This window comes from Bufo gargarizans, unplaced genomic scaffold (assembly GCF_014858855.1).
Source record: "Bufo gargarizans isolate SCDJY-AF-19 unplaced genomic scaffold, ASM1485885v1 fragScaff_scaffold_41_pilon:::fragment_2:::debris, whole genome shotgun sequence".
NCBI lineage: Eukaryota > Metazoa > Chordata > Amphibia > Anura > Bufonidae > Bufo > Bufo gargarizans.
The window spans coordinates 298,344-370,432 of record NW_025334113.1 but is presented as its reverse complement, the minus strand read 5'-3'; the positions used below and the strand labels follow the sequence as shown (position 1 = coordinate 370,432).

The window sequence follows — 72,089 nt, the reverse complement described above, 5'->3', positions numbered from 1 at the left end:
CCGGCACCGTGAGATAAGCGTCTTTCAAATCTAATTTCGCCATCCAGTCCCCTGGAAGGAGCATGTCCCTCAGGAGATGAATCCCGTCCATTTTGAAATGGCGGTACCTGACGAAATTGTTCAGCGCCTTCAGATTGATAACAGGGCGCAGCTGACCCCCTTTCTTCAGCACCAGAAAGATGCTGCTCAAGACCCCCAAGGAGTCCCCGGGAGCTAATTCTATTGCCCCTTTGTCCCAAAGGACAGAGAGCTCTGAGTCTATGAGGGCGCGAGTGGACCCGGACGGCACAGGGATGCAAGGGGGGGGGGAAGGCCCACAGGGTCTGACACTAGTTCGATCACGAAACCCCGGACCGTAGACAAAATCCACGGGTCGGACGATACTTTTTTCCACGCATGGAAAAAGTACTGGAGTCTTCCCCCCACTGGACAACTGGACAAAGGAGGAACATTGAATAGAGGACTCACCGTATGGTTTCCTGGAGCTCGGGTGTCCGCGGAATCCCCTGCCGCGGTTGTAGCCGCCCCGGGTCGGAAAAAAGGATGGCTGATGTTGCTGGTCCTGCAATGAGGGTCTGTGGACAAAGGAGCCTCTGCCCGATCCACGGGCATAGGAGGAGGAACGGCCGGGCAGACGGCCCCTGAAACTGCCGGCCCTGGCTGAAAAACGGCTTGGGAAAACCTTGCGCATAGACGCTTGAGCCTTATCAAGGGCAGTAAAAGCCCCAACATATTTTCCGAGCTCCTTAATAAAGGGTTCTCCAAAGAGGAGCCCCTAGGCGTCCTTGCCCGCCTCAGAAATAGCCAAATTAGCCAATTTCGGCTCAATTTTCATAAGAAGCGCTTTGCGCCGTTCAATGGCCAACGAGGTGTTAGCGTTGCCCGTAAGGCAAACCGCTCTCTGAGCCCATCCCGTTAATTCTTCAGGATCAACCTGATTACCAGCCGCTTTGGCCGCCTCGGCCATGTCCAGGATCTTGGCCAGTGGCCCCATGATGTCCAAAACTTTATCCTGGCACGCCCTAAGGGCGGAATCCAGGCCTTTGCGGGGATTAAACCCCGTTTTAGTCAAGAATTGGACCATCTTGGGGTCCACCACCGGCGTCTCACAAACTTTATGTGGGATCAAGGGCCTAGGGCATTCAGCCCGCAGTTTGGTACGCGCCTCCTTTGAGAGGGGTGTACGGGCCATGGACTCAATGTACTGGGCTACATGCGTGGCGGGAAGCCACTCAGAAGACCGCGGGTGGTGTAAAGCATTGGGGTCAAACATAGGGTCCCCCAACGGATCCACCAGAGGATCCGCAGACCCAGACGGGGCATCCGGGAATGCCGCAGTAGCGGATGGCGGTAAATCGATATCAATGGGGTCAACCGTGACTCCAGTCAAATCCTCCTCTGAGCCATGCAGGGAGTATTGCCGTGCCTCCTCATCGGACTCTCTATCAGAGTCAGAAACATGTTCGGGCTGTGACCGCGCCGACTTCCAACCACGCGCACGTTCTGCCTGGCGTGGACAGGCTCTTTTACGCGACCTCAGCGCGTCGTCAGTGGATGGAACAATGCCATCAGTCTCAGTTGTTCTGGAGGTATGAGGGGGTTGAATAGCTAGGGCTTGGGTCACAGATTGAGAGATTGCCGTGGACATGGACACCATGGCAGACATAATAGCGCTAGAAATTGAGCGCTAAATGGCCAAACTCTGGGCATCCACCACAGGAGGTTCCCTGGTAGGGATGCTAGATCTCCTGGAGGGGGGAGAAACGTGGCCCCTGGACTCCAGGTCCTGAGGGGGGCCGACATTAGGGGAGCGGGAGCGGGAATGGCGCGACATGAGAAGGGTTAGTCACCCTGTAAAGGCAGAAGGAGAAGGAGTGAGAAAACACAGACCGTTCAAGCCCAGGACCGTCACTGCAGGATGCTCGCCAGAAGAAGCGCACCGGAACAGCGCGCGCACGAAATCCCGCGAGATCTCGGCTGCAGCTAGCGCCCGAGATCTCGCGAGACGACGGAAGAACAAGAAGAATGAGAGGAAGCGCGCGAAATGGCGCCGCCTCCTCTCAAGTGCGGACGAGCAGCGCAGGCCTGGGGACAAAACGGGGTAAGAGGGAAATACCCCGCCGAAAAACCTCCTACAGTGCGCCCACTCCTCCCCAGCCGAAGCGGAACGCCGCAAACGGCGGGGAAAGGAAAAGCAAGCGTAGGGAAAGATAGATATAGAAATCTCCTAAATAAAGGAGAAAGGTATACCAGAAGTAAGACAAAAAACCAGCAGGTTAACAAACAGTCTATATAAAGTTATAGAAAGCAATATAATGCGATAAAATGCGATCTAATGCCCTAAGGGATGCCCAAAAGGAACACCTCAGGGCATAAGACAACTGCTACGGAAGTGTATACTTAACTGGAGCAGCAAAGAAAGAGGACTGCTCCAGTGTGACCAGGGGTTATATGGACACTGGGAGTGACAGGGTGGGGCTAGTTGCCATAGTTACTGCATGTTTAAAGGTTTTTTCTTTGCTGCTATGGAAACACAGTAAAGAGAGAGACAGCAATAGGAGCCTCCGTGTCCTGGGATAAAATTTGGGTTTTCATGAGCTGTATGCCAAAATCATCAATATTAAAACAATAAAAGGCTTGAACTACTTCAGTTGTGTGTAATGAATCTAAAATATATGAAAGTCTAATGTTTATCAGTACATTACAGAAAATAATGAACTTTATCACAATATGCTAATTTTTTTAGAAGGACCTGTATATGTAGGCTCTGATAGGAGATATGGAATTCTTATGCAACCAATAGCCACCTGAGTTAAAGTCCATAAAATGCCAAGTGTGATGCTGTTTAGGTATTGTAATGGTAACTATCAGAAACCCTGCTGCGTCCAGGGGGTAATATATCAAGGATAATGTACCACAAAATGTTTTGTTTCTTTTGCTTGTTTATGTCAATGTGTATGTTGACTTTGTATTTTCATTTGCTGGATTTATTGACATGCGGAAAATGTCATGTAAATTAATCTTGCACCTTTATACTCGAATAAAACGAGTAAAAAAAAAAAGAATCTATCTGGATGGGTATGTGTGTAAATGGAATGTGTCTGGCAATCCCGATTTCTACCCCTCTGGACGCCTTCTCATAGGGGCTGATACCAGTTCTGGAAATAGTTTTGGGCTATCTTGGGTATCCGACCCCTTCTGAAGTGGGTTTCTTGCAGGAAACAGATATCTACTCTGACCTTTTTAAGGAGTCGCAGTACACATGACCTTTTTTGCGGTGAATTTAGGCCCTGGACATTAAACGTAACACATTTAACAGACGACATAATGACGAGAGTTGTACATAATCACTCTTAAGCATATCCTGAGACATAATACTTGAGGAAATGGTGGTAGATGTTAAGGAAAGGAAAAGGTATGGGCTAGTTACTAACGAGATAAATGAGGTGTTGGGTGACACCTTATGAAAAGGTTTGTCTGTCATATGATCTGACATATTACTTCTTAGCCACTTGAACAGGGTCAACAATGCCTCAAAATGCTTATTTGTTCTCCCTGTCCTAGTGGAGGGGGGGGGGGGGGGGGGGGGGTGAGTGTGCTCTTCCTACTAAGAGAAAGAACAAGGCCTAACATGTAACTGCAGACCCTACAGCCTTCTGGCTTAACATTGCTAGCTTAATGATGGTAAGGTGTTACATATACAGTCAGGTCCATAAATATTGGGACATCGGCACAATTCTAAAAATTTTGGCTCTATACACCACCACAATGGATTTAAAATGAAACTAACAAGATGGTCTTTAACTGCAGACTGTCAGCTTTAATTTGAGGGTATTTACATCCAAATCAGGTGAACGGTGTAGGAATTACAACAGTTTGCTTATGTGCTCCCCACTTGTTAAGGGACCAAAAGTAATGGGACAATTGGCTTCTCAGCTGTTCCATGGCCAGGTGTGTGCTATTCCCTCATTATCCCAATTACAATGAGCAGATACAAGGTCCAGAGTTCATTTCAAGTGTGCTATTTGCATTTGGAATCTGAAAAATAAATGTAACACTGCGCGCTACCGATAAATGTATTAGATGTATTAAAATATATTAAAATGGGCAGCCGACAAACTGCAGAGCCATCTACCGCTCAAACATGCAATGCCACAGACGCGCTACAAAGTGTCCAAGTCCTACCTTGACGCACGTGTGTTAGTAGAGATGCAACGTTCTGCAGCGGTCCTCCTCTTGTATTCTCTGTATAAAGCAGGAGAAGCGGATCCAAGGGGAGGGGATGGCCAGCATAGGCTAGTATTGTATTTATATTATGATGAGTATTGGGAATATTGCCCAGCCGGTGGCAAAGTATTCCCGTTACCTGTAGGTTAGTGCTCACGTCTGAGCGAGTGACGTCACCGCAACTGAGCTACGGGTTGTAGTGGGAGTCAAACTTCCAACGCGTTTCGAGTACAGGCGGTACTCTTCATCAGGGAACGTTACACCCACTACGTATGTTCTCATTATTTATAGTGCATGCTGTGCCTTTCTCCCTCCTCCTCATTAACAGTTGTTACTAATCGAAACCAAATAGCTCGATTTCTGAGTTAAGGCCCTTCGGCAACATAGTATCTAAATTGAATATCCATTCTGTTTCTTTCTTTGATTGCTTCTTAATATAATCTCCACCCCGGGCATCCATTTCTATCTTTTCTATGCCCAAAAAAGACATACCTTCTATTTTTCCTCCATGCAACTCAGTGAAATGTCTAGATAAGGGGTGTTCTATTGATTTTTTTCTTATATTATTGATATGTTCACTTATCCGTTTTTTTAATTTTCTTTTGGTGTGTCCAATGTACAGTTTATGACAAGGGCATTTAATCACATAAATAACCCCTTCTGTGTTGCAGGAGATATGTCCCCTTATCTCCTGTTCAAAACTACCCTCATAGTTATTTATGTATTGTGTTTTCAATGTGTTTTTTGCTGTACTTTTACATGGGGCACATTTTTTACACGGAAAGAAGCCCTGTGGGAGATTACTCTGAATATTCCTCTTTTTACCTAGTATACCTGCTCCTTTGCTAGTTGAGGCAATCTTGTTGCCTATATTGGTTGCCCTTTTGTATATAAAGGCTGGTCTTGCTGGTATAAGGTTGCCTATAATCTTATCCTCTTTCAATATATCCCAGTATTTCTTTACAATTTTTCTAAGGATGTGGGTTTGTGTGTTGTATGGGGTTATGATGGGTGGTATTTTATCCTTCATCTCTGCTGCGCTTTTATCTTCTTTATTTTCATTTTTCTTTATTATTAATTTTTCTCTTGCTATCAGTTTTATTTCTTTTTTCTGAGTCTCCATTATATCCTCATTGTATCCCTTAGCTGTAAATTTTTCCCCCAGAATTTCTGCCTCTTTGACATATTCATTGATTTCAGTACAGTTTCTTCTTAGACAAAGGAATTGACTCCTGGGTATATTGTCCAGCCATCTGGGCAAATGACAACTGTCTCTATTAATATAACTGTTGGAGTCGGTTGGTTTTGAATAAGTTTTAGTGCTAATGTGATCCCCTGTGACATAAATAGTGAGGTCTAAAAAATGTATTTCATGATTGCTGTGAGTCAAGGTAAAATCCAGATAAAATTCGTTTTTATTAATATCTTTTAAAAATAATTTAAGTGCATCTTCCCCTTTATCCCAAATGAAAATGACATCATCAATGAAACGCCGCCAGAGGACGAGGCCTGCCCGGAGCTCGCCGTTGGGGTGTATGTGGTCCGCTTCCCACCTACCAACGTATAAATTAGCGAACCCTGGTGCGAACCTCGTCCCCATCGCGGCCCCCCATGTCTGTAAATAAAAATCCTCCTTATATTTAAAATAATTCTTTTCTAATATAAATTAAATACATTCGCCTATATACTCAATTTGGGTACTGTTTAATTCCCCTTTTTGGTATAAAAAGTGTTTGGCTGCTGCACAACCTTTATGATTTTCAATAATGGAGTATAGGGACTTTACGTCTAAAGTGCCTATTATAAAACCATCTTTCCACTCTATATCTTTTAAAATCTGTAGCACATGATTAGTGTCTTTAAAAAAAGGATGGTAACGTCTGTGCGCATGGCTGCAGGAATTGATCTATATATTTTGATAGTGAACTGGTCAAACATTCAATACCAGACACTATTGGTCTACCTGGAGGTCTCTGTGTATCTTTGTGAATTTTGGGGTTTTGATAAAAAATCGCTATTTTTGGGTTTTTGATATCTATAAATACACTTTCATTTTTGTTGAGAATACCTTCCATTTTACCTTTTTGTATTAGTTGTTTTAGGTCTTTTTTAATTGCATTTGGAATCTGTTGCTGTCAACTCTCAAGATGAGATCTAAAGAGCTGTCACTATCAGTGAAGCAAGCCATCATTAGGCTGGAAAAAACAAAACAAACCCATCAGAGAGATAGCAAAAGCATTAGGCGTGGCCAAAACAACTGTTTGGAACATTCTTAAAAAGAAGGAACACACCGGTGAGCTCAGCAACACCAAAAGACCCGGAAGACCACGGAAAACAACTGTGGTGGATGACCGAAGAATTCTTTCCCTGGTGAAGAAAACACCCTTCACAACAGTTGGCCAGATCAAGAACACTCTCCAGGAGGTAGGTGTATGTGTGTCAAAGTCAACAATCAAGAGAAGACTTCACCAGAGTAAATACAGAGGGTTCACCACAAGATGTAAACCATTGGTGAGCCTCAAAAACAGGAAGGCCAGATTAGAGTTTGACAAACAACATCTAAAAAGGCCTTCACAGTTCTGGAACAACATCCTATGGACAGATGAGACCAATATCAACTTGTACCAGAGTGATGGGAAGAAAAGAGTATGGAGGAGGAAAGGAACTGCTCATGATCCTAAGCATCCCACCTCATTAGTGAAGCATGGTGGTGGTAGTGTCATGGCGTGGGCATGTATGGCTGCCAATGGAACTGGTTCTCTTGTATTTATTGAGGATGTGACTGCTGACAAATGCAGCAGGATGAATTCTGAAGTGTTTCGGGCAATATTATCTGCTCATATTCAGCCAAATGCTTCAGAACTCTTTGGACAGCGCTTCACGGTGCAGATGGACAATGACCCAAAGCATACTGCAAAAGCATCTGAAGAGTTTTTTAAGGGAAAGAAGTGGAATGTTATGCAATGGCCAAGTCAATCACCTCACCTGAATCCGATTGAGCATGCATTTCACTTGTTGAAGACAAAACTGAAGGGAAAATGCCCCAAGAACAAGCAGGAACTGAAGACAGTTGCAGTGGAGGCCTGGCAGAGCATCACCAGGGATGAAACCGCAGCACAGACTTCAGGCTGTAATTGACTGCAAAGGATTTGCAACCAAGTATTAAAAAGTGAAAGTTTGATTTATGATTATTATTATGACCCATTACTTTTGGTCCCTTAAAGGGGTTGTCCAGGTTCAGAGCTGAACCTGGACATCCCTCCATTTTCACCCCGGCAGCCCCCCTGACATGAGCATCGGAGCAGTTCATGCTCCGATGCTCTCCTTTGCCCTGCGCTAAATCGCGCAGGGCAAAGGCATTTTTCTGAGTTCCGGTGACATACTGGGCTCTCTATGGGGCTGACAGGCAGCCCGGTGACGTCACCGGCACTGATGGGCGGGATTTGGCTCTGCCCTAGCCAGTAAAACGGCTAGGGCAGAGCTAAAGCCCGCCCCTCAGAGCCGGTGACTTCACCGAACACACTGCTGGGCGGAAGTTACCGCCCGGCAGTGTGTTATTGAAAACACAAGAGCCTGTGCCCTGCGCGATCTAGCGCAGGGCACGGGAGCGCATCGGAGCATGAGATGCTCCGATGCTAGGCTCAGGAGGGCTGCCGGGGTGAAAATAAAGGTATACCCGGACAACCCCTTTAACAAGTGGGAGGCACATATGCAAACTGTTGGAATTCCTACACCGTTCACCTGATTTGGATGTAAATACTCTTAAATTAAAGCTGACAGTCTGTAGTTAAAGCCCATTTTGTTCATTTAATTTCAAATTCATTGTGGTGGTGTATAGAGCCAAAAATGTTAGAATTGTGTCGATGTCCCAATATTTATGGACCTGTCTGTATCTTGTATCACATATTACAGAAAGGCGTAAGAGAGCCTCCCTAAAAACAAAGTGCAATAAAAAGAACTATCAAACTTAACAGCTTAACCGACATAGGTCAAGGTTACAATCTCAACTGCGACCCATGCTAGAAGACAACCACATGCGCCCCTATGTCAGCGGTTTATTGGTTTTAAGTGGATATAGTACACGCATGGCTAACCGTGTGACGATCAGGATGGGAGCAGGAACTCACAGTAATCTATGATGCTGTCCAAAGATGGTATCAAGAAGAGGAAAAACCACAATGCTAAACTGGTCAGGTGTTCCTATTCTTGGGGTTCATTTTCCTCTTCTGCGGTACTTTTTCCCAGCGTTCTTGGTCTGGAAGCTCCGGCAGCGGCATATGGAGGACTGGAATTGGCATCCAGGAGGAAATCTCCAGTGGCGGGACTCTCAGAAGCGACCATGCCGCTAGTAAATCTTCTGGTGTACAGATCGTACACCTTTTGCCGTTGGAGACGAAGGTAAGGCCGAACGGGAACAGCCATTTGAAAGAAGTATGGATGGATTTCAGGTCTGTCAGCGGTCGTAGTATCCTCCTTTTTGTTAAGTGTCGAGGGTGCCAGATCCTGGAAAAGGAATATCTTGTTCCCCTCCAAAGACACCTCTTTAGATCTCTGGCCACTTTTAACCCCATAGGGACACAGCCTTATTTCACCTTAAGGACCAGGCCATTTTTTGCAAATCTGACCACTGTCACTTTAAGTGCTCATAACTTTAAAACGCTTTGACTTATCCAGGCCGTTCTGAGATTGGTTTTTCGTCACATATTGTACTTCATGACACTGGTAAAATGAAGTCCCCAAAAAAAATTTTGCACAAAATAATGCCTAATTTACAAAAAATTGGGAGAATTAGCAAATTTCAAAGTTTCAGTTTCTCTACTTCTGTAATACATAGTAATACCCCTAAAAATTGTGATGACTTTACATTCCCCATATGTCTACTTCATGTTTGAATTATTTTGGGAATGATATTTTATTTTTTGGGGATGTTACAAGGCTTAGAAGTTTAGAAGCAAATCTTGAAATTTTTCAGAAATCCAATTTTTAGGGACCACTACAGGTCTGAAGTCACTTTGTGAGGCTTACATAATAGAAACCACCCAAAAATGACCCCATTCTATAAACTACACCCCTCAAGGTATTCAAAACTGGTTTTACAAACTTCGTTAACCCTTTAGGTATTGCACAAGAGTTATTGGCAAATGGGGATGAAATTTGAGAATTTCATTTTTTGCCTAATTTTCCATTTTAACCCATTTTTTCCACTAACAAAGCAAGGGTTAACTGCCAAACAAGACTGTATCTTTATTGCCCTGACTCTGCCGTTTACATAAACACCACATATGTGGCCGTAAACTACTGTTCGGCCACACAGCGGGCGTAGAGTGAAAGGTGTACCGTTTTGTTTTTGGAAGGCAGATTTTGCTGGACTGGTTTATTTACACCATGTTCCATTTGAAGCCCCCTGATGCACCCCTAGAGTAGAAACTCCATAAAAGTGACCCCATCTAAGAAACTACACCCCTCATGGTATTCAAAACTGATTTTACAAACGTTGTTAACCCTTTAGGTGTTGCACAAGATTTAATGGAAAATAGAGATACAATTTCCAAATTTCACTTTTTTGGCAGATTTTCCATTTTAATATTTTTTTTCCAGTTACAATGCAAGGGTTAACAGCCAAACAAAACTCATTATTTATGGCCCTAATTCTGTAGTTTACAGAAACACCCCATATGTGGTCGTAAACTGCTGTACGGGCACACGGGAGGGCGCAGAAGGAAAGGAATGCCATACGTTTTTTGGAAGGCAGATTTAGCTGGACTGTTTTTTTTTGACACCATGTCCCATTTGAAGCCCCCCTGATGCACCCCTAGAGTAGAAACTCTAAAAAAGTGACCCCATTTTAGAAACTACGGGATAGGGTGGCAGTTTTGTTGGTACTAGTTTAGGGTACATATGATTTTTGGTTGCTCTATATTACACTTTTTGTGCGGCAAAGTAACAAGAAATAGCTTTTTTGGCACCTTTTTTTTTTGGTATTTACAACATTTATCTGACAGGTTAGATCATGTGGTAATTTTATAGAGCAGGTTGTCACGGACGCGGCGATACCTAATATGTATACAATTTTTTTTTTATTTATGTAAGTTTTACACAATGATTTCATTTTTAAAACAAAAAAAAGTTTTAGTGTCTCCATAGTCTAAGAGCCATAGTTTTTTCAGTTTTTGGGCGATTATCTTAAGTAGGGTCTCATTTTTTGCGGGATGAGATGACGGTTTGATTGGCACTATTTTGGGGTGGGTGCATATGACTTTTTGATCGCTTGCTATTACACTTTTTGTGACGTAAGATGACAAAAAAATGGCTTTTTTTACACCGTTTTTATTTTTATTTTTTTACGGTGGTCACCTGAGGGGTTAGGTCATGTGATATTTTTATAGAGCCGGTCGATACGGACACGGCGATACCTAGTATGTATACTTTTTTAAAATTTATGTAAGTTTTACACAATGATTTCAATTTTGAAACAAAAAAAATCATGTTTTAGTGTTTCCATAGTCTAAGAGCCATAGTTTTTCAGTTTTGGGGCGATTATCTTGGGTAGGGTATGATTTTTGCGGGATGAGATGACGGTTTGATTGTTACAGTTTTGGCGTACATGCAACTTTTTTGATCACTTTTATTACCTTTTTTTGGGAAGGTGCGCAAAATTTCAATTTCATCATAGTTTTTTATTTTTTATTTCTATGGCGTTCACGGTTCGGGTAAAGTAACATGAACGTTTTATAGATCAGGTCGTTACGGACGCGGTGATACCAAACATGTGTAGGGAATATTTTTTTTTTCATTTTTAATCAGTGATAAATGTGTTTTTTGATTTTTACTTTTTTTTTACTTCTTTTTTTGACCCGGACCCACTTGGTTCTTGAAGATCCAGTGGGTCTGATGTCTGTATAATACAGTACAGTACACTATAAAGGGTACTGCACTGTATTTTACTTACACTTTGTCTGAACAGATCTATGCCTTCAGCACAGATCTGTTCAGCACCATGGACAGCAGGATGCCTGAGAAGGCATCCTGTTGCCATGGGAACCTTCCCCGTCTGCCACAACTTCGCAGATGGGGAAGGGTGAGGACGGGCTGGCGGAGGGCTGTCTGGGGGCTCTCTCCCTCTCCATCGGGGGGCTGCTGTACCTTTGCAGAGGGAGGGAGGGAGCTCCCTGCGCTGTTAACCTTTTCCATACAGCGGTCCGTACGGACCGCGGTATGGAAAAGGGTAAACGGCTGACATCGCATCACCGATGTCAGCCGTTTATACCAGGGTGCCAGCAATGTGCTGGCACCCTGGTATACCCACTGTACACCAACGATTATTCAAGGTGAGGCGGGTGGGGGATCGCGATCCCGCCTGCTGCACCGCCCGCAACCCTCCCCCTGCACCACCCGCCCACATAATATAATTCAGGGGTGCAGGGGGAGGTAAAACATATATATTTTGGGCATTGTAAAGTTTCTGATCCCCGCGGTCAGGGACCACGAGGATCAGAAACTGCAAAAAGCGCATCAAACCGCAGGTCTGAAGTGACCTGCGGTTTGTTGCGATCGCCGACATGGGGAGGTCACTGGACCCCCCCGCGCATTTAGCCTAGGTGCCTGCTCAATGATTTGAGCAGGCACCTTGTTCCCATCACCACCGGGCGGCAGTGATCAGAACAACACATGACGTACCGGTACGTCATGTGTCCTTAAGTCATGGGACATCATGACATACCCGTACGTCATGTGTCCTAAAGAGGTTAAAAGGGCTGTGGTGTCTATATACCGCAGCATTCCGCAGACCACATCCTTAGGCAATTCACCTTCCTTCGGTTTCGGAGACTGGTGTATGCGCTCAATTGTAATCTGGGATGCCCTTTCCCTTCCCAGGAGGTTTGTAAAGATGGAGTCAGCAGCTTTTAGTAGCTTATGGCAAGGTGCTTTCAGGGATTCCCCGTTATCCTGATGTTTTTGCGCCTGCTACGATTCTTCTGGTCCTCTATGAGAGCCATGGCTTCATTTATGGATTCCATCTGGGCTGTACAATTGTCTCCTAGGGCTCGGCTGTGAGATATTATAGCGGCTTGGTTCCCTTCCAGAGACTCGACTCTGCCCAATATGCTTGATATCATTCTTAATTTCTGCAAGATCTTGCAGTACCGGAGCCAGGGCTTGTGACAGCGCTTGTTGTAAAAACTGCCGAGTAAGGCTACTTTCACACTTGCGGCAGTGTGATCTGGCGGGCAGTTCCGTTGTCGGAACTGCCCGCCGGATCCGCCGCTGACTGAAAGCATTTGTGAGACGGATCCAGATACGGATCTGTCTAACAAATGCATTGCAAGGACGGATCCGTCTCTACGCTTGTCATGCGGACAGACGGATTTGTCTTGTATATTTTTTCAAATTTTTACCGGTCTGCGCATGCGCAGGCCGGAAGGACAGATCCGGCATTCTGGTGTTTTGAATGCCGGATCCGGCACTTATACATTCCTATGGGAAAAAATGCCGGATCCGGCATTCAGGCATGTCTTCAGTATTTTTCGCCAGAGATAAAACCGTAGCATGCTACGGTTTTATTTTTTGCCTGATCAGTCAAAACGACTGAACTGAAGACATCCTGATGCAAACTGAATGGATTACTCTCCATTCAGAATGCACGGGGATAAAACTGATCAGTAGAGTTGAGCGGACACCTGGATGTTCGGGTTCGAGAAATTCGGCCGAACTTCCCGGAAATGTTCGGGTTCGGGATCCGAACCCGATCCGAACTTCGTCCCGAACCCGAACCCCATTGAAGTCAATGGGGACCCGAACTTTTCAGCACTAAAAAGGCTGTAAAATAGCCCAGGAAAGGGCTAGAGGGCTGCAAAAGGCAGCAACATGTAGGTAAATCCCATGCAAACAAATGTGGATAGGGAAATGAATAAAAATAAATAAAAATTAACCAATATCAGTTGGAGAGAGGTCCCATAGCAGAGAATCTGGCTTCACGTCACCCACCACTGGAACAGTCCATTCTCAGATATTTAGGCCCCGGCACCCAGGCAGAGGAGAGAGGTCCCGTAACAGAGAATCTGGCTTCATGTCAGCAGAGAATCAGTCTGCATGTCATAGCAGAGAATCAGGCTTCACGTCACCCAACATTGGAACAGTCCATTGGCATATATTTAGGCCCAGGCACCCAGGCAGAGGAGAGAGGTCCCGTAACAGAGAATCTGTCTTCATGTCAGCAGAGAATCAGTCTGCATGTCATAGCAGTGAATCAGGCTTCACGTCAGCCACCACTGCAACAGTCCATTGTCATATATTTAGGCCCAGCAGCCAGGCAGAGGAGAGAGGTCCCGTAACAGAGAATCTGTCTTCATGTCAGCAGAGAATCAGTCTGCATGTCATAGCAGAGAATCAGGCTTCATGTCAGCCACCACTGCAACAGTCCATTGGCATATATTTAGGCCCAGCACCCAGGCAGAGGAGAGAGGTCCCGTAACAGAGGATCTGGCTTCATGTCAGCAGAGAACCAGTCTGCATGTCATAGCAGAGAATCAGGCTTCACGTCAGCCACCACTGCAACAGTCCATTGTCATATATTTAGGCCCAGCACACAGGCAGAGGAGAGAGGTCCCGTAACAGAGAATCTGTCTTCATGTCAGCAGAGAATCAGTCTGCATGTCATAGCAGAGAATCAGGCTTCACGTCACCCACCACTGCAACAGTCCATTGGCATATATTTAGGCCCATCACCCAGGCAGAGGAGAGAGGTCCCGTAACAGACAATCTGGCTTCATGTCAGCAGAGAATTAGTCTGCATGTCATAGCAGAGAATCAGGCTTCACGTCAGCCACCACTGCAACAGTCCATTGTCAGATATTTAGGCCCAGCACCCAGGCAGAGGAGAGAGGTACCGTAACAGAGAATCTGTCTTCATGTCAGCAGAGAATCAGTCTGCATGTCATAGCAGAGAATCAGACTTCATGTCACCCAACATTGGAACAGTCCATTGGCATATATTTAGGCCCAGGCGCCCAGGCGCCCAGGCAGAGGAGAGAGGTCCCGTAACAGAGAATCTGTCTTCATGTCAGCAGAGAATCAGTCTGCATGTCATAGCAGAGAATCAGGCTTCACGTCACCCAACATTGGAACAGTCCATTGGCATATATTTAGGCCCAGGCACCCAGGCAGAGGAGAGAGGTCCCGTAACAGAGAATCTGTCTTCATGTCAGCAGAGAATCAGTTTGCATGTCATAGCAGAGAATCAGGCTTCACGTCACCGACCACTGCAACAGTCCATTGTCATATATTTAGGCCCAGCACCCAGGCAGAGGAGAGAGGTCCCGTAACAGAGGATCTGGCTTCATGTCAGCAGAGAATCAGTCTGCATGTCATAGCAGAGAATCAGGCTTCACGTCAGCCACCACTGCAACAGTTCATTGTCATATATTTAGGCTCCTCCTCTGCCTTGGGCTTCCACTTGTTCCCCTGTGACATTTGGGAATGCTCTCAGTAGCGCGTCTACCAACGTGCGCTTGTACTCGCGCATCTTCCTATCACGCTCCAGTGCAGGAAGTAAGGTGGGCACATTGTTTTTGTACCGTGGATCCAGCAGGGTGGCAACCCAGTAGTCCGCACACGTTAAAATGTGGGCAACTCTGCTGTCGTTGCGCAGGCACTGCAGCATGTAGTTGCTCATGTGTGCCAGGCTGCCCAGGGGTAAGGAAAAGCTGTCCTCTGTGGGAGGCGTATCGTCATCGTCCTGCCTTTCCCCCCAGCCACGCACCAGTGATGGGCCCGAGCTGCGTTGGGTGCCACCCCGCTGTGACCTCATCCTCCTCATCCTCGTCCTCCTCGTCCTCCAGTAGTGGGCCCTGGCTGGCCACATTTGTACCTGGCCTCTGCTGTTGCAAAAAACCTCCCTCTGAGTCACTTCGAAGAGACTGGCCTGAAAGTGCTAAAAATGACCCCTCTTCCTCCTCCTCTTCCATCATCGCCCTAAGTGTTTTCTCAAGGAGACATAGAAGTGGTATTGTAACGCTGATAACGGCGTCATCGCCACTGGCCATGTTGGTGGAGTACTCGAAACAGCGCAACAGGGCACACAGGTCTCGCATGGAGGCCCAGTCATTGGTGGTGAAGTGGTGCTGTTCCGCAGTGCGACTGACCCGTGCGTGCTGCAGCTGAAACTCCACTATGGCCTGCTGCTGCTCGCACAGTCTGTCCAGCATGTGCAAGGTGGAGTTCCACCTGGTGGGCACGTCGCATATGAGGCGGTGAGCGGGAAGGCCGAAGTTACGCTGTAGCGCAGACAGGCGAGCAGCGGCAGGATGTGAACGCCGGAAGCGCGAACAGACGGCCCGCACTTTATGCAGCAGCTCTGACATGTCGGCGTAGTTGTGAATGAACTTCTGCACCACCAAATTCAGCACATGCGCCAGGCAAGGGATGTGCGTCAAACCGGCTAGTCCCAGAGCTGCAACGAGATTTCGCCCATTATCGCACACCACCAGGCCGGGCTTGAGGCTCACCGGCAGCAACCACTCGTCGGTCTGTTGTTCTATACCACAACTCCTGTGCGGTGTGGGGCCTGTCCCCCAAACATATGAGTTTCAGAATGGCCTGCTGACGTTTACCCCGGGCTGTGCTGAAGTTGGTGGTGAAGGTGTGTGGCTGACTGGATGAGCAGGTGGAAGAAGAGGAGGAGGAAGCCGAGAAGGAGGAGGTGGCAACAGGAGGCAAAGAATGTTGCCCTGCGATCCTTGGCGGCGGAAGGACGTGCGCCAAACAGCTCTCCGCCTGGGGCCCAGCTGCCACTACATTTACCCAGTGTGCAGTTAGGGAGATATAGCGTCCCTGGCCGTGCTTACTGGTCCACGTATCTTGTTAGGTGGACCAGATGGCGTTGCGCAGTGCACACTTGATTTTATCGGATACTTGGTTGTGCAGGGAAGGCACGGCTCTCTTGGAGAAGTAGTGGCGGCTGGGAACAACATACTGTGGGACAGCAAGCGACATGAGCTGTTTGAAGCTGTCTGTGTCCACCAGCCTAAATGACAGCATTTCATAGGCCAGTAGTTTAGAAATGCTGGCATTCAGGGCCAGGGATCGAGGGTGGCTAGGTGGGAATTTACGCTTTCTCTCAAATGTTTGTGAGATGGAGAGCTGAACGCTGCCGTGTGACATGGTTGAGATGCTTGGTGACGGAGGTGGTGGTGGTGTTGGTGGTACATCCCCTGTTTGCTGGGCGGCAGGTGCCAACGTTCCTCCAGAGGCGGAGGAAGAGGCCGAGGCAGCAGCAGCAGAAGAGGCCGAGGCGGCAGCAGCAGAAGAGCCCGAGGCGGCAGCAGCAGAAGAGGTAGCAGGGGGAGCCTGAGTGACTTCCTTGTTTTTAAGGTGTTTACTCCACTGCAGTTCATGCTTTGCATGCAGGTGCCTGGTCATGCAGGTTGTGCTAAGGTTCAGAACATTAATGCCTCGCTTCAGGCTCTGATGGCACAGCGTGCAAACCACTCGGGTCTTGTCGTCAGCACATTGTTTGAAGAAGTGCCATGCCAGGGAACTCCTTGAAGCTGCCTTTGGGGTGCTCAGTCCCAGATGGCGGCGGTCAGAAGCAGGCGGAGTCTCTTGGCGGCGGGTGTTCTGCTTTTGCCCACTGCTCCCTCTTTTGTTACGCTGTTGGCTCGGTCTCACCACTGCCTCTTCCTCCGAACTGTGAAAGTCAGCGGCACGACCTTCATTCCATGTGGGGTCTAGGACCTCATCGTCCCCTGCATCGTCTTCCACCCAGTCTTGATCCCTGACCTCCTGTTCAGTCTGCACACTGCAGAAAGACGCAGCAGTTGGCACCTGTGTTTCGTCATCATCAGAGACATGCTGAGGTGGTATTCCCATGTCCTCATCATCAGGAAACATAAGTGGTTGTGCGTCAGTGCATTCTATGTCTTCCACCGCTGGGGAAGGGCTAGGTGGATGCCCTTGGGAAACCCTGCCAGCAGAGTCTTCAAACAGCATAAGAGACTGCTGCATAACTTGAGGCTCAGACAATTTCCCTGATATGCATGGGGGTGATGTGACAGACTGATGGGGTTGGTTTTCAGGCGCCATCTGTGCGCTTTCTGCAGAAGACTGGGTGGGAGATAATGTGAACGTGCTGGATCCACTGTCGGCCACCCAATTAACTAATGCCTGTACCTGCTCAGGCCTTACCATCCTTAGAACGGCATTGGGCCCCACCATATATCGCTGTAAATTCTGGCGGCTACTGGGACCTGAGGTAGTTGGTACACTAGGACGTGTGGATGTGGCAGAACGGCCACGTCCTCTCCCAGCACCAGAGGGTCCACTAACACCACCACGACCATGTCCACGTCCGCGTCCCTTACTAGATGTTTTCCTCATTGTTATCGTTCACCACAACAACAAAAATATTATTTGGCCCAATGTATTGAATTCAAATTCAGGCCTTTTTTTACAGACACCTAACACTATCTGGCTATCTATTTAGGTACCGTATTACACTAATACAGGCACAGCAGTAACCACAGATTTATCTGACTATGAATTTGAGGCCTAGTATCTAGGCGCTGGGTGACAGGTATACGTTTTACGGACAGAATTAGACTGGGATATGCACAGTAGCGTGTGTGTGAAGTTATTGAGAATGACCCTATCAGCACCTTGATTCTGATATACCCATTTAGGGATGTATTTAAAGTAGGCCTGATACAGCAGAAACCACTAAATTAGGAAATTGCTAAATTGGGAATTGTATTTCAACCCAGAACAAAAAATGTGCTTTGACGGACACTAAATAACTTGCCCAGCCACAACAGTACAGCAGTAACGACAGATTTAGCTGGATATAAATTTGAGGCCTAGTATTTAGGCGCTGGGTGACAGGTATAGATTTACTGACAGAATTAGACTTGGAAATGCACAGTAGCGGGTGAGTGAAGTTATTCAGAATGACCCTATGTGCACCTTGAATCTGATATACCCTTTTAGGGATAAATTTAAAGTAGGCCTGATACAGCAGAAACCACTAAATTAGGAAATTGCTAAATTGGGAATTGTATTTCAACCCAGAACAAAAACTGTGCTTTGAAGGACACTAAATAACTTGACCAGTCACACCAGTAACGACAGATTTAGCTGGATATAAACTTGAGGCCTAGTATTTAGGCGCTGGGTGACAGGTATACGTTTACTGACAGAATTAGACTGGGATATGGCCAAAAAAGAACCACACTATTGATGGTTAAATGCACTTGGTGTGACAGCTTGACCAACCACACTACTGAGGGTTAAATGCACTTGGTGACAGGCGCAGCTTGCCCCTGATGTAGTATATGGCCAAAAAATAAACAGACTATTGCTGGTTAAATGCACTTGGTGTGACAGCTTCACCCTGATGTAGGATTTAGCCAAAAAACAACCACACCATTGAGGGTTAAATGCACTTGGTGACAGGCGCAGCTTGCCCCTGATGTAGTATATGGCCAAAAAATAAACAGACTATTGCTGGTTAAATGCACTTGGTGTGACAGCTTCACCCTGATGTAGGCTTTAGCCAAAAAACAACCACACCATTGAGGGTTAAATGCACTTGGTGACAGGCGTAGCTTGCCCCTGATGTAGTATATGGCCAAAAAATAAACAGACTATTGCTGGTTAAATGCACTTGGTGTGACAGCTTGACCCTGATGTAGGCTTTAGCCAAAAAACAACCACACCATTGAGGGTTAAATGCACTTGGTGGCAGCTTGTGCTGGCGCAACACAAGACACAAAATGGCCGCCGATCACCCCAGAAAAAAGTGACTGAAAAACGCTCTGGGCAGCCTAAAAACAGTGAGCAATTCAATAGCAGCAGTTCAATCATCCACAGCTGCAGATCGATCAATGGATGGAGTCTTTTGGAGGAGTTAATCAGCCTAATCTCGCCCTACTGTCGCAGCTGCAACCTCTCCCTATGCTAATCAGAGCAGAGTGACGGGCGGCGCTATGTGACTCCAGCTTAAATAGAGGCTGGGTCACATGGTGCTCTGGCCAATCACAGCCATGCCAATAGTAGGCATGGCTGTGATGGCCTCTTGGGGCAAGTAGTATGACGCTTGTTGATTGGCTGCTTTGCAGCCTTTCAAAAAGCGCCAAGAAAGCGACGAACACCGAACCCGAACTTTTACGAAAATGTCCGGGTTCGGGTCCGTGTCACGGACACCCCAAAATTCAGTACGAACCCGAACTATACAGTTCGGGTTCGCTCATCCCTACTGATCAGTTCTTTTCCGGTATAGAGCCCCTGTGACGAAACTCTATGCCGGAAAAGAAAAACGGAAGTGTGAAAGTACCCTAATTCCTACAGGGTTGTTAAAAGGGGATGAATAGTCGGCCGCCGAAGCACCTATCTCCTCAGCGTCTGCAGGCATATCCCGCTCAGACCGTTCTTCCGCCCGCCATCTTTCCTGCACTGTAGGATTTTTCTTGTGAAGATATTTCGCCATGTTGGAGCAACTTCTGTCTTGCTAGGGTCAGTTTTCTTTACCAATTTTAACCACACCATAACGCTAAATAAACCGGTCTGTAGAGTAGTGGCGCAAGGCGATCACACACACGTCTGTCTCGTTGAGCAGTCAGGCTCCGTCCCCCCCTCGATACCATTCTGTGCAGCCCCCAACCATCTCGTAGCAGACATGTATGTCTATGTCTTGGGGCTGCTCACATGTATTTTTCATGTACTCTCTCACAGATGGGAGTTCTAGAAATGTTACCAGACATTTATGATATATACTGTATGTACAGTATTCCATAAATGCAGTTTATCAGTTCCTAAAGCCGCTTTAAGTTTTATTTTCGGCCCTTGGGATTAGTTCAGTCTGATAATGAGGCCCCCAACCAGAAAAGGTTGTGCACTTCTGGCATTTGAGACATTTTTCAAATTTTTGTTCTGTACATTACCACAATGGATTTTGAAGAAAACAATTCAGATGCAGTTGAAGTTCAGCCTTTCAGCTTTAATTCAGTGGGTTTAACAAAATAATCGCATAAAAATGTGAGGAACTGAAGCATTTTTTAAACGCAATCCTTTCATCTCAGGGGCTCAAAAGTAATTGGACAAATTAAATAATTGTAAAAAAAAAATATGTTCATTTCTAATACTTGGTTGAAAACCCTTTGTTGGCAATGACTGCCTGAAGTCTTGAACTCGTGGACATCACCAGACGCTGTGTTTCATCCTTTTTAATTGCTCTGCCAGGCCTTTACTGCAGCGGTTTTCAGTTGCGGTTTGTTTGTGGGCCTTTCTGTCTGAAGTTTAGTCTTTAACAAGTGAAATGCTCTATTGTGTTCATGTGACTGACTTGGCCATTCTAGAATATTCCACGTCTTTCCTTTAATAAACTCCTGGGTTGCTTTGGCTTTATGTTTTGGGTCATTGTCCATCTGTATTATGAAACACTGATCAATCCGTTGGGCTGCATTTGAGCACACAGTATGTCTCTGAAAACCCCAGAATTCATCCGGCTGCTTCTGTCCTGTGTCACATCATCAATAAACACTAGGGACCCAGTGCCACTGGCAGCCATGCATGCCCAAGCCATCACACTGCCTCCACCGTGTTTTACAGATAATGGGGTATACTTTGGATCATGAGCTATACCATGCCTTCGCCATACTTTTTTCTCTCCATCGTTCTGGTTGAGTTTGATCTTGGTTTCATCTGTCCAAAGAATCTTCTTCCAGTAGTGTGCTGGTTTTTAACCCCTTAAGGACTCAGCCCTATTTCACCTTAAAGACTTGGCCATTTTTTGCAAATCTGACCAGTGTCACTTTAAGTGCTGATAACTTTAAAACGCTTTGACTTACCCAGGCCATTCTGAGATAGTTTTTTCGTCACATATTGTACTTCATGACACTGGTAAAATGAAGTAAAAAAATGAATATTTATTTATAAAAAATATATAAAATTTACCAAAAATGAAGTAAAAAATTGCAAATTTCCAAGTGTTAATTTCTCTAGTTCTATAATACATAGTAATACCTCCAAAAATAACTGTGAGCACCACTGAGTTATTTATTTGAGGGGTACTGTTCGCACCACAGATTTATTTTTTAGGGGGTATTTGTTGTTTATTATTTATTTTAAAGTTATTTATTTGGTTTACAAATATTTTGTATTTATGCTAAAGTTCTGTGGTTATGAATGAATACATCCTGCATATCAGATATTTACATTACAATTCATAACAGTAGCAAAATTATGAGGTAGCAAGGAAAAAAATGTAATGGTTGGGGGTCACCACAACATGAGGAACTGTATTAAGGGGTCACGGCTTTAGAAAGGTTGAGAACCACTGGGTTAGATCTTGTGACATTTTTATAGACCAGGTTGTCATGGACGCTGCGATACCTAATATGTATACTTTTTTTTATTTATGTAAGTTTTACACAATGATTTCATTTTTGAAGCAAAAAAAATCATGTTTTAGTGTTTCCATAATCTGAGAGCCATAATTTTTTCAGTTTTTGGGCGATTACCTTGGGTAGGGTATGATTTTTGCAGGATGAGATGACGGTTATATTGGCACTATTTTGGGGTGCGTGTGACTTTTTGATTGCTTGCTATTACACTTTTTGTGATGTAAGGTGCCAAAAAATGGTTTATTTAGCACAGTTTTTATTTTATATGGTGTTCATCTGAGGGGTTAGGTCACGTGATATTTTTATAGAGCCAGTTGATACGGACGCGGCGATACCCAATATGTATACTTTTTTTTTAGTTATGTAAGTTTTACACAATAACAGCTTTTAAAAAAATAAAAAATGATGTTTTAGTGTCTCCATATTCTGAGCCATAGTTTTTTTTATTTTTTGGGCGATTGTCTCAGGTAGGGGCTCATTTTTTGCGGGATGAGGTGACGGTTAGATTGGTACTATTTTGGTGGGCAAACGCCTTTTTGATCGCTTGCTGTTGTACTTTCTGTGATGTAAGGTGATAAAAAAATAAATAAAATTTTTACGGTGTTCATCTGAGGGGTTAGGTCATGTGATATGTTTATAGAGTCGGTCGATACAGACACGGCGATACATAATATGTATACTTCCCCCCCCCCCCCTATTTTTGACCAATTTTTTAACTTTATTTGGGGAAAATTAAGTTTTTGTTTATTTTTACTTGAAACTTTTAATTTTTTGGGGGGAAAACTTTATTTTGTGAACTTTTTTTTTCACTTTATTTTTTGTCCCACTTTGGGACTTGAACTTTTGGGGGTCTAATCCCCTTTACAATGCATTCCAATACTTCTGTATTGGAATGCATTGGCTGTATGAGTAATACTGTGTATATAGCTCATACAGCTTCCGGCCTGTGAGATCCACAGGCCTGGATCTCACAAGCGTGCTGCCTTCCATGCCATCGGGTCCCCCCTACAGCCGCATGGGGACCTGATGGCACGCCCGATCACCGCCGCAAGCACAGGTAAAAGCCGCAAACCGCATGACACCCCCCATCATTGTGACAGGATGCCCGCTGAATGATTTCAGCAGACATCCTGTTCCTATTAACACCCGCCATACGTCATGGGTCCTTAAGGACTTGGGCAACATGCCGTACCGATACGTCATAAGTCCTTAAGGGGTTAAGCTGTTTTTTTTTTTAGCAAAGTCCAATCTAGCCATCTTTTTATTGAGGCTTATGAGTGGCTTGCACCGTGCAGTGCACCCTCTGTATTTACTTTCATGCAGTCTTCTCTTTATGGTAGATTTGGATATTGATACGCCTATATCCTGGAAAGTGTTGTTCACTTAGTTGGCTGTTGTGAGGGGTTTCTCTTCACCATGGTAATTATTCTGTGATCATCCACCACTGTTGTCTTCTGTGGGCGTCCAGGTCTTCTTGCATTGTTGAGGTCACCAGTGCTTTTTTTTCCCCCCTTTCTCAGGGTGTACCAAACTGTAGATTTTGCCCGTTTTTTTTTTTTTTTTTTTTCTGTTTTCACAGATGAAGGGTGGATTGTTTCACCTGTATGGAGTGCTCCTTTGACTGCATGTTTACTTATCAGCAAAATCTTCAAAATGCAAGCACCACACCTCAAATCAACTCCAGGCCTTTTATGTGCCTAATTAAGAATGAAATAATGAAGGAATTGCCCACACATGCCCATGAAACAGCATTTGAGTCAATTGTCCAAATACTTTTGGTCTCTTTAAAAACAGGGTGCCACATGTAAAGGAGCTGAAACGCCTAAACCCTTCATCCAATTTTAATGTGTATACCCTCAAATGAAAGCTAAAAGTCTTGACTTTATGTCCATTCCATAACTTGTATATGTTTAGTAAACAGGTAAAAAAAAAAAACAATTTGTGTCCATGTCCAAATATATATATATGGACCTAACTGTATGTAGAGGCACTGGCCTCTACATAACTTAAGTGCATCCACTGCCGGCGTACAACAACCTTAAATCTACGCCAGCTTTGCCATAGATTTAGATAATTTTCTAAACCAAAAACTAGCGTAGAAAATGATGAATGAGAGGGCGCTGCTGGCCCGCCCTCTCTACGCTCCCTTTTATAGAACTGACATACATGGGGTGGAAGGGAATGAAGTTGCAGATTTTGCTGCAAATCAACTTTGCAACAAAATCTGCGTCAAAAAGTGACGTATATTTGGACAATATAGTGTATATAGAATCAAACCTGGATAACTTAGGCATATTAGTTCTTAAAATGATGACCCCCCTCCCATGAAAGGCCCCAGATACCTGAACTAATTTGCCACACAGACATCTTAGAGTATCCCTTTTCAATTATCCTCCCCACCTTCTGAACTTAAACTCCCCATACTGGTGTGCCATACAGATAGTCGCCCTGAAAATACTAGTACCATACAAAATAATTGTGCCAAGCAGAGTGCCCTCAACAATTATAGTGCTCTCAGTAGTAATAATTCCCCCTAAAATAGCCCATAGTGGCTCCAGTAGAAATAAAGTCCCCTGTAGGAATCATAAAGCCGCCAATAGTACCCCATTTTAATAATGCCCGCTATAATTACCCAAGTTGTAATAGTGGTCCTATAGTACCCCTAGCAATAATAATGCCCCTATAGTGTATCCAGCAATAATAATCCCCCCTATTTTTTTTTTTTTTTTTATATTCTCTTTATTGGAATGAGAATTTCCATAAAGTACACATAGTTAGCAAGTCATAAATGCCATTCGTTACAAACATCACTTTACAACCAAAACCACTAGATGTCTTTACATGGTTCTCAAGTCACAATTTTACAATTTTCACCCCAAACCTTGCCCCTTCCCCCCAAACCATCCCTCCCAATTGTACCCCAACCCATGAACACTCATCTGGGACTATGCCAGTGTTTTTTCTTTGTTAGTACAAGTTACATCATACCTTAAGCTTGAATCTCACTTATATCTATCTACATTTCCAACTTCCCCAATCTATTCGCTAATTGCACTTCCAGGTACCACTTAGGGCTCTTTCACACCTGCGTTATTGTCTTCCGGCATAGAGTTCCATCGTCGGGGCTCTATGCCGGAAGAATCCTGATCAGTTTTATCCTAATGCATTCTGAATGGAGTGAAATCCGTTCAGGATGCATCAGGATGTCTTCAGTTCCGGAACGGAACGTTTTTTGGCCGGAGAAAATACTGCAGCATGCTGCGCTTTTTGCTCCAGCCAAAAAAACTGAAGACTTGCCGGAGGCATTGATCCGGATCCAGCCTTAAGCTAAACGTCGTTTCGGCGCATTGCCGGATACGTCGTTTAACTTTTTTAGAGTGGTTACCATGGCTGCCGGGACGCTAAAGTCCTGGCAGCCATGGTAAAGTGTAGCGGGGAGCGGGGGAGCAGCATACTTACCATCCGTGCGGCTCCCAGGGCGCTCCAGAGTGACATCAGGGTGCCCCAGGCGCATGGATGACGTGATCGCATGGCACGTCATCCATGCGCATGGGGCGCTCTGACGTCATTCTGGAGCGCCCCGGGAGCCGCACGGACTGTAAGTATACCGCTCCCCCGCTCCTACTATGGCAACCAGGACTTTAATACCGTCCTGGCTGCCATAGTAACACTGAAAGCATTTTGAAGACGGATCCGTCTTCAAATGCTTTCAGTACACTTGCGTTTTTCCGGATCCGGCGTGTAATTCCGGCAAGTGGAGTACACGCCGGATCCGGACAACGCAAGTGTGAAAGAGGCCTTAGTCAGCTTGAAGGGGGCCATAAGTTCCTGAATTTCGCAACTAGACAATCGCTTCTCTATGAATTCCCTCCACTTCTTAATGAATTTTTCAATCAATCTTTCCTTATCCTGTTCTACCTCCAATCTTTCAAGATATAGTACATTCTTCATAGTCCCTATACCTCATCCCATGACGGTACTTCTGCTTCCAGCCAGTGTCGTAGAAGAGATTTCTTCACCGACATCAATAGAATATGTACTCCTCCTTTCGCCACCACTGTCCCCAATTCCGCTTCCTGATTTCTGGGTATGTAATGAAAAATGCATTGTTGTGGCGTTAGTCCCACCATCTCTCCCCAGATCTCCTTTATTGTCTCCACTGATCGTTGCCATAACGGTTGTACCTTTGGGCAGTCCCACAAAGCATGAAGAAGTCCAGCTTTCAGGAGGACACATTTGGGGCAATGTCATAGGTAATGGGCACGCGCATCTTGATATGACAAGTTAAAGGCATACGTCGCTCTATGCATAAGCCTTAGTTGTGTCTCTCTCCATTGTTCGTTGTAAACTGCTCGCCTTACTAATTCAAGACCTTCCCTCATTTTTTGGGCTATTTTCTGATCCTTCAGTTCCCTTTCCCAGGGCTTAAAGGCTCTTTTTTACCAAGCCTATCGTCTGTATGGTATGTATCCTTTGGTGCAATTCTGAGAGGGACATATGCGTGCCATCCTTGGCCAGTATAGCCGCGAACCACGCAAGCCTTTCCAGGTCACCCAAAGAGCCTACCTGTGCTTTGCAGTAGCTCTTAATTTGCTGGAAAGGGAGATAGTGTGCGTCAGTTAGATCATACTTTCCCTTCACCTGTTCCCATTACATCAGTTGAGGGCCATTGGGCTCGTAATGTTTTTATTCTTCCAGCCTTGAAACAAAATATTCTCTCTGCCTTGCGGGAACACAGGTAGCGACCACAGTGCCATCCTGGGTGATATACAGGTCCTTCTCAAAAAATTAGCATATTGTGATAAAGTTCATTATTTTCTGTAATGTACTGATAAACATTAGACTTTCATATATTTTAGATTCATTACACACCAACTGAAGTAGTTCAAGCCTTTTATTGTTTTAATATTGATGATTTTGGCATACAGCTCATGAAAACCCAAATTTCCTATCTCAAAAAATTAGCATATTTCATCCGACCAATAAAAGAAAAGTGTTTTTAATACAAAAAAAGGTCAACCTTCCAATAATTATGTTCAGTTATGCACTCAATACTTGGTCAGGAATCCTTTTGCAGAAATGACTGCTTCAATGTGGCGTGGCATGGAGGCAATCAGCCTGTGGCACTGCTGAGGTGTTATGGAGGCCCAGGATGCTTCCATAGCGGCCTTAAGCTCATCCAGAGTGTTGGGTCTTGCGTCTCTCAACTTTCTCTTCCCAATATCCCACAGATTCTCTATGGGGTTCAGGTCAGGAGAGTTGGCAGGCCAAATGAGCACAGTAATACCATGGTCAGTAAACCATTTACCAGTGGTTTTGGCAATGTGAGCAGGTGCCAGGTCGTGCTGAAAAATGAAATCTTCATCTCCATAAAGCTTTTCAGCAGATGGAAGCATGAAGTGCTCCAAAATCTCCTGATAGCTAGCTGCATTGACCCTGCCCTTGATAAAACACAGTGGACCAACACCAGCAGCTGACATGGCACCCCAGACCATCACTGACTGTGGGTTCTTGACACTGGACTTCAGGCATTTTGGCATTTCCCTCTCCCCAGTCTTCCTCCAGACTCTGGCACCTTGATTTCTGAATGACATGCAACAGTCCAGTGCTGCTTCTCTGTAGCCCAGGTCAGGCGCTTCTGCCGCTGTTTCTGGTTCAAAAGTGGCTTGACCTGGGGAATGCGGCACCTGTAGCCCATTTCCTGCACACGCCTGTACACGGTGGCTCTGGATGTTTCTACTCCAGACTCAGTCCACTGCTTCCGCAGCTCCCCCAAGGTCTGGAATCGGTCCTTCTCCACAATCTTCCTCAGGGTCCGGTCACCTCTTCTCGTTGTGCAGCGTTTTCTGCCACACTTTTTCCTTCCCACAGACTTCCCACTGAGGTGCCTTGATACAGCACTCTTGGAACAGCCTATTCGGTCAGAACTTTCTTTCTGTGTCTTACCCTCTTGCTTGAGGGTGTCAATGATGGCCTTCTGGACAGCAGTCAGGTCGGCAGTCTTACCCATGATTGCGGTTTTGAGTAATGAACCAGGCTGGGAGTTTTTAAAAGCCTCGGGAATCTTTTGCAAGTGTTTAGAGTTAATTAGTTGATTCAGATGATTAGGTTAATAGCTCGTTTAGAGAACCTTTTCATGATATGCTAATTTTTTGAGATAGGAATTTTGGGTTTTCATGAGCTGTATGCCAAAATCATCAATATTAAAACAATAAAAGACTTGAACTACTTCAGTTGTGTGTAATGAATCTAAAATATATGAAAGTCTAATGTTTATCAGTACATTACAGAAAATAATGAACTTTATCACAATATGCTAATTTTTTGAGAAGGACCTGTATAGTAGGGAAGTCCATAGATCTTCCTACTCGACTTCCACGCCATTATGGAGTCTTTTAGCAAAATGGACTGTCTGGTCGGTATGGGAATATCTCTTAGTTTTGTATGTAATGAAGCCTCTAAGTTCCCTAAGCCGGCCAGTTCCTGCTCTAACTTAATTGCTGAATAATGCCCAGTCCCCCACACCCAATCCCTTGCATGTCGGAATAAGGCCGCTAGATTATGATGGCGAATATTTGGCATTTGTAGCCCTCCTTCCCCCTTCAGCATTGTCAGTTCTGCATAAGCAATGCGGGGCCTTCTAGTTTTCCACAAGAAGCGGTTAAACGCCCTCTGTATCCTCATAGTATCTGAGTGTTTTAGTAGTAACGGAATTGTTTGAAGTGGATAGAGCAACTTCGGGAAGCTTACCATTTTAATTAAGTAGGACAAGGGCAACTCTTGCCATTTTTCCAATTTGCTCTCTATCTTTAGGAAGAGAGGGGGGGTAATTCAGTGTGTATATTGACTTCGGGGTGCACCCTATTTTGATACCCAGGTAAATTAGATAATCTTTCCAGATTTCAATCCTAGTTTGCATTTGACTTTCCTGGTAGTTCCTCTGTCCCAAGAGCAACAGTTGGCTCTTGTCTACGTTAATCTTATAACCTGTCACTTTCCCACATGCGATTAGTGTCTCTAGTAACCAATCTAAATGAAGCTCTGGAGCTCCTAGATATATCAGGATGTTGTCCGCAAAACAACTCACTTTCAACCCACTTTGATTCCTTCAAAGGTATCAGATTTTACCAACAATCTCGCTAGGGGTTCCATTGCCAGGTTAAAGAGCAAGGGAGACAAGGGGCATCCTTGTCACAAATGTCCCCTATTATGCCCACAGAAATAATAATGCTCCTATACGGTCCTGTGTCATATAGGACATGTTCTATATTTTTACGGAGGCAATGGACCAGACAAACGGCTGCTGACAAAACATTGTGTGCTGTCCTCATCTTTTTTTGCCCCATTGAAGTGAATGTCTGCTTCCCAACCCGCAAAAAAAAAAAAACACGGAACGGATGCAGACAAAAACGTTTGTATGTGTGAACCCTTAACCTCTCCTTACTGCATGAAGGGTTTCTGAATTTTTTTTTAAAATCAAATCGTTTTTATTGATCAAATAAATCCATCTTGTTTTGACAGAACTATGCCTTTTTGTTCACACAAAAGCATAATCAATAATCAGCAGTGTTATAAGGCATCGCCACAGAAGAAACGCCGTGCTACGGCTTACAATGCACATAAACATAATACAGATATAAGATACCCGCAACTTAGCATACACCAAACCCCCCCCCCACCCAAGTCCACCCTCACCCCCCCCCCCCCCCCATAGAACTGAGCGCAAACCCCTCAAGACTATCCTAAATGCCCACATGCGTATGAGATAACCACTCATTCCATAATTTCTCAAATTTCTGAGAACAGCCTATCCTCACAAACACACCTCGTTCCATTGTCAACATGTCATGAACCTTTCGCACAAACTCATCCATTGTGGGCGGACTCCCCTGGATCCACCGTTGCGTCACCAACTTTCTGGCTACGTATAGCAGCCTACCCACTGCCACCTTAACCGATTCACTCCCGCCTATGTCAGACACATACCCCCAACACACATACCTTAGGATCCTTTTGAAGCCTCAACGTCAGGTTACGATTAATCATACTCAACACTCCATCCCAGAAGTTACCAATCACTGGACAAGACCAAAGCATATGCACCAGGTCCGCACCTTCCTCCATACACTTTGGACATTTATCATCCAACCTAATCCCCACTTTCTTTAAAAACATTGGAGTTTTATACACTCTCTGGATGATAAATAACTGACAGCTTACCCTGTTCACTCAGTGACACTCTGGGAACTACCTCCAGGATATCATCCCACTGGTCCTTAGAAATGACCCCCAGATCATCCTCCCACTTCCTCATTCTTGTAAGCGGGAACCTTTCCAAAAAATTTCTAGTAAAAGGGTATATACCTGTGAGATCAGTCCTCTCTTCCCCCCAGTAGGAAGGACCAGTTTAGGAACCACCTCCATCTGAGCAATAACACAGCCTTTCCTCATCGTGACCTCAAAGGCATGCCTCAACTGAAGATACTTATAAAACCAGATCCTGGGAATATTAAACTCCTGCTGCAAACTCTGAAACGATTTGAATATATTACCCTCAGTCAATTGACCTATCCTCATTACCCCGTGGGATTCCCAATTCCGCAACCCAGACAAACGTAAGAATTCCGGCAACAAGTTATTATTCCCAATCGGAGAAAAGCACACAGACACCACCCACACCTCTTAGCAACTTCACCTTCGCCCAGACTTTCTTCATAAGGTCAATAAGCAAGATCCTCCCACTCCCCCCATGCATTCCTGATCCCTCCAATATACCCATAAGGTCACGACTGCCCAACCAGTGTTGCAATATCTGTCCCGTCACATCCGGCAATCTAAAGTCAAGCCATCCCTTAAAGTGCTGAGACTGGGAAGCTAAAAAATAGATCCATGCGTTAGGAACAGCCAAACCTCCTTCAGACTTGGGGTATTGCGACGTCTCCAGCTTAATCCTAGCTTGGCCATACTTCCAAATCAGATCTCTAAACATAGAATGTATTCTCCTAAATCTATCCAGAGGAATCCACACGGGAGCGTTATTCAGTACATAAAGAAACTGGGGCATCATTACCATTTTTAAAAGATTTACTCTACCCACTACCGATAGGAAGAGTCTACACCATGTCCTCACCTTCAGTCTAAATGTGTCTAGCAACAGATTCAGATTGAGATCTTCAAAATCTGACAGTCTAGGCATTATATACAGTCCTAAATATTTGAATTTATCTACCCAAGGGACTAAACTATCCCCGCGTCCACCCGAGAGGGCCTGCCCATCAACCGGCATCAAAGCGGACTTCTGCCAATTTATCCGAAGCCCAGAAAAGCGCCCAAATCTGTCTATTAACTCCATGGCCGCATCCAGGGATGTCCCAGTGTCACCCAAGAATAACAGAGTACCATCAGCGTACATAGCCACTTTGTTATGCACCCACCATACTGAAACCCAGCAATTTTCGGTGACAGGCGAATAAAGGCCGCGAGCGGCTCTATTGCTAGAGCAAACAACAAGGGCGACAGTAGGCATCCCTGTCTGGTGCCCCTAGCCAAGGCGAAGCTATCTGACAACCCCCCATTAGCTCTAATTCTCGCCCTGGGACTCGAATACAGCACCCTCACCCACTGAATGAACCGCGTACCAAACCCCATGACTCTCAAGACCTCCCATAGATAGTTCCACTCCACACTATCGAACGCCTTGGCGGCGTCTAGAGCAAGCAAGGCCCTATCCCCAACATTATCCGCCGGAATGTTCAGGCTAGCATACAATCTACGAATATTTATAGCAGTCGATTTCCCAGGCATAAAGCCCGTCTGATCCAGGTGCACAATGGACAATATCACTCTGGCCAGCCTGTTCGCTAGGAGCTTTACATCCGCTGTTAAAAGCTAAATTGGTCTATAAGAATCTGGTAGCTTAGGATCCTTCCCAGGCTTAGGAATAACTACAATGATAGCTTCCTGCATAGAATGTGGTAGTGAACCTGCCTCCAGTGAGTGTTCAAGCACCTTGAGCAACTCAGGGAGAAGCACCCCCTGCAACTTCTTGTACACCACCACTGGTAAGCCATCTGCCACCGGAGCCTTACCATTCGCCATTCCCCCAAGTGCGGCCTCCAGTTCCTCGAGTGAAATCGGCTCCTCTAACCTTTCTCTATCCACATCTGACAGCTGCGCCTTCGATAGGAAGGCGGTCAAAGCCTCCTCAGCTAGAAACAGTAGGAGCATATAGGGACACATAAAAACTTTTTAATATATCCAATATTCCTTTCGTGTCCTGTCTAGTATTCCCCGTTCCATCTCTCAGTTCCTGAATGCAAGAGGGACCTCTCTGAGCCTGGGAAACAACTGACAGCAGATGCCCCACCCTCTCACCTTCCTCAAATGATCTCTGCCGGTAGAAGCTACGCTTCCTGTCGGCAGCCTGCACCAGATGGCACCGCAACTGTTCCTGAGCTACCGCCAGCGCTTCGCTATTACTCAGAGTGGGGGAGCGACCAAACTCTTTCAGCCTCGGCCACCAGGACATGAGCCTTAACATCAGCCTCTCTAGACTTAGATTTATGCTTACTAATTTCCTTTATCAAGACTCCCCTCAAGAACGCCTTCATGGCATCCCAGACTCCGTGCACTCAAGCCGTCCCTCCATTGATAGCGAAAAATTTCCTGACCTCCAGAGAAATCCTGGATAAATCCTCCAGCACATTCAGCCAGTGCGAGTTACATTTCCACAGCCTCGGTCCCCGTCTGAGCACCCCCAGGCACAAGTCAATCTGCACCAGAGAATGGTCAGACAGCGACCGAGGATGATAGACAACGTCCCTAACCAATGGCAGCATAACATCATTAACAAGAGCCAAGTCTATACGCGATAAGGAATGATGTGTAGCAGATCTGCACGAGTATTCGCGCCTATCAGGGTTACGCAATCTCCATACATCATACACTCCAGTTTCACTCAAGATATTCCTTAGAGCCACAGTCCCCAGCGACCCATCTGATCCTTCCACCCGACATCTATCCAAGGCATGCAGTTAAAGTCCCCCACTAGTAGCCATGATAACCCAGGGAAGTCGGCCACAAAATCCATCATCTCCCGTAGCAGAGGAGAAGCAAACGGTGGAGGCACATATACCGACACCAACACCACCGGAATCCCATCACGCATACATACCTACCCTCAGCATCCACACATTGCTGCATATGTTCATATCTAATACTTCCATGCACAATCACACTTATCCCCCTGGAGTGAGAGGAATGAATTGCATGTACCGCATGTCCCACCCAATTCTTGGTCAGCCACTGTATATTATCACTAGTCAAATGCGTTTCCTGGAGGCAACATATGGCCGGCTGAAACCGTCCCAAGTATTGAAAGATACACTGTCGTTTCTGTGCATCTGCCATTCCCCTCACATTCCAGCTTAAAACTTTAATCACCTGTGTCATGGTAAAACATCTTGTCATATCTGGATCCCACAACCCACTCAAACCACATACACTCAGAGTTCACGCCCCTCTCCCAACTGCCTCCCCCCCTCTCCAATAATCAGGTTACTGTGAATAGGGACCTCGTTCCCCCCCCCCCCTCTTTACCCTCTAACACAAAAACAGGGCAATCCAAGAGCATCTTGCCCCCCCCCCCCCAACATACAATAATCATAAACCATTTCAACACACTCCCTCGGGTAGCGAATCCTCCCCACAGCTGAGAAATACATTACAATCTCCCAACCACCCACTCCCACCTCAGGATCTACCATGCGGTAGCATTGCATAATACACTTCCTAACTGGTGTAACAGTAAAGTGACATTAAATTGCAAACACTTATATAGGGTAAACTCAGAAAAACATATCTGCCTCCTTCAAGTGTCCAGAGCCCCACTTCTCAGTTGCCGCTCGTGGACGTCCAGCCACTGTGCCGCTTCATCTGGATCCTCAAAAAATCTGGTGGATCCCAAAGCCACCACACGCAGTTTGGCAGGAAACAGCACAGCATACGGCACTTGTAAACCTCTCAGCCTTTTCTTGACATCAATAAATCTGCTTCTCCTCTGCTGCACCTCATTAGAGTAATCCGGAAATATGGACACTTTAACCCCGTTCAGGACCATCTCATCATTGTCCCTGGACTGCCGCAGAATGGTGTCCCGGTCTTTAAAATGCAAAATCTTCGCCAGTATAGGGCGAGGAGGCCTGCCTGGCGGAAGCGGCCGCATGGGCACTCTGTGCGCCCGCTCCACCGCATACAGGGAAGATAGGCCCTTCTCATGAAGCAATTGATGCAACCATTTTTCCACAAATTCCTGTCTTTTCTGGCACTCCCACAATACACAGGTTGTTCCTTCTTGACCTGTTCTCCATCTGTTTTAGCATACAGAGCAGCAATGTCCTTCGCAGTCGTTTTGGCCGCCGTTTGCAAAGGCTGAACTACATCTTCCAATGTGGACACCCTCTTCTCCAATTCAGAGGTGAGCTCAGAGATCTTATGTAAATCATGTCTAATTATAGACACATCAGACCGCAAACTGCCAACTTGCACTGTGAGCACTTTCAGGGTGCTATTACAACTGGCCACAGCAGCCATATCTTTCAGAGTGGGCTCAGCCTCAGGGCTCCCCTTAACTTTAGCAGGGCATGCAGGAGTCAGTAGCAGCTGATCAGCCGCATCTAGGCCGTCGCCATCCAAAGAACCGTCCTCCTGGTCCGAGGAGGCAAGTATATCTGTCCCCTTGTCAGCAGCCCAATCGTCCACTGTCCGTGCGGGCATACTTGCTCAGTTTAGCCGCCGCGCTCAGGCTCACCATCTCCTGCAGCGCCATCACCTCCCCGCCATCAGCGCCATGTTGGCCCGACTCCAGTCTGTCGGCCTTCACCACTTTACTTGATTTCCACGGTATATTCAGGCTGGCAAATTACCCACAGCACCGACCGATCACCTCTTCCACCAGGTAAGGATTTTTCAGCAAAACGAAGCGTGCTACCACTCAGACAGGATACTAGCAGGAGCAGTGAGCGGTGAGTCCTACTCCATGCGCTCGCAGGCCACGCCACCCAGAATTTTTTTAATTACCGTACTTTTTTGCAATCAATTCAGTTCCATTAATAAAGTGATTCTTTAAAAGGAATATAAAATCCAAGACCTACAGCCAGGGGCCCTGTTTAGTGTTGAAATTTATCCAATGTACTCAAGGACCTAGTACTGCTTTCTTTTGAACACTTACATGTTTTTTGATCACAACATCCAGGCCTTTGTTTATTAGAAAACATTAAATTAGAGATTGCTACCTTCTTCTGAATTTCATGGTTTCCTGCCCAAGACGAACTTCACACAAGCATATTCAGTGCAAGAAATATGCTCCAGGTGTCAAAAGTATTTCCCTTCCTAAATGCTGCTGCTATGACATGGATCCACGGCATTATAATGCTGTGTGTTCCTGCCCAATCTCAACTCTAATGTATTGTACCAACATAATGCCATCTTTACAAATCATTAGAGTTGAGGTTGGGCAGGAACACGCAGCATTATAAATTATAATGCTATGGATCCATGTCATTGGAGCAGTATTCAGGATGAGAACTACATTTGATATACAGAGTTTTTTTCAAGCATTGAATATGTTTGTGTAAAGTTGACCTAAAATGGCTTTCACATAAATCGAGCAATATACTTACCAGTCTTTGCAGATATTCCTGGTCCAGATTTGCAGTGTCTTGATGACAGAGGTTCTGAACTATATTCAAGCTTCCCAGTCACCATTAAAGGGCTTGTCTGCTTTTTACTACTGAAGGTCTATCCTCAGGATAGGGCATCAATATCAGATCAGCAGGGGGGTGGGGGGGGGGGGATCAGCTGTTTGAAGAGAAGGCAGCGTCAAGAAGTGTAATTACAAGTTTGGTGTCCCCATTTACTTCTATGAGACAGCTCACGTATGTTTAAGTTAATTCTACAGAGCCGTTCCTTAGAAGTGAATGAGTATGCCATACTTGTAATTTAACATGTTCACAACTGCAATTGCTGCAGCGAACAGGTAATCAGGGCAGGGAAGGCAGTTGATCAGCAGAGGGTGCCCAATGTCAGCCACCCCCAACGATCTAATATTGATGACCCATCCTGAAAATAGGTCAATCATAAAATGTGGACAACCCCTTTAAGTCAGCATTTTTCCCCAGTTCCAGGGCTCCAAAGGCAAGCAAAGCATCTCTTGCTACTTTCATTCAAAATAATATTGCAAAATGCTAGAAGACCTGCAACCTTCAGGCTTGTTCAGCTGCCACCTCTTGGACAGAAATGGCTTCAGTTTCCTCATCCTAAAATTTGTGATGTGGCAACATGATCTTCATCTTCCACCTTTTATATGCATTACAGGATGAACATCTTGGCTTTTGAGTGCGCGTTTGAAGTGAACTCTGCAAGTTCCCTCCCTAAGCGGAATTACAATTGATGACCTATCCTCTGGATAGGTCATCAATATCAGATCGGCACATTTTTGTTCCCTGTACTGCCTGCTTTTACCTGTGCTTAAAATAGGGTTGCTAGGCATGCTCCGTCTGTGTGTTGAAGGACGGAGGACGCAGAAGCTGCGTGCAAGGTCACATTACTGACAGCCAGGTCCTCCCCAGCAGCTGATAACAGTGCAGTGCACTTCTCCCTGTCCCTGCGCTTGGCAGACGCTCCCTCACTCAGCAGACTGGGACAATGCAGAGTTGAAGCAGCGCAGACCAGGGAAGGGAGATCTGCCGTCTGCTCAGTGTATAAATGAAAGCAACATGTGGTAAGAGGACCCCTTTGTGCTGCAGGAGATTAACCCTTTAGGGGGTGCTCTGGTTACTGACACTTTTGGGGGGGCTATTGTCACTGGCTAGTAAGGGCAGGCGGGATTAGCCTCAGGGTGAGGGCAGTGGCGGCCATCTTAACTGAATAGTGAAATCACAGTTTTATGCAGACTGGTTACTAAGGGCTGAATCTTATTAAATATGGGGTAAGTCAGTCTAACAGTAACTGATTCTGGAATATCATGTTATTAGTAACTACATATATGAAAATTGAAATTAGGGTCCAAGTGTGACAGTTATCCTTTAAGAGGTTAGAGATCATAGATAAGGAGCAGTCAGCGGAGCGGCCTGAGGGAACAGAGTGAAAATTAAGAGCGTGCTACTGGAGAATGGCCGATTTCACACAAGTGCATTTGCAATCCATATATGGCCCGGATTTTATGTACTGGAATCAGCTGCTAATGAATAGAACCATTTACATGGGCGTATAATTGCCATCAGTAATTGAAATCCACAGCATGTTTCCAAATATGCACTTTACAGTCTATGGGAGTGCATAAAAAAATTAAAATAAATGCAGGGGGGGGGGGAGGAAGAAGGAATACACAAGTAAACCCTGATGTAATACAGATGTTATATTTTGAATCCGTGCGTAATCCAGAGCCTGACTATGGACAGATTTCAATACACTCGTGTGAACAAAGCCAATCTCAAAGTTGCACAGAAACAAGGCTTTAAAATGGTCAAAGACCAACTGGAAAAAAATAATTTTTAGCTCAAAATGAGTACAATGTACTAATAAAAAATAAAAATAAACTGCCCCATAAGTTGTCTATAGCCTTTAAGGAGGCACCCTCAAACTGCAGCCCTCCAGCTGTTGCAAAACTACAACTCCCAGCATGCCCGAACAGCCTACAGGTATCAGCCTACAGCAGGGCATTGTGGTAGTTGTACAACAGCTGGAGGGCCACAGTTTGAGGATGCCTGCTTTAAGGCAACATCCATCACCATGAGCATCACTGGCAACCAGTTGCACAGGAGAAAGACTGGCATTGACAAACTGCCGTGACAGTCAGAGAGGTAAAGAAGCAGATGCTGACAAAGTTTTGGTTAAAGGCGGTTAAAACTGTATGAACAGTCACAGGATGTTTATTATAAAATCTGATTATACACTAGGAAAAAAAAACAAAAACCCTAAAAACAGGCGAAAGCAAGTATTTACACAGACTATACATTACCCATGTATACTATTTAACAAGTCATTTTCTTCCACCCCCCTCCCACATCTTTTCATCATAGATTAAAAGCAGGAGTTTATGTATGCAGACCACTTTCCAATGTGAGGTAGCGGGCCCCGATGTTGCAAGAGCCGCTAAATATTAAATCGGTCTGAGAACTTTGGAGACTTGGGCACAGTCAGTGGAATGTCGCTTGTTTTGACATCGACCTGCTTGAATTTTCTAACTGGTTGAGCCTTGTGAACCTAAAAAGAAAAAAACCACCATTATTTCTTTTTAACTTTCCATATGAACATCTATATTTAAAGGGGTTCAGCACTTTGTTTAAAACTGCTGATCTATCTTCTGGATAGATCAGATTGGCGGGAGTCCGACACCCGGGACCCCCGCTGATCAGCTGCTCGAGAAGGCAGCGGTGCAGGAGCGCCGCAGCCTTCTCACTATTTACCGCAGGCCCAGTGACGTAAAGACTAGCATCAACTGGCCTGTGCGGGGCTAAGCTCCATTCAAGGGAACGGAGCTTAACCACGCCCAGGCCAGTGATACTAGTCGTGATGTCACTGGGCCTGCGGTAAACAGTGAGAAGGCCGCTGCCTTCTCGAACAGCTGGTTGGGGGGGGACCCCTTTAAACAAAATCCTGTCAGCTTTCCAAACACAGTGCCGTACATCATATAGTGGCAGTTCCTGGTATTGCAGATCAACCCAATTGACTTGAATGTGGCTGAGCTGCAACTACTAGGCCATGTGACCAATGTAAAGTGAGGTCACTGGCCGAGGAAGAGGCTGAAGAGCTCTAACAGCTGATTAGCAGGGTTCTTGGGTGTCACACTCAGATACCATATTGATGCCCTATCCTGAGGACACGTTAAATATATTTTCCTAGACAACCCCTTTAACAGCCGCTCAGGCAAGATGGCTGCCCCCATAATCATGCACAGAAAATAGAAAATATCAACACGTCAGATTGGAAGAACTACATCTAATAAAATTCTGTCCATAGCCACCACGCAGTACATACAGCTTTATCTCAGATCAGTCTTCAGTGAGCCTCGCCCTAGTGGTCACTGGAGGAGGACATCATTTACACATGTCTATGGCCACAGCGTAACAGTATAATCAAGTATCCAATTAATAGCGCTGGAAAATGGATATGCAGAGCAAGGACCCTTAAAAAGGATCATCCGAAGGCCATACAGAGCGATTACTATGTGCAGATAAGCAAATGAATATATTGTGTCTTTTGTAAATTTGAAGTGTGATTTAATATTTTTTTACGATTGGATTTTTGGTATTTAGCATCCGAATAAAGATTTTAATCTTATTAGATGACATTTCCTCATAACCTGCAGAGAAGTCTTCTAATTTACACAACCCTGCTTAAAAGAGGACCTGTCACCTCTGACATGTCTGTTTTAGCAATTCCTTTACATTCCCCATGTAATAATTCGGGAACACCGTTTCATATCACTCCATTATTACTCTATTACTGAGTAAAATAAAATACTAGACATTTGTACCTTAAGTGCAAACAGTCTGAAATAATAGGGGCCAAGTGGGTAATTGGTGCTTGTGTGTAACTCCGAGAAGCCACATACCAGTTCATGTCGTAATCTGTTGATCTCTTCTCTCTCCTGCTCCTCTTGCTGCCTGCGTTGTTCCTCTTCCATGAGACTCTTCTGAGCCTCCTTCTCTGCCAACAACTTTTCAAATTCCTGCCGTTCCTTGGCACGTTTCTCTGTAGCCAGCTCAAAACTGTCTTGAACTATGGAACCAGAAAGGCTCTCTAAGTTTGGAAAGAAGGGAAAGAATTGGTGCAACAAGGAGAAAGGTGTGCGAGTGGGGGAGGCCTGCTGTGTCAGTGTTTTTAAAGGGAGTCTTCATCAGGAACTTCATGCTGGCAGGCCACGTTTGCCTTTGCTCCCCACATCTACGTATGGTAGATGTCTGGTGCTTAAAGTATTTCCCACAGCAGAGCCTGATCGGAGACCACTCTGATCTAATTTACAGAGAGAAGGTTGCTTCCTGTGTACAGTACTCACATCACCATGTGAGAACAGGACCATTCACTACATTGTGCAGGACATAACAGGCATTATGCTTGGTTTAATATCAACATTCCTGATGATAGACTTCCTTTAACATATATTCAAACCCAAATGTGGTCGCCCAACAGTGCCCCAAGATAGGTTCAAGAGTTGAGGTGGAACTTAAGATAAGACACTTTAAGATAGACACTTTCAATAATTCTACAGTGAAAGTCTGGCATTTCGTTCAACAATACATTAGTCTAAGAGAGTCACTGTTACAATTTATGGACGTTTAAGGGATTGGCCATTTTACAGTTGTTGAAGCTAAAATGATCACTGCAGGTAAAGCGCAGGATCACATGGCACCCACTCTGCAGGGATTCTCCTCCCTTATTATAGATGGTAGCCCGCTACTATACATTGTCTATATGCTCCAGTGGGGCCAGTGGTGTTGGCCATTAACAGTCTACCTGATGTTGCCCCACCTGTCAATATACGGCTATCTTTCTTGGGAATAAATGGCTCCTGCTGGGTCACAGTGTTGGGACGTGCCTTGAAGACTGTCATTTCTTTCTGTTGCTTTTGCTCTTCTTTTATCTAGAATTATGAGAAAAATCTTAATTTAACCTCTGAAAATACATTTTCAGAAGTCAAAAGTGGATAGGCACCTGAGTATCTCACCTGTTGCTTCCACCTTTGCAGCTTATGCTCCCCACGTTTATCCATCTGCAAGTCAAAGGGTGCTTGGAGCGTCACCTCCTTCACCTTTTTCTCAGGAAGGGCAATGTGGTCAAAGTCGGGCAGAGGCTGAGCCTTGAATTTAGGAACCTTGAGCAGAACAAAAGAGAAGCAGTTTAGGACATCTGCAGACAGTGGAGCTATAAACCCCCACAGGACCTGCGCACTTACTTCTGGATTTCTGAGCTGGTCTAATTTTTTCTCTTTTACTTCCATCTGCTGCTGGTCACGTTCAGTGAATGAGAAGGGACACACTTCCACTTGTCTGTGCTCTACCACCTTTGGCTTAAAGGGCACGCCATAATGGGGCATCGGGTTGGCTTTTATGATGGGCATAGGTTCTTCCTTCAAATGCCAACACGTTTGGTTATTAACATGGACATATGGTACAAAACCTTTTTTCTGCTGTGAGACTCAGTGAGATTGCAGCTGTCCAAACACCCGCATACCTTAAAAAATTGGATTTTTTGTACTCACCGTAAAATCCTTTTCTCGTAGTAGGCATTGGGGGACACAGCACCATGGGTATATGTCCAACTACCACTAGGAGGCACTAGACACAAAAAGTGTTGGCTCCTCCCAGGTGGGCTATACCCTCTCCACAGGCACGAGGCTATTCAGTTTGTACCAAAAGCAGTAGGAGAGAGAAGAAAAGCAAGGAACCAACAACTCCCGTACCGGGAAAGATCAAGAGACCAGCCCGGAGAAGCGGAAGTAAAAACATAGGGTGGGATCTGTGTCCCCCAATGCCTACTACGAGAAAAGGATTTTACGGTGAGTACAAAAAATCCAATTTTCTCGTGCATGGCATTGGGGGACACAGCACCATGGGACGTCCCAAAGCAGTCCCTGAGGGTGGGAAAAGAAGAGACGTGCCACCGGCTGGGCATACAGGTGCAGGAGAATGTGACCATGTGACCCAACAGGAAAAAACACGGAATGGGCAAGAGGTCTCATAACAAGGAAGAAACCTCAGAAGAAGCAGGGAAGACTGCCAGCACCCCAGGACAAATGTCTGGAAGAAAATCCCAAATGCAAGAAGGTGGCAAAAGGGAACACCAAGCGCAGCCAAGGGCTGGAGAAAAAAATTAGGACAGCACTGCGTGTTGGATCGACCCAACGCCCTACATTGTCTCAGACCCATAAACCTGTGGCCATCCCCTGAAAGGCCAGGGGAGAAAAGAAACAGGGAAGCACTGGAAACCAAACGAGTGAGGGAAGCCATAGCAAGGCTCACATGTGAAGGGAGAGGGACTCCCCTCACCGCAAGGCCAGGTGAAGAAGCCAAGCGCCCCATGTAAAGGCGAAAACCCAAGGCTGCTAGAGGAAACTGCCAACCCTTGGAGAAGGAGGGGGTTGTAGGTAAAAGCCAGGAACAAAGAACGATCGCTCCTGCGTCCCCAAAAACAGGAAACGAGGCACAAGCCTCCGAAAACAAGATAGCACTGTAAAGCGCAAGACCAGAGGAAACTCTGGGCATGTGAAGTATCATGGAAAAAAGGAACCAGAGACAGGCCCAGGCAACCTTGGCAGGAACACACTGGACTGACAGACATGGGAGTAGAAGAAGAGCACTCCAAACAGCCTAAGGAGGAAGGGGTCTACAACAGGAGGAGGTCCCTCCCGAAGGAGACCATACGGTGGAATTGCAAACCGTAGCACCAAACCACTCAATACCAGGTACTTTACGTGGGAGGATGGAAAAAAAGACAAATCCCAAGAGGACCTCAAATGAACAGGGACAGGGACTCCAGAAAGGAGTACCCAGATGGGGTCACAAGGAACCAGGAGCTGAACCACCGGAAGACAACGCAAGCCAGCATATCCAGGAAAGGCGAAAAGAAACCGCCATAGGGGAAGGGACATTGGCCATGGACAACTAGCCGCACCAAAAACATTGACCAGCAAACCGTAAACATCGTCCCAGAGAGGGCAAGTACAGCAGCTCGGAGGTACCACAAAACGACAGACATCGATATGCATAAGGAATGCAGAAGTCGCCATGAAAAAACCGGGGTAGCCTACATAGAAATGTAGAAACCAGCTGCGACCGGCATACAGAAAACTTCCAGGGGGGAGAAAGTACCAGACAGGTGCAGACGACAGCAAGGTCCAAGAGGACTGCCCCTTCGCCATGTAGCACAACTAAGCAGAAAATACAAGGGAATACCGAAAACACCTGGACCCAGAAGGAACTACGGGGCCCTGTCCGATACCAGAGCAATCAGCTGAAAATTCAGACAGGTGTGTGTGGCGCTCAGAGGTCCTGTCCTTGACCCGTCAGGGAGGACGTCCAGCAATGATAAAAGCCGTGGACCCAGAAGGATACCGTGAGGCGGACATCCAGCGATGACCGAAAACCACTGCCGCGGCCGATGCTCACCAGCTACATGTCCAAACAAGGTAGAAGATCCAGTGGAGATCCTTGTACTACACCAGGAATGGCCCGCTCAGCAATAGGAAACAATGCGAGTACTCCCCTATAACATGGGGTAACGCGGAGCACAGCATACCGTAGGACCTTAAAGAGAAAGCAAGAGCAACTCTAGCACAAAGGCCAACAACCACCTGGCCATGGAGTAGGAGGTTGAATGAGGACCACCCGCCGGACCAGACAGATCAGTCATATACTGGAGCTACCAGAAGCAGCACTAGACCGATAAGGTGGGGGATGGGCTGACCCACCCCTGCCAGATATGGTAACCATGCACATGCTGAACAAGGGTGACCTGGTGCTGACAGTGCCTTGAGCGGCACAAGGAGACCAATGAGGACGACAGTAACGGAGTGGCAGACGTATGGAAGAACCAAACGGATGGAACCAACATCTGCAGCACAGATTAGAACCCGTGGGCAGAAAACACCTAGTAAGAAAGAAACTGTCTGGGCCACAGATCGCACCACAGGGCCCAGCACTTGGGGTACTACAAACACACGCCTAAAATAAAGGTAAAGTGGCTGCATGTTGCCGACCAAGGAGAGTGGAAACATAGCCACAGCATCTGGGGATGCGACAGCATTCGGAGGGTACAGGTACACAACCTGTAAAGTAGAAATATGGCTGTGAAGAGGAACTTCATTTAAGATCGAAGCAATGTGGCCGCATGGTGCACCCCAGACCCAGAGAGGTGCAACAGCAACTGCGTTAACAATGGAACCCATAGGGCCGCACGGTACCACAAAGAACAAGACAGGTGCACACTACAATCAGGTAGGTGCAATGGCAACAGAAACAGGGCCGCATAGTACACCATAGAAGCCAGACAGGTGTAACGGCTGCAGCATCAAAGACGGTTCAGGAACTCTACCTATGAAGGAAGTAAGATGGCTGTTTGGTGCACACTATGATGAGGTAGGTGCAATGGCCACGGCAACTGGAGGAGGCCTCAAAATCTCGTCCTGTAAGGGAGAGAAAATGCCACATGGTACACCATAAAGCCGGACAGGAGGAACGGCTACCACATCCGGAGATGGTGCAGGTACTCTACCTGTTAAGGGATCAAGGTGGCAGGGAACAGACAGGTGTAACTGAACCGGACAGGGGCAACTCTATGGCAATAGAAAGTGGCCTCTATATCTCGCCCGTAGGGAGAAATGTTGCCGCCTGGAAGACAATAGAGCCCGCCAGGGGTATCGACCACAGCACCGGAGATGGCGTAGGTACTCTACCTATGAAGGAAGCAAAATGGCTGGGAATAGACAGGTGCAATTTCAACGGCAATTAAAGGCGGCCTGTAAATCTCGCCAGAAAGGGAGAAATAGTGCCGCACGGAACACCATAGCGCCAGCCAGGGGAATTGGCTACAGCATCAGGAGATGGCGTAGATACTCTACCTATGACGGGAGCAAAGTGGCTGGGAACAGACAGGTGCAATTGCAACGGCAATCGAAGCGGCCTGTACATCTCGCCCGGAAGGGAGAAATAGTGCTGTATGGAACACCCCAGAGCCAGCCAGGAGTAATGGCTTCAGCATCTGGAGTAGGTGTAGGTACACTACCTATGAAAAGGGGCAAGGCAGCTGTACAATTGCTCTTAACTCCCCAACCTACAGGAGGCGATAGCCGAGCTAACCGCTTGCCCAGAACAGGAACCCCCTGTAATGAGGTAGAGTGGCGAACACCACCACCAGGATGGGGACCCTGTGGAAACACTCTCAAATATGTAGAGGATAGCCCCTGGTATAGGGGAACCAGGAAGGCTTGTCAGGGACAGCCTATGGCAGTGGTGCAGGCATCCCCCTGTTAAGGAGAAGGCGTACGTATCAGAGACACCGCGTAGGTGACTCAGTATGCTAAACACGGGGACGGCTGCCTTACCTGTGCGGTTGAATACCTGTGCGGTCAGGGGAGCACCATCCGAAAATCCACTAGAGGGGATACCAACCCTGGGTAGGAAAGGTTCCTCCGTCCACATTCGTCTTGACCTCCCAGAGGGCTTCTGTATGGAGGAAGACCGCCTGATGCTCTGTTCCGAGGGAATCGGCGCAGAGGTGTCCCCAGAGGCAACGGATGGGGTGACAGGAAGGATTCGTCACCAGCCTCAGGCCTGTCCTGGGGGGGATCCGAGGAGGGGTGGTACCCCGTTGAGACCACCCGAGGGAGTACCGTGAGCTACCCCTAGCCGAACCCGGGTGCAGGTACCCCTAACTGAGCGTGCCCCATCTGCAGGGAGGACCCTGGGAGGGCAGAGGTGGCCGCAATTTGGATTGGTAGCGGCCAGCGACACCGCCAGGGAGAGGCGGTCAAGGTTCCCATGGCATTGACACGGAGGGAGCCCATTCATGGGGGACCGACACAAAGGGATTGTTCGGGGAAAGGATCTGGGAAGAGGTACTGCACCCAGCAGGGACAGGCTGACCGCACGGCAGCCATTGTTAGACCCAGAGAGGTGCAGACAGCGGACGCACGTGAAAACACGTGGCGACCGAGGAGAGGCTGGGAGAGGAGATGCTCAAAAAGCAGCCAGCAGAGGCTGTCTATCCTGACCCGGACGCCCTGTTCCCCCAAAGAGGCGCTGCAGCAGCTTGTCCCCCCAAAAGAGGTGGTCAGTAGGGCTGCAGGGGACAAAGCAATTGAGGGGAGGGAAGGGGTTAACCACCCCCTTCAGCAGAAAAAACACGTTAGCCCAGGAAAGGGTGAAGAGATAGCCCCTCCCAAGGGCCGGGCGGGGCTCAGAAAAGCCCGGGAAGCAAGGAGGAGGGGCCGGGAAGATTGCGGCCTAGCGGGCCCAAAAGCCGGGGCCTCGATTTATAAAGGCGGCCGGGAATGGAGCGAGGGGGGGCGGGGCGAACCGCGGCCGACAGAGGGCCCACCGAATCATAAAAATAGGTGAGGAGGGTAGGGGGGGAGAAGCGACACCTAGGGACAGGTGGATCAGGGCAAACGGAGCACCTGGGAGCCGGGAACGGGCCACAGAAGATGAGGCCTAGTCCCGGCAGAAGCCGGGGACTAAAGTAGCGGAGAAGCCAGGGAGAAGACTGTGTGGCCAGGGAGGAGAGAAAAGACCAACCAAGGGGGAAGAGAAGGGAGGGGGAAACAAGAATATAACCCCCCCCAGAAAAAAGGGGGGGTTGGCTAGGGGGAAGATGGAGGCTCCCCAGGACCCCCAGCTAAGGTGGATCCCATCCCCCTGGCCACAGGAGGGAACCTAACCCTGGGGCAGGGACAGGGGAGTATACTCACCATCAGATATACTCACCATCCGATGTCTTCGGGCGCAGCAGGGTCACCCCTTCGGCAGACTCAACACGGAAACCGTGGGAATGCCGGCAAGCCACTGCGGATGCAGTCCGTGGGGACTGGGTGACCGGCGATGGTACCGAAGTACGCGCCCGCAGGGGGGCAACTAAAGTGGAACACGATGGAGCCCCAGCCTGCAGCAGGTATAACGGTGGAGAACACCGAGACCTGCGGAAGAGAGAAAAAAGAAAAGAATAAAAATAAAAAACAGCAGAACCTGCAAAAAAGCAGGACAGGTCTGCCTCCTACGGACACTAGACTAAAACTGAATAGCCTCGTGCCTGTGGAGAGGGTATAGCCCACCTGGGAGGAGCCAACACTTTTTGTGTCTAGTGCCTCCTAGTGGTAGTTGGACATATACCCATGGTGCTGTGTCCCCCAATGCCATGCACGAGAAAGAGTACCTGTCAGCAGAAACTTAAATAAGGCACATGGCCTTGTAGTGCTAGCTCAGCTGAAGGTAACATCAGGACCAGTGAAGGGTCCTCCTTAAATGGTCTGATGGCTGGGGGTTCCACGTCTGGTCCCCCTGCTCACCATTCACCACCCCAGACATGACAAAAATGGAAACCTACAACGGAGAGCTACACCCATGTGTGACCACTATCTCTTCTGAGGAGCCAAATCCAGTGGACACACTATAAAGCATCACATATAGGAATCACTTCATAGGCAGCCTACCTTCATCTCTTCCAAGGTTTGTATGCGCACTCTGTTCTTAAGGGCAAAAGCCGGAGACTGCGGCATGGTTAATGGCAGCGCTATCTTCCCAGGAACACCCTGAAACATAGAAAAAAATAATAATTAAAACTACATTAGAGGCTGAATGTTACTATGCGATATGCCAAGCAGCTTCATACTACTGACCACTATGTCTGTCAAGATCTTGCTGGGACAAGGTTTGGAACGGAAGGTGTATGACTCTTCCTCGCAATCTTTCTTCTCCCGCTGCTGCAGTCTCTTCTCAATTTCAAGGTTAAATCCTATAGGTTTGGTGGATTCTTTAACAGGGGGTTTCTTTGGAAGGATATGGTTACCTTCCAAGATCTTTGTGTTGAGCTCCTGGGCTTTAAATTTATATCTAGTGAAAAAAAAAAAAAAAAAAATTATATATATATATATATATATATATATATATATATATATATTTTAAATAGACCGATAAATCTCTCTTATATGGAAACAAAAGTATGGAGTACAGAAAAAGCTGCATGTTCAGTTTCTGTCCAGCGCTAACAGTAGACAGATGCCGGATCTGTGCACTGAAGTGATCTGCACATAGATTTGTGTCTGGCTGCCGGACTATAATAGCCGGTCGGGCACAACTGACGCAAGTGAAGTGGGCCTAAGACCTCTCTGACAGTGAACAGTCATTAAAATGGTTGTTCATCTTCTGGGAGTCTCTGCAGACCCCCCAATGGCTGGACCTGCAGAAGCATACTTACCTGATCCCTGCTCCTTCACTACCCCATTGTCAACATCTGGTCTGACAGCTGCCGCCAATGACTGCCCACAGTGATGACCATCCGCCTTCATGTTGCATGACCAACAGATGTAACACAAGGGGGCAGGACACTGTTGCAGCATCAACCCAGATGTTGACAGCAGGAAAAGGAACAGTGACCCAGCAGTGGCAAGCAAGTATGCTTCCCTCCATAGGACTGGCCACGAGTGGGGTGGAGTCTGCCGAAAAACGCAGAAAAGGTGTTGAACAGGATTTGAGTGAAGAAATGAAGAGGAAGCTGAGAATAATCCTCTGGGTTACATACTGCTGTAATTTATCCAACTCTTCCGCTTCCAGTTCTGCAGAGCTCTTGCAGTTAGTTGGTCTATGTCGCTGCTTGGTCTGTAGTAGAGGGGTTTTTGGATGTGTGAGTTTTAACTTTACATTTTTCACAGGTGATGGACCTGCAGCAAAAACATTACAAATTTTAAGAGAAGCTGTAACATTACGTGAACTCGTGCGACTCAACCCTCTGATATACCAACCTTCCATATCCTTCTGCCGGCTGCGCATGTGGAAGCGCTGTGGTGTCTTTTTGCAAAAAGCTATAATTTGCTCAGCTGTAGAAACATACTCCCCTGTTGTCTCCTCGTGTTTCCTCTTGTTGCCCTGTGACAGGTTGAAAGGTTTGGGTATGGTACGACCACCTTTTGGTATACGAGCCTGAAAGTTAAGATACCGCTCCAGTTATCCCAGTAAAGATATAGTAGATATATGGAGCTTAGGTTTATAGGGATTTTTTTTCTTGTCAGAAAGAAAAAAAAAGAAAAAACAAGATTCAACACATTCTCTGAAGTGGCTATTCAGCAATGGTCATATTGCCCAGTCGGAATAACACTTAGGCGCAAACCCATGGCCACTGTGGCAAAGAGTATTACATGGTGCCCAATAAAACTATCTATATATAGGCAATACATACAGGTGCATCATGGAATACCTTAAAGGGGTTCTCAGGGCTTTTAATATTGATGATCTATCCTTAGGATAGGTAGTCAATATCAGATCAGTGGGAGTCCGACACCTAGCACCCCCGCCGATCAACTGTATGAAGGGAGACCCGCAGAAATAGACATTGGGGGGGCATATCTAGTGCTATGTCCCCAATGTAGGAGATGGGCCAACCCCTTTAAGTCACTTCTTCATAAGCAACTATCACAGGGTGTCAATAGGTTTGTACAATAGCAGGAAATCTGATAAAGGCCCCTAAGGCCTGCCATCTTTGTACGCCTATTATGGTTAACATGTGATGCTAGCAGGTATTGTATTTGGACCCATTACTCTCTCTCCCCCTCCCCCCCCCCCCCCCCCCAAATTAAAGGGGTATTTGATTTTTTTTTCCAATATTTCTGGCTTACCCTAAGGATAGGCCATTAGTATTAGTATCTGAATGGCAGGGATTCAACATCCCACAACCTACCAGATCAACGGGTAGTCCAGGTTTTTAATAAGCAAACCAAAAACATACAGATGTTAAACAGTCAAGTGGACCTTGAGGGGGTTAGCCCAGGAAATTCAAACTCCAACTGATCAGACACTTATCACCTATACTATGGACAGGTCACAAGTTCCAGTATTTTGACAACCCTTTAAATGCCAAAATATGCTCAGTACCTTAAGGGTTAATGTAAAACTTCTGACACTATTGTTTTTTCCCATACAGTACTATTTAAAACAGCTTGTAGTCGCAGTGTTTCTCATGAATACTCACTGGAGAGGGTGGGTGTTTGCGGAGCTCGGAAGTAAAGTCCACCTGTTTGTACTGCTCCCCACTTGTCTCCTCTTGATGTCTCTTAATCCGATCATCTGTGTGGAAGTGAATATCTACAGGCTTAGTAACCTGAATTGGCACCTTCTTCAAAACTTGACCTGTAGGTGGAAAGCAAGAACTTACAGTAGCTGAAAAGTGTGGGTGGCACGTGGCCAAAGCAAGATACTAATGGACTCATGAATATCCTTGTGCTACAGCAATTACATTTCCCTACCCGATCCAGCCAACGCAGATTTCAGGGACTCCTCATTCTTTTTCAGTCTTTCTGAAAGTTCTTGCTGAAGTTGCTGCACCTTCTCAAGTTCTTGTTCTTCTGAGTTCTTTACCTTTAAGGCCATATTCTTCCTCCTAGATGGATAAAAAAAAAAAAAAAAAAAAAAAAAAAACACCATATTACACCACAAAGGTCCTGTAAGATCACACTCTACACCTCCTATTTTGATGCACAAGTAATTAGGTTCTCCCAACTGTAAGGCCTCGTCCACAGAACACTAGTGTGAACTTAATAGGTACATGCGCTGTCCTCAGAAAATGCAGACAGCACACATCCGTAAAAAGCGGAAATATAGACGAGGCCTTAAATTGAGGCTGGAGAAGTGGCTTGATATTGCTCCCCAAAAAACACATGTGCAGGTCAGCCCACACTCCCATCTCCCATGTCTACAATAAGGTCTACCTGTACACTTCGAACAGAAATGACGTACTTGAGAACTGTGGGGGTTGATGGCCGGGTCAGCTTGGACTTTGGTTTGGGGGATGTTTCTGACACACTGGTGGACAACCCTTTGTTGACTGTGGGGTCTGTGGATTTGCATTTGATAGCATTCCTGGAAGAGAGATCACACATTAGGCACATGTGGAGGATTTTATCATTTGGACTTAGGTTGCTGAAGCCTAGCAGATACTTACAACCTCTGCCGCTTATAGGGAGGGTGCTCTTCCTGTTTAGGAGTAACCTTTTTCCTTTCAGCTCTGATTTTCGCCAACTGCTTGCTCCTCTGTTGTGCAGACAAATGTTTTGAAGACCGTCTAGAAAGAAGAAAAAAAAAAAAAAAAAAAAAAAAAGTGTAAAAAAATTTAAAAAAAACATTCAAAAAAATGCTCAACAACTTTCCAAACAAATTTGTTGTACACAACTTGTAAAATTTGGTATATGATAAGGAAGGTTCTCCAACCCTTTAATGAGATTTGTTTTTCAAGTTTCACCAATTTCAGGATCTCTGCTAGTTGTCAGTAAAGGAAAGCACATCGAGGCTGAAAGCAGATTCAATAATTCTCATATATAAGGACTTGCTACAAACGTCAGCTAGACACAACAGCAGCAAAAAGGCCCGATAGTTCACTACAATGTACTGTAGAGCTAAGGATTGTCCAGACTGGACACCACTGTAACAAAGCCTCACCTGTGAGAAGTTAAAGCTATATGAGTTTTCAGACTATATACTGTATGTAAACAAGCGTTTCCATATACTGACATCAGGCCAATATCCTGAAAAGTATGTAGAATTGAACAGTTCTGTAGCTTTAAAAGTAAAACTTACATTTTCAAATTAATTCAGGATTCTGCTGATTTCCAGTTACCATATGGCAGTGCATTATAGGGTAAAAGTTAAAAAGAACTCACGCAAAATATTTTATTCTCCGACACGCTAGAAAGGTACATGTAATCTCACCAGTGACCCCATTTGTGAGCCATCCTCTCCTGTTTCTCAGCTGTGTCATGTGACCAGCAATCAGACTCTCCAAATAACAGTGTCTTATGCGTGTGGACAGGAAGTCAGTTTCTCTATGTACTCCTATAGAAGACTCTCTCAGCTGGCCCATAGGAACGAATAGACGTAACTGACTTCCTGCCCTGTGTCAGTTGGAGATCAGAGAGCTGGTCACATGACAAAGCTGAGGATCAGTAGGGAGGGAATAGCTCAAAAATCCAGTCACTTATGAGCTGATTACATCATGTACCTTTCCAACAGGTCAGAGAAAAAAAAAACATTTTTGCGGGAGTTCTTCTTTAATGGAGTTGTCAGACTGTTAAAGGGAACCTGTCGCCTCCAAAAACCACCCCAAGACTCCAGCAATACCTGACAGTAGCCAGCAGCCTGTTTCCGACGATCATTTTCTTCCTGAAGGCCGATGCGGCTAAAGCTCAGAAAATGTTTTTATCCCCTGCCCGCTTCTCTAGTCATGCTTGAAGTCAAGGGGGCAGCGGCCTCCTTGCTTCAAGTCAAGATAACCACGCCCCCTTCCCTGCCCCTTCGCCGTGACCGACAGTTCGGATGGCTTTGCCGAACTCTGCATAAGCGTTTTCTGAGCTTTAGCCGCATTGGCCTTCAGAAAGAAAATGATCGTCGGACACATGCTGCTGGCTACTGTCAGGTACTGCTGGCGGCTTGGGATGGTTTTTTGGAGGTGACAGGTTCCCTTTAAAAAGATTGTCTGCTCCCCTGAAGGATTTAAAAACCTATTAAAAAAAATATTGGTCGCAAAGGGGATTTGCAGCCAAATCTGACTTCTTTCCCCAACCATACTACATATGTCAGTTCTTGGGGGGGGGGGGGGGGGGGGGGGGGGGGGGGGGCTTTGCATGGAAGGCTTATTCTACGTTTTAGGTGTAGAAAATTATCTAAAATAGAAGACAGCAAGGGAGCCTAGATTTAGGCCGGCTGTGAAGCAAACTGCAAAGCCAGGTAGAAGGCGAGCTGTTTTTTTCTGAAAATGGCTGTGACACGGTCCGCTGTGTTTGGACAGCTCGCAGCCAGGAAGAAGGAGACACCCCCTGAGAAACGCAGGAACGTCCCCCTCCCTGTACCGAGGATATTGATTAGCATAGAGGGTGCCTATAACAGAACTGGGGCACAAAGGGGCAACGGAGCAGTATATCAGCAAAAAGAAATAGCGCTATGACATCTAATCTTGGCCTACAACGTGAGGTATTGATTTTAGAAACCCCAAACTGATGAAAGGTCCTCTTTAAAGAGATCCAGTCACCCAAAAATGCAATGCAATCTGAAAGCACCTTGTTAGAGCAGAAGGAGCTGAGCAGATTGATATACAGTATATATTTTTGGGGAAAAGATAGAAATTTAAAAATTACAAGTTTTATTGTATCTGCAGCCCTATGAACAGCCATCGGTACAGAGAGGAATGGCCATCAGTGACTGGCCGCCATCTCTGTATGCATACTTACACACAATCCTAGCAACCACCGATATCCCCTCCCTCCTGTACCAATTATCTTTTCACTTCCTGTGAACAGTTATAAGTGTATGAATTACAGGTTTTACGGAATAATTTCCTGCAAAAATATAGATCTGCTCAGCTTCTCCTGCTCTATAACACAGTGCCGTCAGATTGAATTGTCAGGACCTCTAAGGTAGACTTGCACTGCACATATGGCGCCATGGTGGCTATAAACCATTATACATTTATCTGTTTTTACTTTCAATTACTGTATGCACTGAACATATTGGGGGTCATTATAGCGTTTTACACCTGTTTTAGTCTCATTTTAGATCATTTTAAGGAGCATTTACCAATTAATATACACCTGTTTTGGGGGCATTTGTGCCACATTTGACAATATTCAGTTTTAGACTCTGCCTTAAATGGTGGGGTGCAACGATTTTTTGAATCAAGTAGTTTTTATTAAAACATTTTACCCTTTTGTACAGATAAGCGTACATCAAAAACACAGTGACATAAACAAATGAAAGCCCAACTTGGGCACAATAATACACAAAGTATAAACCCTGAAGGGTACCCCCCCCCACCCCCCCTTTAACCCACACCATACCACAATGTCTGCTCAGTTTTCTCCTCCAAAAATCCTGAGAAACATCCATCTCAGTTTCTACCATAACCCGTTCATCCATACCGTCCCATTATCATGTTTCACTTCATCTTATTCTAGGCAACCATCCTAATTGCAAGGACAGAAGACGTCCAGTGGGAAGTCCTGGCGTACTCAACCACGGTCCCCATATAGATTCAAACTTCTTACTCACACCTCTTTTATAATACACCCCCCTTTCATGCCCAATTATCACATTCATACGAGCAATAAATTCCTCCTTAGTTGGTACTGCAGTGCTTATCCAGTATTTGGCTATTAATTTCCTGGCTTGATACAGTGTTCTACTAATGCCTATATTGAGATCTGTTGTGAATTCGTCCTGTAACAAGCCCAATACACATATCAAAGGTTCTACTGGAAGTCTGATCCTGAACACCTGAAAAATAATATCTAGCACTAGATTCCAAAAGGGACCTATGGCAGTGCACTCCCAGAACATGTGCATTATATGTGCCTCCGCCACATCACATTTCGGGCAGTTAGATGTGTCACGTACCCCTATTTTATGTAGGAATTTAGGTGTTCTATAAACCCTGTGTATTAAGTATAATTGTGACAATCTGTGTGTCTCACACAATGATAACAAGGGGCTTTTAGACAGTATTTCGGACCACTGCGCATCATTCAGGGGGCCAACCTCTTGGGTCCATTTTCCCCTAACATTCAATGGAAAGTGGTCCTGATAGAATGAGAGTAACAACTTGTAGAAGCCGGAGGGGTGCAACGATTTTATTAAAATAGTGATATCGTGGGTAGACCTCTGCCTTCTCACAAATTTTGGGCTGCACTTTTGCACCTAATTCATGGGCTGATCAATGAGTAGTCTAACCGCACACGATCCGACAGTGCCCTGACGACTAGAACGACACATCGCCCAATTCATCACCTGCTGTGCAACTGCCTAAAAATACTATGCAAAATAGTGACAGGCTAATCCACTACGTTGGTTTAATCGCATGCTAAAAAAACCATGAGCATGATAAGCGACCCCCATTATCTCACGCGCGCTTACCTTCTGGCATGTGTTGCCGGAGTCTTCTGCTGTTTGACGTTCCCTGAATCACTGACTGCATTCTCATCTGCAAAACAGATCAGGGTAGAACGTATAAATGCTATGACAGTCTGCAGACAATGCGTCTTCTAGGGCAATCTCTGCCACCTTCCCTCCCCCCAACCTCCTAGTAGAGACCAGCTGCACCTGTGTTCCGAAAGGCCATCTACATTTCATCTTGTCATATGCCATGCCAATAGCACTGACTAGGGCAGTGTCACCAACTTTGGATACCCTTTTATTAGCGCTTAGAACTGCTGTAAAGAGTGGACCCCTCATAAGAAACTCCATGCATAGGGAAACCCTATAATACTAGGAAGAGGGTAGTACCAGCTTTACACCAGCGGCACCCCTGCATTATAAATGCCCAGCAAAGCTTCTTGATAGCTGCCAACACCAGCCAGCAGAATTATGACTGCAGTTCAGAAAAGTAATAAAATTATGTACACAGACTCCATCAGCAGAATAATGAGTACAGCTCTGGAGTATTACACAGAACGTAACTCAGGAGCCATACAGGATAAGTAATGTAATGAATGTACACAGGGACTGAAATCATTATGTAGATTTTATATCTTAAAGGGAACCCGTCACCGGGATTTTGGGTATAGAGCTGAGGACATGGGTTGCTAGATGGCGGCTAGCACATCCGCAATACCCAGTCCCCATAGCTCTGTGTGCTTTTATTGTGTAAAAATAACATTTGATACATATGCAAATTAACCTGAGATGAGTCAGAGCTTGAAAATATGACTCCTCTGGTCACACAAGTAAGATATGACTCTTGTTAATTTGCATATGTATCAAATCGTTTTTTTTTGTTTGTTTTTTTTACACAAAAGCGCACACAGCTATGGGGATTGGGGATGTGCTAGTGGCCATCTAGCAACCAGTGTCCTCAGCTCTATACCCCAAATCCTGGTGACAGGTTCCCTTTAAAATAAAACTGTAAAATGATGCTCAAAATATAGACTTCACTGATCTAGCATTACCTGCTTGTGCCTGCGTCGCGCTCCCAGAGTCAGAGGGGGGTTCGTTTTCATCTGTCATTTGATCTGCAGCACAAGAACATTTTGCAGTTGGCAGAGGAAACTCAAGGGTTGGGCGATTTGGCTTAAAAATTAAAATAGATCCCCACCACTTAAAGGGGTTGTCGGAATTCAATAAACTCAGACAGCCCCTTAAATATGCCAAACAACATGGATGCAATGCTTATCCCTTTTCTGCCCTGCTTCTTCCAGTGCTCTGTCCTCCCCACATCATCTGCCTGGCTGCAGCATTGCCAATCTACGTACAAAGATCACTGTGCAGCCAATCACTGGCCTCTGTAGGGCACAGGACATGACTGCTGCAGACAGGTAAGCAAACAGCAGCAGGGAAGGACCAGTGTTCGGTGCTGAAAGGGGCAGGGGAGAAGAGGAGCGCAATTACAGGACATCCCCTTTCAAGGATTATTTTAGGATTCCTCCTGAGGATAGGCCATCAATAGTAAACTCCTGGAATACTTTTCTAGGATTTTCCTATTGATGACCTAGCCTCCAAATAGGCTAGCAATATCAGATTGGTGGGGGCTGACAATCACCGATCAGCTGGTAGCTACACATCTCCGTACACTCAAATGAATAGGACTAGAGCTGCAGTACCCAGGCATGGCCACTACACGGTATACTGGAGCTGTAGTTGCAGTGTCTGGTTCTGACACCCCCCCCCCAATCTATCCTAACGGCAGGTCATCAAAAGCAAAGTCCAGCAGAAAAAAAAAAAAAATTATTTTTTTTAAAAAGTGACACTCTTAAAGGGATGCCTGACAACTAGAAACGTCGTACATGCCCCAGAATACTGTAAAATTATAGTATACTTACCTTTCTCGCGCACCGTATTCTGCTCCACCTGTTCAGTCCTCCTGCCATTGCTTGTTTACAGGCTCCAGTCCAGGTATATGCCACATAGCCGCTGCAGCCAATCACTGTCCTCAGCAGTAAACCTGAAAGTCACTGATGCAGTCTGCAAACAAGCATCAGCAGTAGGAGGACCAGATGGGTGGCACAGGTAATGGTGCTGGAGAAAGGCAAGCATACCATAAGGTATTATTTTACAGCATTCGGGGGCATGCTCGATATTGAATTGTCTCAGACAACCCCTGTAACGGGGATGTCCAGCTGTTTAAAAGCGTTCTCAGAGTTTTAAATACTCGTGACCTATAATTGACAATAGATTGAATAGGGTCGTTGCATCTATTTTACACCTGGATCAATCCGGATTCATACCTGGGAGATCCACATCAAACATTAGGAGGGCGCAAGTTATCACGCAAATTGGTAAAGCCTTAGATAAACCATGGGTTTTGGCTTCTCTGGATACAGCCAAAGCCTTTGACTCGGTGGAATGGCCGTATTTACTGGAGGCACTAAAATGTTTTGGTTTTGGCCCGTATTTGCCCAATGGGTACAAATGTTATATAAGCAGCCTAAAGTGAATGTACTGGTGAATGGCTCACACTCAGGTCACTGAACTAGGTAGAGGGACAAGGATGTCCTCTGTCACCCCTCCTGTTTGCAGTCGCAATAGAGCATTTAGCACTTAGACTGAGACAGGATGGGGTCTATAGTGGTATCTCCTTAGGGGGCTGAGAGGACAGAGTTGGGCTGTACGCTGACGATCTGATCCTTTTTATGGATAGGGAAGAACAGTCATTACCTAGAGCGATTGAGTTGATTGAAACTTTTGGCCGTTTCTCTGGATTGCATATTAATTGGTCCAAGTCGGCTCTGATGCCTCTTAAGCCTGAGGGATGGCCTACGATATATTGCAATCTTCCAGTGGTGGATCGGTTTAAATACCTAGGTATTATAATAACTAGAGATCCCCCCTAGCATATACTTTGAACACAGAGCCCTTATTCTCTTTATTCACTAAGGCCTCTTTCACACTTGCATTGTCCGGATCCGGCGTGTACTCCACTTGCCGGAATTACACACCGTATCCTGAAAAACGCAAGTGTACTGAAAGCATATGAAGTGTAACTATGCTTTTAGTGTTACTATGGCAGCCAGGACGCTATTAAAGTCCTGGTTGCCATAGTAGGAGCGGGGGAGCGGTATACTTACAGTCCGTGCGGCTCCCGGGGCGCTCCAGAATGACGTCAGAGCGCCCCATGCAATCACGTCATCCATGCGCGTGGGGCGCCCTGACGTCACTCTGGAGCCGCACGGACAGTAAGTATACCGCTCCCCACTACACTTTACCATGGCTGCCAGGACTTTAGCGTCCCGGCAGCCATGGTAACCATTCAGAAAAAGCTAAACGTCGGATCCGGCAGTGCGCCGAAACGACGTTTAGCTTAAGGCCGGATCAATGCCTTTCAATGGGCATTAATTCCGGATCCGGCCTTGCGGCAAGTCTTCAGGATTTTTGGCCGGAGCAAAAAGCGCAGCATGCTGCGGTATTTTCTCCGGCCAAAAAAACGTTCCGGAACTGAAGACATCCTGATGCATCCTGAACGGATTTCACTCCATTCAGAATGCATTAGGATAAAACTGATCATGATTCTTCCGGCATAGAGCCCCGACGACGGAACTCTTTGCTGGAAGAAAAGAACGCAAGTGTGAAAGAGCCCTTAGAAATTTGCAGCATGGCCATCTCTCCCTATTTCACTGATGGGGCGCCTGAACCTCATAAAGATGGTCCTTCTCCCCAAAGCTTTATATGTGTTGGAACATGCAAGCACGACCATCCCGAGGAGGTTCTTTGATCGCCTTCACTCTATGATGTCCGCCTTTATCTGGGGAGCGGCTAGAAGGAAATTGGCGATCCGTACTTTGCAGAGGCCTAAATTGCAGGGAGGGGCGGCACTTCCAGACCTGTTTCTGTACTTCCTGGCGGGGCAGCTGCGTTACCTCGTTTCTTGGGTGTCCTCACAGCCTCTCCCCAATGTGGAGTTCTATCTACAGGATTTCCTCCAGTTACATTCCCTATGGCCAGTATTGGAAGATATTAGTCTGTTCCACAGAAAAGCCCTTCTATTACATAGGTTAGCCCATCAGGTTTGGGAGGCAGCTAAGCTAAAATCTTATACCGATATCCCGGACGTAGTGCCCTTGTGGGAAAACCCTATGTTCCAGCATTTAAGTAGGCATGATGTCGCTGCGATGTGGAAGGAGCATGGAATTCTGACCCTGGGTGACCTATATGAGGGAGGATCCTTGAGATCCTTTTCTCAGATCCAGGAAAAATCTGGTACTCCAAGACACATGTTCTTCAGGTATTTACAGATTAGACATGCCCTCTCTGCACAGTTTGGTAGAGGTTCTAGAAAGATTTCTAACTATCCATTGATTGGAGTGCTCTCCACACAAGGCCCTAGAGGTCTCATATTGGCTATCTACACACACCTCAACCACAAAAATGAACATGTCCCCTTTGACCGTAGAAGATAAGTGGAGGATTTGCATTCCATCTCTTTCTGATACAGAATGGACCGAGGCGTTAGCAGCTCCTACAAGAGTGTCTCCCTCGGTCAATAATAAGATGGTACAATTACATATACTTCATAGAAGCCATCTCACTCCTAGTAGGCCGTTTAAAATGGGTAGGACTGAGAACGACAACTGCCTAAGATGTCATCAGGCCGGTGCCAACTTTTGGCACATGATGTGGGATTGTAGACTCATACAAAATTTTTGGAGGGATGTGACGTCCTTATTGTCAGGTTTAGTGCCAGGAAATGTTCCCCTTTGTCCTAAGATGTGCTTGTTGGGAATTATAGATTAGGAACAGTGGTCTCACCATCAAAGGATATTTTTGGAAGAAACTTTATTTCTGGCTAGGAAGGCTATAGCCCTTAGGTGGATGGCTGATAGGATGACTAATGTTGACCACTGGAAACAGGTAGTAAATCAGATTATTCCGTTAGAAAAAGTAGTCTACATTCACAGGGGATGCCCTCAGAAATTTGCGAAAGTGTGAGGGGAGTGGTGTGCGTCCACCAATACGCTAAATTCTCGATGAGATTTCATATTTATATGCAGACTTTGATGGGAAATGTAGAATATCTTTGTAGTCAATAGTCACCTGGGATAAAATCCCTGATCTGGCATGCGTGAAACTGTTTAGGAATTGTATTGGTATACTGTCAGAAGCCCTGCTGCGTCCAGGGGAAATTGTAATTACATCAAGAATAATGTACCACAAAATGTTTTATTTTTTGTATTTTTTATGATTGTTTTAAGTCAATCTGTATGTTGACTCTGTAATTTCTTTATTTGGATTTATTGACATGCCAAAATGTCATGTACTTTGATATTGCACCTTTATACTCCAATAAAACGAGTTTAAAAAATAAATAAAAATACTCTGACCTATCCAGGATCCCCACAACCACCACAGCAGCATTGCGGCCTCCTCTCTGCTCACCATGCACAGCGCAGTCCATTGTATAGCAGCTGTACTTGGTATCACAACTCAGCTCCATTCACTTCTATGGGGCCCAGCTGCGCCTAGGCCATGTGACCAATGAACATTTCATCACTTCTCCTAGGGAAAGCAGCCAGAAAGCCACAGCGCTACTGCAAGTACCGCTGCTTTCTGAAATAGCTGATTGGCGGGGATCCCGGCTGTTGGACCCCCACCGATCAGATACCGATGACCTATCCTGAGTATTGAAAACCCCTCAATTTTTTTTTAAAAGGATACTCAAACTAAATTTGTTTCAAGGTCCCCTGCCCACCTCCGATTCTCTGTCCCTCTCAACATGCAGGAAATGACTCAGCCAATCATGTCCTGCATGTCACGATGGACCAGGAAGCAGACGGTGGATTATCAGTTTGGCAAGTACGTTCTGATTTATTATAACACCAAAATTTAGAGGACACTTACCAAACCAGGAATCTGCATTTTGATCTTCTTCATGAAAAGAACCAAAGTCGATATACGTGGAAGGAGCGTCAAAAGAGTAGTTTTCCTGTAAGCCCGACATGACTGTCTCCTCCCCAGCTAACAAATCTTCGTGGAATCAGTTGTGCTGTATTAGTCTGTAAATCCTGTATCGGAGAAAAGGGGGAATTTACAATACAGAAGGAAAGCCTATACAGTGGGCTCTCCATGGCATGCTGGGAGTCAGATGGGAGCAGCACTGATCAGGGCTGTGGGGTTGGTAGATAAATGGTCCGACTCCTCCGTTTTTGGTACTTCCGACTCCGCTGTATTTAATATGCAAATATATTTTACACATTCCTTGAAGGAAAGAAAGGCAACATACATGTCATTACCACAGAACTACTGGCTAGGAAGCTGCTGCCTTCTCCTTTGTGTGCTGATCTTCTGCTGAAGATAGGGCAGTGGGAGGATCGGAGAAGGGGCATCTATTGTAAAACATGATTTCCCCAGTAGAATCCCATAGTCATGTTTAAAGTTTAAGCTAACAATCTGAGTTTACAAGTTTTTATAGCCTTAGCTGAATAACAGCAGTTTTTCAAATGGTTTACAGCTTCAGTCTTGAACTATTGACTATCCATTCCCTTCACTTATACAAGGGTCTAGTCCTGGAAAAAACATTTACTTAATCAGTTATCAGTGAGGCTAGGTTAACCATGGGCACCACTCACTGTAGTATGCGGTAATCATATCTAACTTGTGGGTATTGTTAAAGTATTCCAATCATCTTAAATCTAGCGCTGTACTACTTACTACTAACTTCTTGGCAGTCAGGAGAACGGGTGGGCGCTCGTAGCGTAGCTCACTATGTCACGCGCCTGCTCTGCCCACTTTATGAATGAAGCAGGCACCTGGCCCCACTGCCATTACAGAAACAGATGCCGGCCCCCTCAGAGATCTGTGGATGACACAAGACAAGATGCCCCCCCCCCCATAACCGTGCCATCCACAGGTGGCCCCCCCCCCCATAACCGTGCCATCCACAGGTGGCCCCCCCCCCCATAACCATGCCATCCACAGGTGGCCCCCCCCCCATAACCGTGCCATCCACAGGTGGCCCCCCCCCCCATAACCGTGCCATCCACAGGTGGCCCCCCCCCCCATAACCGTGCCATCCACAGGTGGCCCCCCCCCCCATAACCGTGCCATCCACAGGTGGCCCCCCCCCCCCCATAACCGTGCCATCCACAGGTGGCCCCCCCCCCCCATAACCGTGCCATCCACAGGTGGCCCCCCCCCCCATAACCGTGCCATCCACAGGTGGCCCCCCCCCCCCATAACCGTGCCATCCACAGGTGGCCCCCCCCCCCATAACCGTGCCATCCACAGGTGGCCCCCCCCCCCATAACCGTGCCATCCACAGGTGGCCCCCCCCCCCATAACCGTGCCATCCACAGGTGGCCCCCCCCCCCATAACCGTGCCATCCACAGGTGGCCCCCCCCCCCATAACCGTGCCATCCACAGGTGCCCCCCCCCCCATAACCGTGCCATCCACAGGTGCCCCCCCCCCCATAACCGTGCCATCCACAGGTGCCCCCCCCCCCATAACCGTGCCATCCACAGGTGCCCCCCCCCCATAACCGTGCCATCCACAGGTGCCCCCCCCCCATAACCGTGCCATCCACAGGTGCCCCCCCCCCATAACCGTGCCATCCACAGGTGCCCCCCCCCCATAACCGTGCCATCCACAGGTGCCCCCCCCCCATAACCGTGCCATCCACAGGTGCCCCCCCCCCATAACCGTGCCATCCACAGGTGCCCCCCCCCCATAACCGTGCCATCCACAGGTGGCCCCCCCCCCCATAACCGTGCCATCCACAGGTGCCCCCCCCCCCATAACCGTGCCATCCACAGGTGCCCCCCCCCATAACCGTGCCATCCACAGGTGGCCCCCCCCCCATAACCGTGCCATCCACAGGTGGCCCCCCCCCCATAACCGTGCCATCCACAGGTGGCCCCCCCCCCATAACCGTGCCATCCACAGGTGGCCCCCCCCCATAACCGTGCCATCCACAGGTGGCCCCCCCCCCATAACCGTGCCATCCACAGGTGGCCCCCCCCCATAACCGTGCCATCCACAGGTGGCCCCCCCCCCATAACCGTGCCATCCACAGGTGGCCCCCCCCCCATAACCGTGCCATCCACAGGTGGCCCCCCCCCCATAACCGTGCCATCCACAGGTGGCCCCCCCCCCCATAACCGTGCCATCCACAGGTGGCCCCCCCCCCCATAACCGTGCCATCCCCCCAATATAACCTTTTTGTGAATTTAAACTTGTTTTTTATTCCAGTTTAAATTTAGTAGGAGTCTTCATTTTTTGCTGACTCCAGGTACCCAAAATTGCCTCCGACTCCACAGCCCTGGCACTGATACTACTCAAGTGAACAAAATCGGTATGGACCCTTCAAAATCAGAATCAAAGACCCTCCCCCAACCCATTACACCAATTACCCCCCCCCCCACCAATTCCACATCTCATACCCCTTTTATTCTACAATGACATCCCCACAATCTTTCTATCCCTCCCTCCAAAACACCCCCTACCTAAATCAGAAATCCTTGCCCACCCCGATTCTGCATTCCCCCCATAATCCAATGCTTCTGCCCTAACTACACAGCCATCTCACACATTTCACCCCTTTTAAGCCCCCACTCTCCAATCTCTTGTGATAACTCAGTAACCCTTCACCCAACTGACCTCCCTTATCCATATGGTTACAGGGCGACATGTTGCAGTAAAGTTGCAAACTTTTTTTGTAACGATAACAAATAGCGCTGCGACTGTCACGCGGCATGCCGCTGTATAGTCGCACCCTTAATGTCAATTGGTGCACCCCTATCTATACAACCTGCGAGACCTGAACCCCCCACAATCTCAGCCTCCAATAGTGATCCAGAGCAACGTTCACCATTAGAAGCCCACCATCGGTTACAACCTTCCCAAAACTCAGCGCACCCCTCCTTCTGACATAGTACAATGCAGCGTGAGCCTCGCCATTTATATTGTAGATCATTTTATTTAACTTTTTTTTTTTTTTAAATAAGTATACAGCGTCTTCCATAAATTCACATCATGATGGTATACAAATGTACAAACAGTACATAATAGTAAGAAAAAAGAAAAAAAAAAAACACAATAGCTATGCCACATCTAGAAGCAAATGTCAAACATCTCCTAAAGTTGTAGTTTTGGTAGGAATGGATAATTACTAGTCACATAAATTGACCATTTTTCCACCTGTTGCCAATACTGGGCAATTGTAGATCATTTTAAAGCCCAATCCCCTCCCCCATTTTCCTGCATTCCTCACTCCGGACTAAGTCCTGTACATGGAATGCCAAATTCTAACTGATCCCCCCCAAAGATCCATAGTCCACCCCCTGAAAGTCTGGTCCTCCTCACAGATACATCCAGAGCCATCTGATAAGGGCCTGTACCTCAATATCATATTCTCCATCGCCCCCCATTCCACATGTCATAATGCAATGCCCCCACCCCATTACCAAGCGGTCTCCCTTAGCTCTCCTTTGGGGACTCTGGACACTAGGTTCCATTCAAGCTTTCAGAGACACCCCCTCCCCCATCTCAGCATTACACGCACATAGGGCAGCACCCTGAGAGCAATAACAGTGATGTAAAGACAAAAAATATATAATTAATAATAAATGGAGCCATTGGGTGCCAAGACTACTTTCACACCTGCGTTAGGTGCGGATCCATCTGGTATCTGCACAGACTGATCCGCACCTATAATGCAAACGCTGGTATCCGTTCAGTACGGAGCCGTCTGCATAACTCAGTCAAAAAAAAAAGTCAATGGGGGACGGATCCGTTTACAATTGCACCAATATTGTGTCAATGTAAACGGATCCGTCCCCATTGACTTACATTGTAAGTCAGGAAGCATCCGTTTGGCTCTGCATCGCCAGGCGGACAGCAAAACGCTGCAAGCAGCATTTTGGTGTCCGCCTCCAGAGCGGAATGGAGGCTGAACGCAGCCAAACTGATGTATTCTGAACGGATCCTTATCCATTCAGAATGCATTGGGGCTAAACTGATCCGTTTGGGACAGCTTGTGAGAGCCCTGAAACGGATCTCACAGGCGGACCCAGAAACAGCAGAGTGAAAGTAGCCCAACCTGAAAAATTTAGGAGTCAAATGAAATATTTAGTCGGCAAGTTTAAAATGCATATAATATAGCTGGGATGCTTAGGAGCACTGGGTTCTCTAGTCTAAGCTACAACCCATGCAGTTAAAGGGGTTGTGCACTCATTTCCATGACCTGTCAGTAGGGATGTCCCGATACCAGTATCGGTATTGGGGCCTATACTGGACATTTGCACGAGTACTTGTACTCGTGCAAATGTCGCCGATACCTCAAGGCCCAGATCAGCGTTCGCAGTAGCGGTGTGTCCAATCTTCTCTTCCGGGCAGTGGCGCTGCTCCCAGCCGATCAGTGTGGGGACGGGACTTCTGTGCAGCGGCTCCCAAGTCCCATGCAGTTGCCTAGCACTGGGAGGAAGTTAAAGCCACTTCCTCCCAGTACTCTGGTGGATCTGCATGGGAAGGATTACAGCAGGCCAGGTGGGCATGGTGCATAAAAAGGAGGAGACATTCTGTTAATTTCTCTCCATTTCATGTTAAAATAGTGAATTGGAATTTGTTGTAAAAACATTACCACACCGTAATTGGTATCGGGGAGTACTTAAATAAAAGTATCGGTACTCTGTCTTAAAAAAAAAATTGTATTGGGACATCCCTACCTGTCAGGCTAGCCAGATTCACATTGGTAATCCCTAGTGCCGGGTCCTGGCTTATTCTCTTCCAGGCCTCCGCTGCTTGTCTTGGGTTTCTCCATGAAAACGTGTGGCAGCAGTGGCATCAAGACAATCACTGACCACAGTGTGAGCGGCGGACGTCTGCAGCGCGTGTCCGCTGGATGAAGGCCTTTTTTTTTTAAAGAGGCAGAGCAGCGGAGGGTCTAGGCGCAAATGGCGACAAGACAAAGTCGCATTGGCAACCATTTTGGTTGCCATCTGGAGCACTGGCGTCCGCAAAACAGATTACGTCCGTATGGCATCCGTTTTTTGTTTTTTTTGCGGATCCAGTGTAACAATATCTGTCCTTGTCCGCCAAACATACAATTTCTATCTTTTTTGCGGGGCTACGTAACAGACATCCGGACACAGAAACAAAATACGTTTGTGTGAAGGGTGTATTCACATGCAGCAGATTTGTTATACAAATTTCTGTGACCGAAACGCACTTCCAATCTGAATGGGGTTGTTCCTGCAGCAGGTGCATAGTTTACTGCCTTCAGTTGAATGGGACAGTCACAGAAATGTCTCCAATAAATCTGCCACGTGTGTACACACCCTTAGACACCAGAATTACTGTAAAGGATTTACTAAGAACTAAGGGGGAGATTCATCAAACTGCTGTAAAGTAGAACTGGCTGAGTGGCCCATAGCAACCAATCAGATTCCACCTTTCATTTCCCAAAGGAGCTGTGAAAAATGAAAGGTGGAATCTGATTGGTTGCTATGGGGAACTCAGCCAGTTCTACTTTACAGCAGTTTGATAAATGACCCCCTGAGGGATTTTCTACAATCATAAAACTTTCATAAGGGCTCATGCACACAGCCGTTCCGTGCATTGGGGACCGCAATTTGCAGTCCCCAATACACGGGCTACAGCTGTGCAGCGGCCGGGACAGATCCAGACCTAATCAACTTGAATGGGTCAGCATGATGGGTACCACATCTCCCTGACCCAGTCAAGTGAATGGGTCCGTGATGCAGGGTGCACGCGGCCGGTGCCCATGTATTGCAGACACGCTGTATGCGGGCCGCTATACGGCCACGTGCATGAGCCCTAAGGCTGTATTCAGGTGTATTATGCGGCGGTGCACCAAAACTGCAGGTGTCCAGTCTAAACAGTCACTCCCAATTATTCCGCCAGACAAGAACATTTTGGGGCGCCATATCCTCTGTGCAGCAGTTGCCCATAGCAACCAGTCAGCCTGCAGCTCAGAGAACATGAATGGGTCCGTTTGGTTGCCAAGGGCAACTGCCAAAAAGCCATCTCCTACCCACTGTAGTGAGCGCCTCACACGCAGCCATCTGGAGCTGTCGCCGTCTCTCCTCGCGTCCCGAGGTGGGCGCGGCAGCCCGGACTTCAGCGGTCACCGGGAAGACAGCGTGGAGGAGGGAGAGCACAGACCCGGTGTTCTATAAAAAAATAAATAAAACCTTACCCCGTTAAAAATCCCTTACCCCTCGTGACTTCCCGTGACGCGGCCGCAACGGACATGATGAAGATCAGCTGGAAGAGGGGGTGTGCGCCTCAGCGCAAGCACACTACCACAGGTTCACAAGCACACTACCACAGGTTCACAAGCACACTACCACAGGTTCACAAGCACACTACCACAGGCAAGGTAAAATTACAGGGAGCACTGAAGAAGCAACCACTAAATGCGCATGCGCGACCACCAACAGCTAGGCTCCAGGAAACACTGCGCCTGCACACAGAGCCTTAACCACCCCAACCACAGCGCCCCCTGCAGCCAGGTGCTAACATATCCCTCAGTATTCCCCACAGATGGCGCTGTGATGCCAGGAGTACCAGCAATTCCAGGCGGCACAGGAAGAATACCGGTCCTGTTGTGGGGCGCCTGGCCCGGTTTCTCGCCCTTGCAGTGGTTGCCATGTTTCAGGGTTCCATGCTGGAGGCCCCCTGATTAAAGATACGTCCTCCGTTCTCCAGCTCCCGCAGATGCCGGCTCTCCGCCCGGTCCCTTGTTCCCCGACCACCAGGACTTGCTGAGGACCCCCGAATGCCGGCCTTCATCATCCTAGCAGAACCCTGACCTCACAGCCCCGTACACACAACCCAGGGTCTAGGCGCAAGTGGCGACAAGACAACAAAGTCTTGTCGCCATTTTGCTATCCTAGTCGCATTGGCGACCGTTTGGGCCATCTGGAGCCCTGTAACACAATGCAATGTCTTCCTGGATAGGTCAGGTAGATGACCGGTCTTACAACAACACGCGCCCATGCAAAAGGCCCCGTTACCCACCGACTCCGGCCGCTTCCCCGGTCTCCAGGGCTCCTCGCCTGCCCAGCTGATGCTCCAGCAACGACCCCACACGTTATCAATTTGAAACTAGTCGCTCGTTCCAAACTAACCAATCAGAGCGCCTAGCGTCGCAGCCTTTTGTGATTGGCCCGTCAAATGGGAGAAGCGAAACCTTGGAACTCTGGGAAATGTAGTAGGCCGATATGTTTACGATGGTTAATGAGAGCGGGCAGGAAACTACACCTCCCAGAATACATTGCGTTTGTGTTGTGTTCGACGGTCTGTACAGCCCGCCTTCTTATATTGGTAGATTCTCAGTCGGTTATGTAGTGTTTACTCTGAAGAGCCGCAGTTATACATAAGATACAGTTAATAACACGTTATCATATGCACAGGACACATTAAAGGGCTTCTGTCACCCCACTAAAGTCATTTTATTTTTTTGGGCTAGTTAAATTCCTTATACTGCGATATATGAATATATAATGGTGTTACTTACTTTCCTTCAGCAGTTTCCTATAAAAATGAACTTTTATAATATGTAAATCAGGTCTCTACCAGCAAGTAGGGCGTCTACTTGCTGGTAGCCGCTACAAAAAACTGCCCCCTCGTCGTGTTGATTGACAGGGCCAGCCGCGATCTCCTACTCCGGCCGGCCCTGTCAGCATTTCAAAAATCGCGTGCCTGTGTTCATTCGGCGCAGGCGCTCTGAGATGAGGAGGCTCGTCTCCTCAGAACTCCCTCAGTGTGCCGATGACGTCTTCTCTTTCGGGGATGTCATCGGCGCAGGCGCTCTGAGGGAGTTCTGAGGAGACGAGCCTCCTCATCTCAGAGCGCCTGCGCCGAATGAACACAGGCGCGCGATTTTTGAAATGCTGACAGGGCCGGCCGGAGTAGGAGATCGCGGCTGGCCCTGTCAATCAACACGACGAGGGGGCAGTTTTTTGCAGCGGCTACCAGCAAGTAGACGCCCTACTTGCTGGTAGAGACCTGATTTACATATTATAAAAGTTCATTTTTATAGGAAACTGCTGAAGGAAAGTAAGTAACACCATTATATATTCATATATCGCAGTATAAGGAATTTAACTAGCCCAAAAAAATAAAATGACTTTAGTGGGGTGACAGAAGCCCTTTAACCACTTCAGCCCCGCTAGGTGAAACCCCCTTCATGACCAGGCCACTTTTTACACTTCGGCACTACACTCCTTTCACCGTTTATCGCTCGGTCATGCAACTTACCACCCAAATGAATTTTACCTCCTTTTCTTCTCACTAATGGAGCTTTCATTTGGTGGTATTTTATTGCTGCTGACATTTTTACTTTTTTTGTTATTAATCAAAATGTAACGATTTTTTTGCAAAAAAATGACATTTTTCACTTTCAGCTGTGAAATTTTGCAAAAAAAACGACATCCATATATAAATTTTTCGCTAAATTTATAGTTCTACATGTCTTTGATAAAAAAAATATGTTTGGGCAAAAAAAAAAATGGTTTGGGTAAAAGTTATAGCATTTACAAACTATGGTACAAAAATGTGAATTTCCGCTTTTTGAAACGGCTCTGATTTTCTGAGCACCTGTCATGTTTCCTGAGGTTCTACAATGCCCAAACAGTAGAAAACCCCCACAAATGACCCCATTTCGGAAAGTAGACACCCTAAGGTATTCGCTGATGGGCATAGTGAGTTCATAGAACTTTTTATTTTTTGTCACAAGTTAGCGGAAAATGATGATGATTTTTTATTTTTATTTTTTTCTTACAAAGTCTCATATTCCACTAACTTGCGACAAAAAATAAAAAATTCTAGGAACTCACCATGCCCCTCACAGAATACCTTGGGGTGTCTTCTTTCCAAAATGGGGTCACTTGTGGCGTAGTTATACTGCCCTGGCAATTTAGGGGCCCAAATGTGTGAGAAGTACTTTGCAATCAAAATGTGTAAGAAATGACCGGTGAAATCCGAAAGGTGCACTTTGGAATATGCGCCCCTTTGCCCACCTTGACAGCAAAAAAGTGTCACACATGTGGTATCGCCGTACTCAGGAGAAGTTGGGGAATGTGTTTTGGGGTGTCATTTTACATATACCCATGCTGGGTGAGAGAAATATCTTGGCAAACGACAACTTTTCCAATTTTTTTATACAAAGTTGGCATTTGACCAAGATATTTTTCTCACCCAGCATGGGTATATGTAAAATGACACCCCAAAACACATTCCCCAACTTCTCCTGAGTACGGCGATACCACATGTGTGACACTTTTTTGCTGCTAAGGTGGGCAAAGGGGCACATATTCCAAAGTGCACCTTTCGGATTTTGCAGGGCATTTTTTACACATTTTGATTGCAAGGTACTTCTCACACATTTGGGCCCCTAAATTGCCAGGGCAGTATAACTACGCCACAAGTGACCCCATTTTGGAAAGAAGACACCCTAAGGTATTCCGTGAGGGGCACTGCGAGTTCCTAGAATTTTTTATTTTTTGTCACAAGTTAGCAGAAAATGATGATTTTTTTTTTTTCTCTTTTTTCCTTACAAAGTCTCATATTCCACTAACTTGCGACAAAAAATAAAAAATTCTAGGAACTCGCCATGCCCCTCACGGAATACCTTGGGGTGTCTTCTTTCCAAAATGGGGTCACTTGTGGCGTAGTTATACTGCCCTGGCAATTTAGGGGCCCATATGTGTGAGAAGTACTTTGCAATCAAAATCTGTAAAAAATGACCGGTGAAATCCGAAAGGTGCACTTTGGCATATGCGCCCCTTTGCCCACCTTGGCATCAAAAAAGTGTCACACATCTGGTATCGCCGTACTCAGGAGAAGTTGGGGAATGTGTTTTGGGGTGTCATTTTACATATACCCATGCTGGGTGAGAAAAATATCTTGGTCAAATGCCAACTTTGTATAAAAAAATGGGAAAAGTTGTCGTTTGCCAAGATATTTCTCTCACCCAGCATGGGTATATGTAAAATGACACCCCAAAACACATTCCCCAACTTCTCCTGAGTACGGCGATACCAGATGTGTCACACTTTTTTGCTGCCAAGGTGGGCAAAGGGGCACATATTCCAAAGTGCACCTTTCGGATTTTGCAGGGCATTTTTTACACATTTTGATTGCAAGGTACTTCTCACACATTTGGGCCCCTAAATTGCCAGGGCAGTATAACTACGCCACAAGTGACCCCATTTTGGAAAGAAGACACCCTAAGGTATTCCGTGAGGGGCACTGCGAGTTCCTAGAATTTTTTATTTTTTGTCACAAGTTAGCAGAAAATGATGATTTTTTTTTCTTCTCTTTTTTCCTTACAAAGTCTCATATTCCACTAACTTGCGACAAAAAATAAAAAATTCTAGGAACTCGCCATGCCCCTCACAGAATACCTTGGGGTGTCTTCTTTCCAAAATGGGGTCACTTGTGGCGTAGTTATACTGCCCTGGCAATTTAGGGGCCCATATGTGTGAGAAGTACTTTGCAATCAAAATCTGTAAAAAATGACCGGTGAAATCCGAAAGGTGCACTTTGGAATATGCGCCCCTTTGCCCACCTTGGCATCAAAAAAGTGTGACACATCTGGTATCGCCGTACTCAGGAGAAGTTGGGGAATGTGTTTTGGGGTGTCATTTTACATATACCCATGCTGGGTGAGAGAAATATGTTGGCAAAAGACAACTTTTCCCATTTTTTTATACAAAGTTGGCATTTGACCAAGATATTTATCTCACCCAGCATGGGTATATGTAAAATGACACCCCAAAACACATTCCCCAACTTCTTCTGAGTACGGCGATACCAGATGTGTCACACTTTTTTGCAGCCTAGATGCGCAAAGGGGCCCAAATTCCTTTTAGGAGGGCATTTTTAGACATTTGGATCCCAGACTTCTTCTCACGCTTTAGGGCCCCTAAAAAGCCAGGGCAGTATAAATACCCCACATGTGACCCCACTTTGGAAAGAAGACACCCCAAGGTATCCAATGAGGGGCCTGGCAAGTTCAAAGAAATTTTTTTTTTTCGCATAAGTTAGCGGAAATTGATTTTTTTTTTGTTTTTTCTCACAAAGTCTCACTTTCCGCTAACTTAGGACAAAAATTTCAATCTTTCATGGACTCAATATGCCCCTCAGCAAATACCTTGGGGTGTCTTCTTTCCAAAATGGGGTCAGTTGTGGGGTGTTTGTACTGCCCTGGCATTTGAGGGTCTCCGCAATCATTACATGTATGGCCAGCATTAGGAGTTTCTGCTATTCTCCTTATATTGAGCATACAGGTAATGAGATTTTTTTTTCCGTTCAGCCTCTGGGCTGAAAGAAAAAAATGAACGGCACAGATTTCTTCATTCGCATCGATCAATGTGGATGAAAAAATCTCTGCCAAAAAAAAAATATGGAGGGGAAAGGCGTCTGCCAGGACATAGGAGCTCCGCCCTACATCCATACCCACTTAGCTCGTATGCCCTGGCAAACCAGATTTCTCCATTCGCATCAATCGATGTGGATGAATAAATCATTGCCGGGATTTTTTTTTTTATATATATATATACATACAAAGTGCTTGCCAAAGCATAGGAACGCCGCCTCCTCCTCAGCTCGTATGCCTCGGCAAACGTATCTGTCACTGCAGAGGAGAAAATCCCGTCTTGCAGCGCCGCATACACCGACTTGCGTGTAATCTGACAGCAGCGCAATGCTTCTGTCAGAATGCACATCGGTGCTGCAGCTAGTAGATCGGTTGGTCCACCTGGAAGGTAAAA

General features: G+C 46.4%; 1 protein-coding gene across 2 annotated transcripts; it reads right to left on the bottom strand.

Moving 5' to 3' along the window:
- Positions 1 to 37,496: 37,496 nt before the first annotated feature.
- TPX2 (TPX2 microtubule nucleation factor) lies at positions 37,497 to 67,433 on the bottom strand. 2 transcript variants are annotated; one of them, XM_044273128.1, is made up of 17 exons: positions 67,333 to 67,433; positions 60,194 to 60,357; positions 55,312 to 55,374; positions 54,281 to 54,347; positions 50,325 to 50,444; positions 50,120 to 50,242; positions 49,630 to 49,763; positions 49,356 to 49,513; positions 48,133 to 48,310; positions 47,913 to 48,051; positions 47,011 to 47,224; positions 46,825 to 46,923; positions 40,576 to 40,749; positions 40,348 to 40,494; positions 40,152 to 40,263; positions 39,235 to 39,422; positions 37,497 to 37,883 (listed from the first exon to the last, which is right to left on the bottom strand). In XM_044273128.1, the coding sequence occupies exons 2-17, from the start codon at positions 60,291 to 60,293 to the stop codon at positions 37,773 to 37,775; spliced, it is 2,127 nt and encodes a 708-aa protein (XP_044129063.1). In that variant the 5' UTR covers positions 60,294 to 60,357; positions 67,333 to 67,433; the 3' UTR covers positions 37,497 to 37,772. The 2 variants fall into 2 exon arrangements, with proteins under 2 accessions (XP_044129063.1, XP_044129064.1); XM_044273129.1 differs by having other exon boundaries at positions 39,235 to 39,401.
- Between the last annotated feature and the right edge of the window lie 4,656 nt (positions 67,434 to 72,089).

Coding starts and splice junctions, on each gene's coding strand:
- TPX2 (XM_044273128.1), bottom strand. CDS start 60,293: ATGTCGGGCTTACAGGAAAACTACTCTTTTGACGCTCCTTCCACGTAT. Junction 50,445..54,280: donor CCGGCAACACATGCCAGAAG/GTAAGCGCGCGT, acceptor TCTTCTTTCTAG/ACGGTCTTCAAAACATTTGT. Junction 48,052..48,132: donor CCGGCAGAAGGATATGGAAG/GTTGGTATATCA, acceptor TTTTTGCTGCAG/GTCCATCACCTGTGAAAAAT.